The 65,149-nt window shown below is 48.8% G+C and overlaps 1 protein-coding gene across 1 annotated transcript; it reads left to right on the forward strand.

Moving 5' to 3' along the window:
- Positions 1 to 26,443: 26,443 nt before the first annotated feature.
- On the forward strand, positions 26,444 to 58,881 carry LOC147710023 (uncharacterized). The gene is made up of 7 exons (XM_086920695.1): positions 26,444 to 26,619; positions 34,012 to 34,080; positions 34,204 to 34,284; positions 38,802 to 39,095; positions 42,557 to 42,859; positions 57,147 to 57,236; positions 58,547 to 58,881. The coding sequence occupies exons 1-6, from the start codon at positions 26,544 to 26,546 to the stop codon at positions 57,191 to 57,193; spliced, it is 870 nt and encodes a 289-aa protein (XP_086776821.1). The 5' UTR covers positions 26,444 to 26,543; the 3' UTR covers positions 57,194 to 57,236; positions 58,547 to 58,881.
- Positions 58,882 to 65,149: the final 6,268 nt, after the last annotated feature.

Raw genomic sequence — 65,149 nt, forward strand, 5'->3', positions numbered from 1 at the left:
TACAAGTCACTTCTCCTGCCCCATCACCACTCCTTCCCTGTCATTTACGCTGCCCCGAGACCTCTCCTGCCCCATTCACTGCCCCTGCCCTGTTCACTGCTCCTGCACGGTCTGCACTCTTGCTCATGCCCGATACATTCTCCTGCCAGATCACTTCTCCTGCCCCGTCACCGCTCCTGCCAGTTCACTGCTCCTGCCCCGTCACTTCTCCATCCCAGTAACTGCTCCTGCCCGTTTACTGCTCCTGTCCCATCACCGCTCCTGCCTGGTCACCGCTCCTGCCCAGTCACCGCTCCTGCCCGGTCACCGCTCCTGCCTGGTCACCGCTCCTGCCTGGTCACTGCTCCTGCCCAGTCACCGCTCCTTCTCATGCCTAATCACAGCACCTGCCACATCACTTCTCCTGCCCTGTCACCTCTCCTGCCCTGTCACCTCTCCTGCCCCGTCACTCCTCCTGCCCATCACTGCTCCTATCCGTTCACTTCTCCTGCCCCGTCACTTCTCCTACCCCGTCACTTCCCCTGCCCCGCCACTCCTCTTGTCCTATCACTGCTCCCATCCGTTCACTTCTCCTGCCCCGTCACTTCCTCTGCCCCGTCACTTCTCCTGTCCCGTCACTTCTCCTGCCCCATTCACTGCTCCTGCCCCATTCACTGCCGTTTGGGGAAAGCTCCTCTATAATGTAAATTGTAATGTAAATTGATACTTGTATATGTTATGTTATGTTAAGGGGGTGCTTGTAAAGCGCACTATCACCATGGGTTTCCTGACGCTGATTGAATGCAAGAGGGGACAGAGGGATTTTAGCTAGATTGAGGGAAAAGCCAGGTTTTTAATGATTTACGGAATTGGATGAGAGTATTGGAAGTCTTGACTGGGGAAGGAAGGGAGTTCCAGAATTTAGGGCCAAGGTATGCAAATCTCCGACCACCAGATCTACAGAGTTTGATGGGGGGGACAGTCAGGAGATGAAGGTGTGATGATCTGAGATTGCGAGGGGGACAGTAGGGCCGGATGAGAGATTTCAAGAAAGCGGGACAAGAACCGGAAAGAGATTTGAAAATGAGACAGCCAAGCTTAAAGGCTGCCCTCAGCGTGACAGGGAGCCAGTGTAATTTGATAAGGAGGGGTTTGGCAGACTGCCATTTCGGTATCCCGAGGGCCAGTCTCGCCGCCTGGTTTTGAATGATTTGCAGCCTATGGGTGGAAGATTTGGGCAAACCCTAGTAGATGGAATTTGAGAATCCAGGCGGGAGAGGACGAGGGCCATGATGACTTGCAGCAGGGCATCGGGGGTGAGAAGGTAAGCCACCTTCCTGATCCTGCGCAGCTGGAACATACAGGAGGAGACCACCGTTCCCACCTGAGGCCCAAGAGATAGTCCGGCGTCAATGGTGACCCCAAGACTTTTCACCGCGGCCACCGGGATGGGGGGGGGACCAAGTTCTGCCGGCCAGAAATGCGAACCCCAGTGGGCAGAGCTCTTACCAGGGAGGAGGAGCTCCGTCTTTCCTGGGTTCAGTTTTAGTTGGTTCTGACACATCCACTGAAGGATATGGGACATAGCTGCCTGGAAATTAGAAATAGCGGAGGGGGAGTTTAAAGGAAAGATGAGTTGCAGGTCGTCCGCGTAATTAAACACGGTAACGTCCCACAGCCTCAGAGAAAGAAGAAGGGGGCGAAGATAGAGATTGAAAAGAAGAGGGGTTAGAGAAGAGCCCTGGGGGACCCCACAAGGCAAGTGCTCCCTAGGAGCCCTGAAAGTGCGTAGGCTGAGGGTCTGGGATCTCCCAGTAAGAAAGGATTTGACCCATGCCAGTGCCAGGCCCTGGATGCCGGCCTGCTCGACACGGCAGAGAAGGAGGTTGTGATCCACCGTGTCGGAGGCGGCCGACAGATCTAATAAAACCAAGGCCTGGGAGGTGCCCTTGTCAGCTCCGTCTCTCAAGGCATCCAGGACGGCCAGGATCACAGTCTCCGTAGAGTGGCCGGGACGGAAGCCGGCCTGGTTAGCCTCGAGGTAGTTGGAGCTCTCGATGAACCCTGAGAGACAGGCTGTGACATGGGCTTCCAAAATTTTAGAGAAGAAAGGCAAGAGAGAGATAGGACGATAGTTCGCCGGGACGGCAGGATCTGCTCCCGGTTTCTTCAACAGAGGTACCAAGACGGCCTCCTTGAAGGAACTGGGTACCGTCCCGGAAGAGAGAGAGGAGTTCAGCAGAGGAAGGATGCAGTCAGGTAAAGAATGGCAGATGTCCTGGAGTATGGAAGGCGGACAGCGATCGTCAGGAGAACCAGATTTGATGCGGACGGCCAGAGTGCTTAGGGATGTGGGGTCTAAGATAGGAAAATGAGTGAAGGAAAGAGCATTGTGAGGGGGGATAACGGAATCAGCGCCAGGAAGGGTGACCGGAATGGTATCCTTAATCATAACAATTTTTTGAATAAAGAAGGTGCTAAGTGCATTACAGGATTCCTGTGTGGGGGCCTGGGTGGGAAGTGTCCTGGGGTCAGAGGTGAATTCGTCGAGGACTTTAAAGATTTCCCTCGACTTACAGGGGGCTAAAAGAATTTTCTCTGACACATAGGCTTTTTTGGCTGCAGAGATGGCTGATTTATACTTGTTGCGGACTACTACATAAGTATCTCTGCTTGACGAGCAGTAGTCTCTTCTCCACTTGCGTTCTGATTGGCGGAGTTCCAGCTGTAAAGCTTTGAGTTGGGGGGTGAACCATTTGTGAGAGTTACTGTGCCGGGACCGGGGGAATTTAATTAGGGGGGCAAAGATGTCGCTGGCTGACATGAGCCAGTCAGAGATGTGGCCGTCTAGCTCGTTAATGCCCGTGTTGTTATGGGTAAGGGGGCATGTGTGAGACAGATGGGATATTAATTCAGAGGAGTCAACAGCCTTCCACTTGCGAGCGGTGCCCCCCTCCCGCCGGGGGATCCTGATCTGACCGGCCACCGAGATGGTAGTGTCAATTAAAAAATGATCGGACCAGACACAAGGTGTGGTAAGTGGGCAGGAGGACTTGACCCCATGGACCCAAATGTGGTCGAGAATGTGACCGCCACTGTGGGTGGGAGACTTAACTAATTGAGTAAAGTTAAGGCTCGACAGAGCTTCAAACAATTCGGTGGCGTGAGGACCAGCGTCCTTATGCTGGAACCAGTAATTAAAGTCCCCAACAATGGCTATGCGGGGGGAGGAAATGGCGAGATTAGCGAGCTGTTCAGTGAAGGAGGCGGGAAAAGAAGGCATGGGCTGAGGAGGGCGATAGAGTACCATAAGGGTAACTGCGCCTGCCTCAGTCCCAAGGCTGAGAACAAGATTATCCACTTCAGGGAGGATCATAGAAGTGGAAGCAATGATGTTGAAGTTCTTTCGGATTACCGCCGCGACCCCCCCCCCGGAGCGACCCCCTGGGCGGTTGGTATTTAGCAGATAATAATCTGGGGGTAACGCTGCCAGGATGTCCGGGAGGGAGTCGTCGGTAAGCCATGTCTCAGAGAGTAAGAGGACGTCTGGCCTCTCAGTCATAAGCAGAAGGAAGATGTCAGTTTGATGCCTGACTAATGAGCGAGTGTTTAGATAGAGTAAGCGGATCTGTGACTCAGGAGTTGTAGGTGAATTGAGAGGCATATCCGGGGCCAAGTGGGGAGGGAGATTGCCAGCGATTTCGAGTGAGGTGATACGCGTCCAGGTGTCCAGCGGTAGGGGGCTAGTGGCGGATTGTAGGAGCATGAGGGCAGAGGAGGTGTAAGAAATGATAGTAGCAGCGTCCCTAGCCCCTAGGCCCGTCCGGCCGCGGACGGGCGCAGACGGGCTGGACTTAGGCGCGACTTCGGCGCGCTGCCGTCGTGCCGGCTGCGCCCGTCCGCTGCGCTCCCTGTAAGGGGGCGCCATTTTATAGGGCTGGGGCGGTGCTGGTCCGAGCGCTGCACCGCTCACCCACTCACCCTCCTCACCCAAGATGGCGGCCACCAGCGCGTCCCGGCAGGAATTGATCTCCTGCGTGGGCGCCCGTGGTCATAAGGCGGCGAACAACAAGAGCGCGAAAGCGCACTACTCACCCGCAAGGGTCTCAAGGCGCTTGTACGAATACCACTGTGGAACCCATCCTGGCTTTCCCTGTGAGGCGTCCACTCCTGGGCACCCCCAAGGTGGAGGCCAGGCATCCTTAGCGTTGTGGGGGCCGTTGTGGAGATTAAGCAAGCTATTGCCCAGAGTTGCAGAGTGGGACTCCATGATTGGAATAGGCACCGAGGCGAGAATGATCAGGTCCGTGAAATTTTGAGCCCAAGACCCGCCGAGGCGGGGAATTGAACCCTGGTCCCGGTCTAGACCTCTGCATCAGGGTCTGCCGCTCTAATCATTGAGCCACACTTCTCCATATTCACTAACTAAGATCTCACGGCGCATTGTCATTCGAAAGAGGATAATAGGCATCAGTCGGAATGACAATGGGTCTGCCCACAGTCAGTGAGAGCACAGGGAGGGGCTGCTGCAGGGCCCGCCCACAGTCTGTGAGAGCTCTGGGAGGGGCTGATGCAGGCCCTGCCCACAGTCTGTGAGAGCTCAGGGAGGGGCTGCTGCAGGGTCTGCCCTCAGTCTGTGAGACCTCAGGGAGGGGCTGCTGCAGGGCCCACCCACCGCCCGTGAGAGCTCAGGGAGGGGCTGCTGCAGGGCCCACCCACCGGATGTAAGAGCTTAGGAAGGGGCTGCTGCATGCCTGCCCACAGTCTGTGAGAGCTCAGAGAGGGGCTGCTGCAGGGCCTGCCCACAGTCTGTGAGAGCTCAGGGATGGGCTGCTGCAGGGCCTGCCCACAGTCTGTGAGAGCTCAGAGAGTGGCTGCTGCAGGGCCTGCCCACAGTCTGTGAGAGCTCAGGGAGGGGCTGCTGCAGGGTCCACAGTCTGTGAGAGCTCAGGGATGGGCTGCTGCAGGGCCTGCCCACAGTCTGTGAGAGCTCAGGGAGGAGCTGCTGCAGGGCCCACAGTCTGTGAGAGCTCGGGGAGGGGCTGCTGCAGGGCTTCCCCACAGCCTGTGAGCGTTCAGAGAGGGGCTGCTGCAGTGCCTGCCCACAGTCTGTGAGAGCTCAGGGAGGGGCTGCTGCAGGGCCCGCCCACAGTCTGTGAGAGCTCAGGGAGGGGCTGCTGCAGGGCCTGCCCACAGTCAGTGAGAGCTCAGGGAGGGGCGGCTGCAGGCCCTGCCCACAATCTGGAGAACTCAGGGAAGGGCTGCTGCAGGGTCTGCCCACAGTCTGTGAGAGCTCAGGGAGGGGCTGCTGCAGGGCCCACCCACCGCCCGTGAGAGCTCAGGGAGGGGCTGCTGCAGGGCCCACCCACCGGATGTAAGAGCTTAGGAAGGGGCTGCTGCATGCCTGCCCACAGTCTGTGAGAGCTCAGAGAGGGGCTGCTGCAGGGCCTGCCCACAGTCTGTGAGAGCTCAGGGATGGGCTGCTGCAGGGCCTGCCCACAGTCTGTGAGAGCTCAGAGAGTGGCTGCTGCAGGGCCTGCCCACAGTCTGTGAGAGCTCAGGGAGGGGCTGCTGCAGGGTCCACAGTCTGTGAGAGCTCAGGGATGGGCTGCTGCAGGGCCTGCCCACAGTCTGTGAGAGCTCAGGGAGGAGCTGCTGCAGGGCCCACAGTCTGTGAGAGCTCGGGGAGGGGCTGCTGCAGGGCTTCCCCACAGCCTGTGAGCGTTCAGAGAGGGGCTGCTGCAGTGCCTGCCCACAGTCTGTGAGAGCTCAGGGAAGGGCTGCTGCAGGGTCTGCCCACAGTCTGTGAGAGCTCAGGGAGGGGCTGCTGCAGGGCCCACCCACCGCCCGTGAGAGCTCAGGGAGGGGCTGCTGCAGGGCCCACCCACCGGATGTAAGAGCTTAGGAAGGGGCTGCTGCATGCCTGCCCACAGTCTGTGAGAGCTCAGAGAGGGGCTGCTGCAGGGCCTGCCCACAGTCTGTGAGAGCTCAGGGAGGGGCTGCTGCAGGGCCTGCCCACAGTCAGTGAGAGCTCAGGGAGGGGCGGCTGCAGGCCCTGCCCACAATCTGGAGAACTCAGGAAGGGGCTGCTGCAGCCTCTGGAGTTCAACAGAGAAGTAGGATCTGGCCCCTGAGAACTTTTAACCTCTTAGGGCTTCTCGCAGGGAAACAGCACAGCTCGCTGTAATTAATCTCCAAAATTATGAACAAAAGGCTTCCGTAAAAGGAATGATTATGGACAACAGACATGGAACTAAAATGACGGACGGTCCGTGAAATTTACGGACGGTTGGTCACCATACAGCTGCTGAGGATGTGTTCTGTGGTGCGGTGGCACACCAGCTCTCCCCGTGTTGCTGCATCACTCCTGCTCCTGTCTTCTCCTCCCTTTTCCCTCATTTTTCACTGCTTTCTCCTTGGTTTTTCCTGTTTTTTGGAGTATCATCTCCTCGTACTTGCTCTGTCTTCACTTCTTCCACTTTGCTTTTTTCCTCAAGTTTTCAGATTCTTCTTATTGCCTTTCCCTTATTTTCTCTGCTTTCACCATGCCTTTCCCTCGTTTACACTGCTTTGTCTTGTTTGTCCCCCTTTTTTTGTCTTTCCTTTGCTTTTCCCTCATTTTTTTACTTTCTCCTTGCTTCTTCCCTTGTTTTTTGTGTCTTCTTGCTTTTCCTTCATTTTCACTGCTTTCTCCTTGGGTGAACAACCTTTACAACGAAACTTTTACAACGCACTACCATTACAACTCGGTCATTACAACGCAAACCATTACAACGCATTGCGCTGGAGGGCGCTCTAGGATAGGGAATAAGTTTAATTTTCTATCCAACACCTTCCCTAGTGTCCACGGGGACTGGAGTTGGAATAGAAAATTAAACTTTTCACTTTCCAGCACCTCTAAGCGCTATGCGTTGTGAAGGTATGCGATGTTAAAACCACGTTGTAAAGGCAGGCGTTGTAATAGCCTGCGTTGTAACGTCATACATCCTTCTCCTTGATTTTACACTCATTTTTGGGTGCCTTCTCCTTGCTTTTCCCTCTTTTTTCACTGCTTGGCCTTATTATCCTCCTTTTTGTGAGTATTCTCTTTGCTTTTCCCTCATTTTCACTGCTTTCTCCTTGCTTATTCCCTTGTTTTTTGAGTGTATTCTTGTTTTTTCCCTTGTTTTCACAACTCTCTCCCCGCTTTCTCCCCCAATTTTTGTGTCTTCTTCTTGTTTTTCCCTCGTGTTTTACTGTTTCTCCTTGTTTTTCCTCGTTGTGACTTAATCAACAGATCACCACAAAGCATTTAGCAACTCTAGCTCCTTGAGGCCCTCACAAGTGATTTGCTGCGCTTTATGAATCCTGATTGATTGACCAGTTCTCGAGGGAGAGGCAGAGAGGCTTCCCTTGAGTAATGCCGCTACTCAAGGAGACGCCGAAGGCGGATGATACTGCGAGCTCTCTGAATGGCCAAGGAGCTTCTCATTACGAGTCGCTGATAAGATAAACCAGGCGCCAGAGTATATCAGGAAACCTTTCCAATATCTCTTCCAAGCCCTCGGGAGCCATGCGCTCTACAAATCCATAAACATAAACATAGTGGTGGGCGCTGCTGAATGTTGGCACTGGAAACAGCGCCAGAGTGATGTCACTGGATCCATAAAGTGCTTACCCAAGCTCCTTGAAGTCAACATTTCTGCACCTTAGACGCAGATCTGAGGCTCCCCTCTCTGAGATTATCCCATATAACAAATTTAGTAATTTGGTGTAGGGTAAGGATGTCGTCCCACAAGCGTTCAGGATTCAGACCCTGTAGAGACTGTAAGGGTCCCACAATATACGTGTGTGGGGTCTGACCACAATACAACGTTGTACCAATCACACTGCACAGCATGACCCCCAAGGCCATCAAGGAGAGAGAAGCAAAGTTATTCATGACAAACCCTGTGATGACCACCGAGGCCGCTGCAGTTCTTTTCCTTTTACAAGTTCACCAGAGTCCTCTTCAACATCCCACGCGGTGTCTTCTCCAAAGATCTCTCACCAAAAGGTAAGTCACTGAAACACTCTGAAGGGCTATGTTCTGAGCTTGACATCAATTGAGATACCGGTCTCTGAAGAAGTGTTGCTAGCAGCACCACCGGCAGTGTCTTTGAATCCATCTCACGAGTGCTGGAGGATGAACATTGCAGCCAGGCAGCTGAGTCCAGGTGATACACAGAGACAATCCTTAAAGGTCCCGCTTATCCAGAAAGGGCACAGCACAGCTGGTCAATGCATTTAATCCCAAAAAGGGAGGAGGTGAAAACTAGTGCTAACGCGTTTCGGCTTTATGTTTATGTTTATGGATTTATAAAGCGCATAGCTGCCCTTAGGCTTCCCAGCGCTAGGAGAAACATATCAGCGATGGTATCAGTCAGAATGTCTGAAATCGAGAGTTTAAGGAAATAACAGTGTTTTGAGGTTTTTTCTGCCTGCTAGTTCGTTAGTTATCATGCGCATGTCCCTGGGTAGTGTGTTCCACATTTTTGGTACCAGGTGCTTAAAGGACCTTCCTCCGCATCTCACTATTTTTATTCTGCCCTGTTGCATGAGGAGGTCATGTGAGGACCTTAGGGTCCTGCTTGGTGTGTAGTGTTTGACCAATTTTTTGATTAGTGCGGGGCCTCTGTTTTTCATGGCTCTGTGGGCGATACACGGGGCTTTGAACTTAATCCTCGACTGGACTGAAAGCCAGTGAAGTTGACGCAGGGCTGCTCTGGCTGACTGCTGTTTTGGGATTTGTGTAAACAGAAGAAGTGCAAATACTGTGACTGATTTTTCAGACCACAACCAACTGAATTGAAACCCAAACTAACAATGACTCAATTGCTAGTCGGTTTTAGAAATGAATCAATAGTATTTATTTTTCAATTTAAATAAACCTTATTTTTTGTATAGACAAACAAACATTACCAAAATACTTTTTGTATTTATATATATGTAAAAGGACAAACAAAAGATGAGCGAAATAAATTGCAATGTAGGACAGGCAATCCGTGCTGTGGACATAAACTTTCACGCATCAGTCATTCCACATTCATACTCACATTCTTTCCATAACAAACATTGTGCATGTGAAATAAGACAAAGAAGGTCAAGCAAGCAGAGTCAAGAGCAAATCAGAAGTAACAGTAAAAGTACTGAAAAAATACTTAATATCACAACAATTGTAAGTCAGACATCATATGTACAATTCCTTTTTGACCGAAAACCCTAACAACAAAAGGTACACAAGGTCGACGCGTTTCGAATCGGACCCTTTGTCCGATTCTCATCAGGACCAGAGAATCTGTGTGTATTCAGTGTTAAGTCACGGAGGTTGCTGTATCAAGTGTTTTTGAACCTCGGATGTTTAATCCAAAGAAAGGGGGGGCTGCTGCGTGGGGTAGGAGTCGTCAGGGAGCCATCATGGAAGGGCGCTTTTAAAATGAGGCTCTTCCAGGAAGACCGGCGTTCATGAACACTAAGAGACGCCCCGGTATACTCTGCGAGAGGAGCTTTCTCAAGCCAGCGGCTGTGAATTACTGATCGCCCACCCCGTGCCAACGATCTGAACGGGAATTCGAGCAATTCTCTACGCTCTAGAGCCTCATTTTAAAAGCGCCCTTCCATGATGGCTCCCTGACGACTCCTACCCCACGCAGCAGCCCCCCCTTTCTTTGGATTAAACATCCGAGGTTCAAAAACACTTGATACAGCAACCTCCGTGACTTAACACTGAATACACACAGATTCTCTGGTCCTGATGAGAATCGGACAAAGGGTCCGATTCGAAACGCGTCGACCTTGTGTACCTTTTGTTGTTAGGGTTTTCGGTCAAAAAGGAATTGTACATATGATGTCTGACTTACAATTGTTGTGATATTAAGTATTTTTTCAGTACTTTTACTGTTACTTCTGATTTGCTCTTGACTCTGCTTGCTTGACCTTCTTTGTCTTATTTCACATGCACAATGTTTGTTATGGAAAGAATGTGAGTATGAATGTGGAATGACTGATGCGTGAAAGTTTATGTCCACAGCACGGATTGCCTGTCCTACTTTGCAATTTATTTCGCTCATCTTTTGTTTGTCCTTTTACATATATATAAATACAAAAAGTATTTTGGTAATGTTTGTTTGTCTATACAAAAAATAAGGTTTATTTAAATTGAAAAATAAATACTATTGATTCATTTCTAAAACCGACTAGCAATTGAGTCATTGTTAGTTTGGGTTTCAATTCAGTTGGTTGTGGTCTGAAAAATCAGTCACAGTATTTGCACTTCTTCTGTTTACTCTAGTATTGACTCTGCTTTACTGTGGATGAGTCAAAGCCCTTGTTTGTTGTTAACTACGTTTTGGGATTTGTAGCAGGGTCCTTGCTGCGGCGTTCTGCACTATCTGCAGCCGGTTGATGACGTATTTTGGGGCGCCCAGGTACAGAGAGTTCCCGTAGTCCAGCTGTGACAAGACTAATGCCTGGGCCACAATTCTACGGTATTTTTCAGGTAAAATAGGGAGGATTTTTCTAAGCATATGGAGTACGCCAAAGCATTTGCCGAAGAGTTTCTTTGCTTGGATCTCCATGTTAAGATTTTCGTCTAGCCAGATACCTAGGTTTTTGATGGCAGTCTTGGAGGTTGGTGGTTCTCCCAGCTGAGTGGGCCAGCTTCTAAGATTCCTGGGGACAGTTTTGTTTCCCAGGAACATGAGTTCTGTTTTGTCCCCATTCAGTTTGAGGGAATATTTACACATCCATTCAGCTATTCGAGTCATGCAAGGTCCTAGGTTGTTGTGTAGTGACTGGGGGTCGTTCAGCACTATTTTGAATAGTTCTTTTGAACAGTGATGAGTTAATTTTTTCTTCATAGAATTTGTTCTGGGCTTGGATCATCTCCCTATGATATTGCCTAATGGCTGGTTTATATTGACTTTTGATGGCGGGATCATAGCTTTTTCTCCACAACCTTTCTAATCTTTTACATGACTTTTTTGTAAGCATTAGTTACTTATTGGGCCATGGGGCTTTAATTCTAACCTCCAGTTTACTTTGTTTGTTTTTTTGCGGGTGTTGGCCTGCAACTTTGTTGAGCCAGTCATACCAATTGTTGTTGGCCTCTTCTATGTCCTCTGTCCAGCTTGGTACTTGGTCCTCTAGTTCAAGCCTTATATTTTCAGGTAGTGATTTTGGCCATTTATTCTTGATCCTAGTTACTTTGTGACCAGTGTGTCAGGCCTGTGGGTTTTCAAGTGTAAATGGGATAAAATAGTGATCAGACCACGCCATTGGTATTGGGATCCCCACTTTTAGCTTGAATGAATACGCATTTCTATAGCGCATGGCTACCCTAGGGCATCCCAGCGCATTTAGGACAGCTAGAACATTTCCACTACTCAAGGAAAGAGAAAGGTCTTCAGCAGTTTCCTGAAGAGGAGATAGTTCGGTTCAAGGCGAACAGGACCGGGAAGCCGATTGCATAATTTTGCAGCATGGAGGGGAAAACGTCGGCCACCCATACGTGCCCGACGAATCCTAGGGACCGTCAGAAGTTTTTTGTTGTTGGATCTAAGTGTCCTAGGAGTCTGATAAGGTTGCAGCATAGGCAAGATCACTGAGGGTCCATTGCCGGTGATGGACTTATGCATGGTACACATAGCCTTAAACCAAATTCTTTGTTGCACTGGAAGCCAGTGCAACTGACAGAGTGCAGACCTAGCTGAAGCGCGCCTCTGGACATTCATAAGAAGTCGGCAGCACAATTCTGGACCACTTGTAAGACATTGATAGTCCCCTGTGGAGATCCCATGTAGACCGCATTGGCATAGTCAAGCCGTGCCAGAATAAGGGCCTGCACCAGCAGCCGTCTAGCGTCAAAGGGAAGGAGTGGCAGCATCTTCCTCATCAGCCTGATCAGGCCGTAGCAGGTAGCGGCCACTTTGCGTGATTGTACAGAGAGACTCAGATTGGAGTCCAACCTACACCCAAACTCTTAATTTGTTTCTTTGGCACAGGGGGTGGGCGGAGACAACTAGGCCACCAAGGGTCTAAGTTAGGGGGAGCTGCATGTCCAAGTATCATAGCTTCAGTCTTGGATCCAGTCAATTTCAGGAAGGACAGATCCATCCACTCAGCTACTTTGGTCAGACATAGGTCAGATTCTTATCACTCGTGTCACCTTGCCTGAGCGACACCACCAACTGGGTATCGTCAGCATACGTGACCAACTGGACCAGCTTGGGGTCATTTGAAAAGATGGCATCCAGTGTGTGTCCTATTACATGTTTTGCTTGTGTTTATCCGTTGTTTCAATTGCATGGCCTCCATGTCATGAAGAAGTCTAATCGCTGTGGTATCATCTGGTTCATCCAGATGGAAGTTAAAGTCCCCCAATAGTGTAGTGGAGCTCTTACTGGCCACCATAGCTGCTGTTAGGCCGGGAAATTCCTCTAGGAATGGTGTGGGAGGTCCTGGGGATCGATAGAGCAGTGTGCCTGAAAATTTGTTATTGGCCGACAGTTTGAGGATGAATTGTATGATTTCGCTGTTAGTGGTAGTGACCGGCAATTTCATGCAATCATATGTATTTCTGAAAATGATTGCTACCCCACCTCCTATCTTTTCCTTCCTGTCTTGTCTTTGGATAAGGAAATCTGGGGGTAGTACTTGGATTACATCCGGAGAGGACCAGTCTTTCAGCCACGTTTCAGTAATGAAGAGAAGGTCGAGTTCTTCATTCTCTAATAACATTCTGATTTCTGTGATGGGTGCAGGCAGTGACCTGCTATTAATAAGTCCCATTTTCCATTGCTCAATTTTTGTTGGCCTGTCTGGTTGTGCTGTTCCTTCATTCGTAACTGAATAGAGCTTAGTCCGGCAGTGCCCGCAAGACATCTCCTTCCCTATCAAGCTTGTAGGCGCTATAGTTATTTCACAATGGGTATTACCAGAGAATCTCAATGAGAGTAACGTGTCTGTCATATGTGATGAGATTACCGGTTTCTCGGACAGGTCCGGCATGGTTCCTGGACCTTGGCCGTGTCCGGACGCAGACAGGTTTGCCTTAGGTGCGTCTTCGACGCACCAGCGGCGCGCCCGCTGCACGCGTCCTCTGCGTGTTCGCACTTTCCAGCACTGATCATGACACTGACCATCATATTCTCACACATTCAATACAAATGAGATGCCCTGCTGAACACAATGGTTACCATCTTGTAATCACTTTACGCCGTAAATGAACATAACATTCATTCATTTGTACAATAATTTACCATGGCCCCAATAGGAGTTTTCATATTTCATAAATACTTCAATTTATAAAGAAATCTTCAACATTCATCAATATTGAAACAATATGAGTGCAGCAGCATACAAGAACTCCTTAAAATTACAAGCAGTACCCAACCGTGAACACAAACGAAATACTATCTTATTATCCCAAAATAGGCGCCATCTTTAATATCTTTCAACTCAAATAAACAGTACTAAACATTATTAAACATGACATTATTCATTCATACGTGAATCTTGTTTGGCCACAATGAGCAATTCATAATTTTCACGTCGATTAAAGCAATCTTCAGCTCAAATATTGAGACAGTATAAGTGCTATATACTATGGCTAATATAGCTCGCTAGGTACACAACTTGTTTGGAAGAGACCCCGATCCTCTAGAAGACATGACATTGGTGATAGCAGCCAGGCTGCGCCTGCAGATTTCATGGCACTCAGGGACGCTAGTGGGTTAGAACCATCTCTAGATTTGAAAGGGAGGCCCTTCAGAGCTCCCGCCACCTGAGGTAGGGCTGTACCATGCCGTGTACGAAAGGCTGTGGAGGATAAGTCCCACTTCTTGCCATGGAAACCAGGTAAAATCTCTTGACAGACGTCCTTCCACCCAATCTTCGGCATCTGTTCTTCCATTTAATGAAGGCGTCTTGGGTCCTGTTCTCGCCATTTGACTGGGACAAAGCAGACTTTTCCCTGGAAAGATTTGAGGAAGGAAGGGCTACACCTAGGTCTCTGGGTCACCAGCCTCCTCAGAGGAACTACAAATAGTTTTGGGGCTTTGCACAAGGATTTAATTTTCACCAAAGACAATTTAAAAAGCATGCGACAACAGTTTCAAAAACAACTGCTCCAGCAGTTCGGGCCCAATGTAAGGGTCGATCCAGCACACCAAACAAACAGCCTCCTCTTCTTTCTCCTCTCTGTTCTCCTCCTCTGCCTCCTCCTTCTCCTCTTCCTCCTCTCCTACACCACATGGGAAGCAGCACTAGTTCACCCTTGTAAGAACATTTGAGGCCAATGTAAAGGTGGGTGTCTTCCTTTCTACAGACCGGGAAGGCCAAAACTTCAGACCAGCAGATCCTACAAATTGTAGAATGTCGGTTGCCCACCCTTCCAACAGGCCCTTTCCTGCATCCCCCCCGAAGGTCCTTTCCGCCAGAAGACCACCTCTGCTGTCTGCAGCAGGAGTTGGTAGGCCTGCTGCAGAAAGGAGTACTAGAGTTGTTGCCAGAGCAGGAATTTTGCGAGGAAAGGTTCAAGATGTTGTCCTTGGAACAGTTCAAGAGGCTGTCCATGGCTCAGGTTATTCTGGCACTGGAAGTGGGAGACTGGAGAATGTCCTTCTGTGGAAATGAGCCTTTTTAGGGACCCACCGGTGCAGGGGCTCACCAGTCTCTGTCCACGGGTCCTTCGACTTGGCACTGAAGCTGGAATTCAAAATAACAAGTTTATTCACTCATGAGTAAGTCCACGTCCATACAACACCCTCGGTTGTTCCAGGAGGTAGTGGCTTGAATAGATAGACCATGGGTCTTTTATACACAGTTTGTTGCAGAGTAAGCATGTAGTTACAAATAGAAGGTACAGGCCTACACAGGAATAGATACTGACACACATGGGTAGATGAATATCACTTAGTCATCAAAGTCGGAGGGGAAACAGAACTGCTTACATTAGTAAGACATGATGGACAGTTACATTCTCAAACAAGTGCATTCTAGCCGATACAGGCCTTTCTGAGCTCATATATTGCTTGAGCTTAGAATAGAAGGAGTTACCTAAAGCTGATGACTCAAGCAGAAACGAAAGGCAGGCAACAGGGAAGACGGCAGAATCACAAGGCTAACAAAAATGGATCCTGCAAAACAAGATTTCTTCAGCTCATACTAACAGCAATTATTTTCGATTTCCACACCTCAACTTGCAGGATGCATATCTACACATACCGATCCTGCAGTCTCATAAGAGGCACCTGCGATACGTGATAGGGTGCACTCTTCCTCTATTTTTGGATTGAAACCGATGCCATGAGTCTTCACAAAGTAGGCGGCGGCGGTGATGGCTCATCTCAGGAGGTCAGGAATCCTGGTATTCTCTATCTGGACGACTGACTGCAAAAAGCCGGGTCGCCACAGATTGTGTTGCATCCTTTGCAGTCAGCTGCATCCCTGTTGTTCAATCTGCGCTTTTCTATCAACATGCTGAAGCCTCAACTACAGCCCTCCCAGCACCTGTTTATTGGGGCAGTACTGGATACATCCAACACTGGCCCAAGCCTTCCATTCTCAGAGGATCCGGAACATTCAGGCTATGATTCCAACATTGTGGCCTAACGGCTAGAGCGGTCGACCTGGGAGCTGAGGAACCAGGTTTGAGTCTCTGCATTCTGTGATTCTGGGCAAATCACTTAATCTCCCCGTGCCTAACAAAAATTAATGTGTCCGTCTGTAACGCAACTGGTGCTATGTAAAGCGCTCTGATACCTCCGGATCGAGTTCTCACTATAAAAAACAAACAAAAATAAAAGTTTCTCGAGAGGGCTTGGATCCCTGTCCTGACGGTCCGATGCTGCTAGGTCTGTGAACTTCCTGCAAAACTCCTGTCAAGACTGACATCCAAAGTTGATAAAACATCATGACAACTACACTCAGAAGTGGCACAAAACATGTGTACCCTATGTGGTGCACCTCAGGTGGTTCTCTTTGCAACTCTTGTCAATGTCCATTACCCAACAATCTGCTCTTTCTAGTATGAATAGGAATTTTTATTGTTCAGTTAATAAAAACTTACATTGTGGCAAATCTATCTCATAACGTAAATAAACTCACAAAATAACCACTTTTTAACAGCCAAATGTAAAACAATTTCAAATTAATCCCACATTTAAAACAATAGATTTGTTCTTTAAAAGCACCTAAGCATGTACCAACTCAATGCAATTATGGGAGGATTAATCCCCCACATGCATCAATGTAGGATTTTGCATTTCTGAAATAGCGAAAATTAAGGAATCGCTATTTAGGAAATGCAAAATGCTATGCATCATTTTTTTCGGTATTTCTTTGTGATTCGGTAAAAATCGCATTTTTTACCGAATCCCAAAGAAATACCGAATTCTTAAGTTAATTTTCGCAATTTCCATTGATTCCTATGGGCCAAAAGGCCCATAGGAGTCAATGCAAATTGCGAGTGGCACTTAGAAAATTTCATGGGTGCAGGGGGGGGTCCAAAGGACCCGCCCCTGCACCCCTGAAATGTATTTTTCGCATCATGTTGCACACACACATGTCCTAAGGACATGTGTGTCCGTAACATGAATGTTGAAAAAAAAACATTTAAAGCATTTTAAACACTTTTTCCAAATTTACCGAGTGGTTCAACCACTCGGTAAATTTGGAACCCTAAGTGCGAATTTTCACTTGTCAAAGTGATGATGCATTGCTTTTAAGAAGTCGCACATCTGCGACTTCTTAAAAGCACCCGCAATTTTAGAACTCGCAACAATGTTGCGAATTCTAAAATTGCTTCATGCATCCCAAAAAGCACTTTTGCATTCGCAAACGGCCGATTTTAAGGAATCGCACCGTTTGCGAATGAAAAAGTGCTTGATGCATGTGGGGGAATCTGCCTACTGTTTCCGGTGTATTCCTTGATGTGTCTGATTACATCTATTATTATTAATCCAGTTGCTCTATAAATTATCTCTTGTAAAATGGGAATAAGGTCTGTTATAACAGAATAGCCTTTTGGAAATCTTGTAGTCCTCTCTCCCTTTTTTTATTTATTAAACTGTTTTCATCTTATTTGCTCGCATTAGAGAAAGGAAAATTACATCTATTAGAGATCTAAAGTCCAATGTGCTATTTACAGTAACTATACTGTTACTGCGCCCTTATTTTTCACTTTGTACTAGATAACATAACAGGTGTATTTTGTAAAGGGCACGATTACCCGTAGGTGTCTTGGCACTGAATAACAGATGTTTATTGTTACCCAACTCAATGGTACTCATTTTATCGACCTCAGATGGATGAATAGTTGAGCGGACCCGCCAGGTTTTGAACCTGTGACCATGAGGTCGAGCACATGACCCTGCAATGGACACATCAGTCCACTGAACCACCAGACCCGGATACTCCTGTACAAATTAGCCACCCCAACTTTTAGTTTGATCGGCTCTCCTTCTGGAGCAAGAGACTCTTACTGTGCACTTTTAGTTAAGGTACGCTCTGCAATATCTACAAACTTACATTTTTTACCTGTAAAACGTAAATCTTCTCCCAGCAAGCATGCTATTACGGCCTGACGGCGTTTGCGAACAGCATGTTTCTTAGGGCCTCATATAGGTAAATGGTATTTACCGATTCGTAAATACCGAATTTTACCGATTCGGTATTTACAAATCGGTAAATGCTATGTAGGTAAATATATATATATCCAAGGGACTCGAGAAGGCCATGAACATCCAGTTGGCGGACTATCTTGAGCAAAACAAATTGCTGGATGATACGCAGTTTGGCTTTCGATAGCTCCATGGTACAGAGACGGCCCTTATTAAAGCTGCAGATGATATCAGAACCATCAGGGATCAAGGTGGTGCAGCTATTCTCATAATGCTGGATCTCTCGGCGGCTTTCGACACGGTCGATCATTCCATCTTGATTGACCGTGTCGGAAGTCTGGGCATTCAATCCAGCACGAGAGAGCTGCTCACCTCTTTTCTCTCTAGTAGATCACAGGCAGTTACATTGGGTCCTTTTAAATCGCCAGAGCTTGCCTTGCCTTGTGGAGTTCCCCAGGGCTCATCGCTAAGTCCAACACTGTTTAATATCTATGTATTGGACTTGGCGAGAGTTATTAAATCCTACCAGATGAGCCTAACCTCCTATGCTGACGACACCCAGCTGGTGCTTGCTATTAATAATGACGGGGAACATGTAGCGGCACGGTTTCAAGAGGGCATGCTGGCTATTAGAGATTGGATGCTGGCCAACTGCTTGAGGTTGAACTCCGAGAAAACTGAGGTGGTCATTTTTGGAAACATCACCCCACAGTGGTCACCGGTGTGGTGGCCTCCTTCGTTAGGAGCTTTACCAACCCCCTCTGCTAGGGTCAGAAATCTGGGCATAGTTTTTGATGATAAGCTAAACTTTGTAGCTCATGCTAACCAAACGGTGGCAAATGCTTATCACAAACTCAGACTAATTAGGAAAATCATTCCCTTTCTGTCGGATAGTGCGGGAAAAACAGTAGTGAGTACATTGGTGCTCTCCTCGCTTGATTACTGTAATGGTTTGTTTGTCAACGCACAAGCCCGGGTTATCTCTAAGTTACAGATGATCCAAAATGCAGCAGCAAGACTACTTTCTAAAACTCAAAAATGTAACTCAGTCAGTCATATAATAAAAAACTATCATTGGCTATCAATTAAAAATCGAATCAAATTTAAGTCACTTTGCTTAGCATTTAAAGCCATTCATAACCAGGGTCCTAGGTTTCTGCAAACTCAGCTCTCCACCTACCGCCCTTTAAGACCACTGAGATCGATGTCGTTGCATCAATTAGCGGTACCACGCACAAGGACAGTCACTTGGGGAGACAGGCGTTTTACGGTATCTGCAGCTAGACTCTGGAACTCGCTCCCATTGACAATTCGAACAGCACAATCGCTCCCCCAATTCCGGAAACTGGTGAAGACCTGGTTGTTTAACCAGTAATGGGTTCCTCTTTCAGACTCTGCCACCCTCAGAAAAAACCTATCTGGTATTCATAGCGACAAGACGCCCGCGGGCATATGTATGCGCTCTATAAATTGTATTAATAAATAAATAAATAAATAAATCTCACAGTGTGTGTAGTGTGAGAATGGGGCGGGGCCTCGGGAGGCACTTTTAAACCCCAACCCGCCCCCAAACCCTCTCCTCCCCCCCCAAAAAAAGCTTAGGCAGGCTGATGTCAATGTCCTGGGGTGTTTTCACACCACCCCTTAATGGAGGTCCCCAGTTCTAAGCCTCTGTAAAAATAGTTGGTAAACCACTATTTACAGCGTACAATTCTACGGTAGACCGCACACGCCGTCTGAACAATGCTGTGGGTGGCGTCACTGGCGGGTACCACAAGGCGACATTGCTAGAGCACCCGCACAGGGTATGACGCGCTGGTAGCCCAGTCCTAGGCGCTGCCTACACCCCTCCCCCACTTGTGTAATGCACTGTACAGACCCTCCAGGATTTAAGGATGAAAATGAAAGATAATGAGTAAAATAAAGTGCCGCAAAAATGCCGCTAAATTGCCATATGTGTGCCGCTAAATTTCCATATATGTGCCGCTAAATTTGCTAATCCATGCCGCTATATCCTGGGGGGTCTGATAACATTGAGCGCCAAACGGCTCAAAAGCACCCTGCACCCAGCCGCCCGAGTGCCCCTGGCAGTGCAACCGGTATCCTATTATACTTCCCCATTTGCCCTGAGCAAGGGACCAGGAGCCCAGCTCCCACAGCCGCGTGGCCTGCTAGCCAGCAGCCACCAACCGAAGGCCCCCTGCCTCTCATTGGATAACATTGGGCCTAACTACCTCTGCACCCGGCCGCCCCTGTGCTGCTGAGGGTGTACTAACTGTACCTACCTGACCCTGGGGGATCCCTGAGTCTATGCCCAGAACCTTAACTTCACCAGTCGAGTACTCACCTGAAAACCGATGACTCACCTTCCTGCCATAGGATAACATTGACTGGTTTTACTCGAAAAATCTCCCAAGTGTGAAGTTTTGAAACTTTAAAATATTCATCTAAAATCAGCTGAATAACGAATTTCGAATTACTCACCTGTGATCAGGAGAGAAGCCAGTACTGTACCTTGTAGCCCAGTACTGAACCACAAAAGTAATCACAACCATGGTTACTAGAAATCTAAATTTTTGCCAGAGGAAACCATTGACTGTTTTTCTGTGAAATTTCTTCTGTCTACTTTTGAAAATTACAAATATTCCTTAAAAATCGTACCTACTACTTAAACGTAGTTGCTTACCTGTTTTAATTAGAGACCCCAGGGCTGGCCCTAGGAGCCCAGTCCTGGATTACAAAAGTAACGAGAACGTACTTTAACTGCATCTTGATTTTCCTCCCATTGAATAACATTGCCAGATTTTCATAGAAAAGTTTCTAAGTGTGAACTTATGAAATAGCTTTATAATTCTTAAAAATCATAGCAATAGCTAAATCGTTTTTGCTAAACTGTTTCCAGCTTAGACCCCAAGACTGAAACTAGGATCCAGTCCTGGGACTACAAAAGTAATCGATAAAGTAACTAGCTGCATTTATGTAGGAAATCCATTGAGCTCAATGTTAAATTGTGTTTAGAATTGTGTTGCCTACTGCAACCATTGTACCTATTGTGTTTACAAAGTTTATTGCCTCTTTGCAAAGTAATTACATGAGAGTACTCATCTCGAGAAAAGTAAATGTTTATACCTGTTGGTTCTAAAAATAAAACAACTATATCTTTTGATATAAAAACAATTGGCCTGGAGTTCAGTCCTTGAGTGCGTGAAACCTTTTACTGACTGAGTTTGTACAACAAATGCTTTACACTGCCCTCTGGTACTGCCTTACTGCTCGACCAAGCTACCACTTTGGAGAGTAAGGTCAGTCCTGACTTTATCCTCTGTTATACCTCTGGGGTTTGTGGACTCTATACACACTGTACCTTATTCTGGTCCAGTATATATAGAGCCACTTTCTCACACTCACTTCAATTAACCCGCCAAGGTTATGCCAAGTGTATGCTATAGGGCCCTTTAAAAGACATTTGACAGCCTCGTCAGGTTTTCTTTGCCTTCCAGATCAGCCGTTCCTTCTGTGAGTTCCTTATTGTCGTCAGCTTGCTGAAGGGACAGACTAGCCTCTTTCCACTCCTCCTATTTGCTATGCCACCACGGCCTTGACATTTATGATGGGGGTCTCCATTCGAACCACTTCATAGTCGCCATTTGAAGCTATTGATGTTGGAAACTGTTTTTCTGGTTGGGATCCCCATGCCAGTGAGCCGCAATCAATGGGAGTCCGCTGCTCCCAAACCCCTCCAGTTCCATGATTTTTTCCCAGAGTTGGCTTCCGGCCCAAGGTGTGACCCGGTTGGAACTGGATCAATCAATTACCTTCCCTCTTTTTACCCCATGCCACACCCAGATGAGGTGCAGGAGGAGAAGTTTCACCGTCTGTATCTAAGGAGGGTGCTCAAGTATTACCGTACCAAGGACATTAGGACATGAGACCAGGTCTTTGTAGGATACGCATGCAGCCAAACCGCAAAGCAGTACAGATAAGAAAGAACCCCGTCTACTTGGATCATCTTATGTATCAAATTTGCTATGCCCTTTGTAGGAAATCTGCCTTTTCTGTGTGGTCGCCCCGATTTTTACCTTTAGCTGAACTCTTGATATTTGTCCTGTTAAATCTCTTCACCAGTAGTAAACCGCCTGAGCTCCACCTTTAAACATGGCTGAACTGCCTTATTCCAAATTGGCAAGTTTGACTTGCCCATATGTTCCTAGAATATAGTATAAAAAGTGCACGTAGGGCCTGGAAGTTAAATGCCACTTGTTGACTGTAGCAGCCATTGAGCCGGCCACTGCAGCAGCAGAGTAAACATGACATCAGGCCTACCCGGTGCAGCTTAACTACTGCAGTGTAACCTTACAGTACAACCTGTCAAAGAAACCCTTTTTGACAAGAGAAAACCTTTCTTTAAAATAATAATATCAACTCTATGTAGGCCTTGAAGCCCGCAAAGTAGGAATGCTTGATATTTTTAAGTTAGGAACGTAGAAAATGAATGCTACCATGCCCCTTCAGTATCAAGGCCCAAAGTCAATTTTGGGCCACAGATTGAATCCAAGCATTTATTTATTATTTATTTATTTTTGATATTTAATAAAGCGCGAACAAATGCCCGCAGGCGTCTCGGCGCTGTTACTATTGCAGACTTCTCCTATGCTGAGCTTCATACTTTTTAGAGGTTAAACAACCAGGTTTTCAATTGCTTTCTGAATGACAAGAGGTTTGGCCTGGATCTGATGGATTGGGGGAGTGTGTTCCATAATTTCGGGGCAGCAACCAGAAAAAGTCGATCTCCCCAAGTGACGAATTTCGTTCGATTTAGATGAACGGAGAGGTCGAGCAGGATTGTATGGAGTGAGGTGGTCTCTCAGGAATTGAGGTGCTTGTTGGTGCAGTGATTTATAAACTATGCACAAGGTCTTAAATTTGACTCTGTTCCTGATGGGGAGCCAGTGATAGCTTCTTATGGTGTTAGCTATGGGTTTGAATCTGGGAATTCCCGAGAGAAGTCTGGCAGCTGCGTTCTGCACTGTCTGCATTTTCTTAATGACCCTGATTTGGGCATTGGCTAACAAGCCATTGCAGTAATCTAACGCAGACAGGACTAGCGCGCTTACCAGTGTCTTGCCTACATTCTTTGGGAGAAAAGGAAGGATCTTTTTTACCAGACGTAGTTTATAAAAAGCCGTAGCGGCTGTCTGATTAGCGTGCGCCATGAAGTCCAGGTTGTTATCAAAGATAACACCTAAGTTCCTCACCTTAGGGGTTGGTTTAGGCAGAGCTCCAAAGGATGGTGGCCACCAATCTGGAGACCAGTTGGGACAGAGATGTCCAAAGGTTACCACCTCGGTTTTTTCGGAGTTCAATTTTAAACAGTTTGCCAACATCCATTGTCCGATGGCCAGCATACCTGTTTTAAAACTCTCCGCTACTGTTTCTCCATCATTTTTGATGGTTAGAATCAGCTGAGTGTCATCCGCATATGAGGTAAGGGTCATCTCATGAGCTTTGATGGTTTTAGCTAGGTCCGACACATAGATGTTAAATAGTGTCGGACTTAGGGATGAACCTTGAGGTACCCCACATGGCAAGGACAACTCTGCTGATTCGAACGGTCCTAGCGTCACTGCTTGTGATCTATCCGTCAGGAATGATGCCAATAGGTCCTTGGCTAGGCCCTGCACGCCCATCTTTTCAACACGGTCGACCAAAATCTGATGGTCGACCGTGTCGAAAGCTGCCGATAGGTCTAAAAGCACCAACAGTGCTGAGCCTCCTTGGTCTCGGATGACTCTAATGTCATCCGCAGCCTTAATTAGGGCCGTTTCTGTTCCATGAAACTTGCGAAACCCAAATTGGGTTTCATCGAGAAGATGGTATTGCTCGATAAAAGCTGCAAGTTGGCTGTTCATGGCCTTTTCTGCCACTTTGGCCAGAAAAGGAAGGTTGGCAATAGGTCTATAATTTTTTAGCTCTGTTTTATCTAGACCAGATTTTTTCAGAAGGGGCTTCAGTAGGGTTTTTTTTAACGGGCTCGGTAGGTTCCTGTACTGAACATCAGGTTACAAATTTGAGTTATAACTGGAATCAAAATATTCATTAATGGGCGTAGGGTTTTCAAGGGACATGGATCCAATGCTGAACCCGATTTAATTGAGTTGATAATGTCTTTAACTTGGTTCTCTGAGATTTCCACAAACCGTGGGAGTGTGTTACTAGTAGGTGGTATATTTATTTCGTTAGTGCTATAAGTAGCAGAAGAGGTGAATGCAGAATAGATATCATTCACGTTTGTAAAAAAGAAAGAAGCTAAAGAATCACAGAAGATTTGTGAGGTTGGGGGATTAAGGTCAGGGGCATTTCCTGCCAACTGCCTGGTTATCTCATAAAGCCTTTTGTTGGAGTTTTTTGTGCTCTCAATTTGCTCACTAAAATACTTTTTTTTGGCCTCCATGATCAAAGATTTGTACTGGGTTAAGAGTTCCTTATAGTTGTTTTTGCTTTCATCATCATAGTTTTTCCTCCAGTGCCTTTCTCTGTTTCTACAGAGCTGTTTATGTTTTTGTAGTTCCTCAGAATACCAAGGCGCTGAAGGGGAGTTCCTGTTTCTAGATATGAGTTTAATCGGTACTAATTTACTAGTGGCGTGATCCAGCCAATCTTGATATTGCTTTGTTGCCATTTCTGGGTCGTTGGACAATATTGGTTTGGAATTGCCCAGTGACACCTTAAGGTTCGGAATGTTAAGGCCCTTCCAGACTTTGAAAGGTTCACGTCTAAGGGAGGATGCTCTTGAAATGGGTGCCTCATAAATCATTATTGTACCTAAGACCAAATGATGGTCAGTCCAGGTCATAGGGAGGACATCGGTAATTTGCAGATCTTCCAAACTAGTTAAGATGCCATCCAGAGTATGTCCTGCAACATGGGAGGGTCCATTCACCAGTTGTGAGAGCCCGAAAACCTCCATCTCTGACAGGAGGGTCAAGGTGTCTTTATCCCCATTATTGTCTAGATGGAAGTTAAAGTCTCCCAACACTGTTATAGACTTCTCGGTTGCTAGGGATTCCAAGATGGTGACAACCTCTGTAAGGTCTTTGCAAAGTCAACAGGCTGTGCCTTTAAAAGGCGAGTGCTGCTGACCTATTGGATTTGCCAGTGCTTGTTTATTTTTACTTTACCCTTGCGGTGAACGTTTCTGGAGGGTTACACCTGGCACAGCCCTCTGCGAGTGCATGTGTCAGATACAGAAACAAAACATGAGAATGTGAGGTGCTGAGACCCTTTACTATAGCGCCTACTGAGGATGGGGAGGAGGGTGAAACGATGAGCCGGGGGCGCTCTTCTCTGCTATCACCTCTAAGATGACCGACAGCCACTGGCTGAGGAGGAGAGGAAGCTCACATCAACCTCATGCTTCTTTGCTGGGCATCACTGTGACTTCCCTGACCCACCAGCCATGGGTGCAAAGCCGTTTATAACACCTCCCGGGCGTGTTTCCCACAGCCAGCGGAAGGAAACATGTGTCACACTGTGTTACATAGTGTGAATAAGAAAGAACTGCCATGCGATGACCAGGACATGCATATGGGGTGGAACATAGGACAAGGTCTGCTTTAGAAGCAGGAAACCCAAACATTTTCAAACAATGAGAGCTCCCTTTCAAATTCTCCTTCTACATCCTCGACCGTCAGCCAACGTCACCCAGTACAAGCAGTCCTTGTCTAGGACCAGGACCTCAGTCTGGTGCCCACTCCTCATGAGGAAATCTACCAACGTCCTTCAGTAAATGGCGCAAAAAGCACCGAGCTGACCCTTCGAGCTGGAAGTAGAGCGGCCAAGTTAAGGTGGGGGATCCTAAGCATGTTCACTGTGGGGGGGCACTTTGGAGAAGCTGGTCCAGGAGGTACCTTTGTCCATCCTGGAGCCAAGAGAACATCAAAGTCCCACCAGCTGGCAGTGTGGGGGGGCTATGACTCCTTGCTGATGTAACTGGACCAGGGCCCAAAGGCTTCCCACCTGTGACCTCGCAGCCTTTCCATGTGGATGTGAATCTTTGGGCCTCTCCCTGGGAACAGCCGACATAAGCCAACCCTTCTACCCTGCCCATCTGACCAGGGTGGAGGAGTGGATAACACGTGACAAGTACATGACCCTACCTTCAATACCCCAAGCTGACCGTCCTACTGGAGCAATCCATGTCTGGCTACCTCTCACGTATACGGCTCGAGTTGGCCATCCAGCCTAGCTTAGTGGCCAATTATGGAAACAGGAGGTGCCAACGAACAAATGAGAGGGCCAAGGAGACCGGCTGCTGCACGTGGCAGTCTCCTCAGTAGCAGTAAGAGAAGAACTTGGCCTAATACCAGGACGCTCCGCACTGGGCTCCCTGTCAACCCTGGAGGGAGAGGTGGGGACCAGGCAGAGCATGTGATGCAAAGCACTCTGCCAGCGACTATATGTGGCAACATTTCGATGCATAATTTGCCATATGCCCTCACCTCTATGTGTATAAATAGCTCACCTGATACCCACCTAACTCTTGGACACAAGCCAGCCCTCATGCCACCTTGATGAACTCAATGGTGCCCACCCAGCCCTGAAGACGCCCTGCTGCTCAACAATGCCCTACCATTTAAATGACAAATTTATTGGCATAAAAAGTAATGAGATGTTTCTAGTCTATAATTTCCATGGCTGGATCTTGTCTTGGACCTTTCTCAGGGTGCTGCAATCTAAGGCGGACCAGCTGTCTCAGCTCCGCCTCCTATCTCTCCACGATGGGTCGCCGCCCGTCTCGTACTCTCTATAAATGTTTGATTTGGAGCTGTGTCAGGAAGGCCGAGGCTTGAGCTGAAGGTGGAGGATCCGCTCACTCTCCAGATACCGTCCTGGTGACCAGACTCAGTGCCCACTCCAGCATCCACCATGTGGTGCCTTCACGGTCTCCTCGCACCCCAGGCTTTGGGCCTTCTCGTCTTCATCTCCTGCAGTCATGTGACCTGTGAGTATCGTACGCCGTTGGCTCTTGGTCCAGAGAGGACAGAAGGAACCTGTGCCCTCAGATGAGTAGACAGATCCTCTGAGTTGATCTTAGCGGGGGTCCGTGCTGATCCCACTAATAATCCCTGGGGACATGAAAGGCATCATCATGTGGTGTCTCCTTTGAGATTTATGTTTTTGGAGCCAGATGTACACAGTGCCGGCATGACTTGCGGGTGGCTGGGCGGGCACGGGGGGCCACAGATTGGGCAAAGACAAAAAAAACCACACAAAAAGTATATACTTTTACTTTGCCGCCAGGTCCGGGACTGCTCCTTGCTCCTGCTCTCCTCATGGGTCTTGAGGAACAGGAAGCCAGGAAGAACAGCCAGGTTCCCCTGACCAATCACAAGTCTGCAATGCAGTGTTGTGATTGGTAAGCACCCGTACTACCCTGACCAATCTCAACGCTGAAATGCAGTGTTGTGATTAGTTTTGAGCATCCTAGTTGGACGCTCAACCAGGGAATGGGGGCCCGGTATGTTCTCCACGCAGCCTGCAATGCAGCCTGCATGCAGAACGGGAAAGTGCGCATGACTGGTTTGAGCAGCCCGAGAGGGCCGACCACACAGCCATTGCACACTTAGGAGTGGGGAGACCCCTCCTCCCCTGCCCTGCTCTGAAAGCAGAGCGCCCCGCATGCAAAGGAAACATAAAATGAGAATAACTCAAACTTGTATTTTTTTCTTTACTTTACACTGCTCAAAAGCAGTGGGCGATGCTCCTCCGCCATAGCGGAGGAGCCGCCACTGGATGTAGAAAACCTTTGAGCAGGCCCACAAACCTTGATTCTCTAAATTTGTGATCACTAAAAAGTTTCCCCTGAGTCCTAATCCCAGTTCTGGAGTCTGTAACTTTTAGTGATGACTAAAATAGGTTTAAACATGGTTTGTGAATTACTCCTCAAGGAGCACATTGTGGCCGTCTCTTTAAAATACCCAATCGTGACAGGATTTCCACCTGCAAACCATTGATAAGTGGCCGACTCTCAAGTTGGGGTGGTAACTTATTCGCACAAAGTCAGAGCTCTCTTCTGGACCCTTCTTTGTAATTGCAGTCAAAGTTTCAGGGGGGTAGGCGGTGGTCCAGTGGCCCATTGCCGAATGGTACTGACATTTTCCAAAAAGAATAGAATTTGATGAAGGTTTCCTTCAAAGACATCTGGCTGCTTTAAAAAAACTTTTTTGAAAAGCAATCAATGAGACCCTTGCAGGCCACCGTCCCTGTGACTGAGATCAACTGTAGCGGGTTGTAAATTGAGACCTGCCCAATAAATAATTCGGCAGCGTGGGCTGTGACTCACTACGATCCCTTATTTTCACCAACCAACCTGTAAGTAAATTGTTAGGTTCACGAAATAAACGGCTGGTTGCGAAAAGTAGAGTTTCTCACCTGTGGCTTTTTGCAATCTCAGGGTTGGTACAGCTGGCATTTGCATCTCTAATTACACGGTTGGCAGAACATTGTGAACAGAAAGTCTGAACATAAGGGCAGCTTGGATGCAGAAAGTCTGATTGCCCTAAAGAGCCTGGGGGACAAGGCTTGTGCAAGGTCAGTGAGGGATGAGCAACACAACCAGAAATGTAGAGATATTCCATAATGAAGTTACACAAAATACCAGGTTTACAGATGTGATGTAATATGCCTCCTTCTTTGCTCAGATCACCTTAAGATAGATTTGAATTCACTGAGTGAGGAGGAAGCTGGGATCTCAAGAGGCAGTGAGGTCCAGAGAAGGAACTATGAGGTCCAGTGAAGGAACTATGAGGTCCAGGGATGGAACTGTGAGGTCCAGGGATGGGACTGTGAGGTCCAGGGATGGGACCTGTGAGGTCCAGGGATGCGACCTGTGAGGTCCAGGGATGGGACCTGTGAGGTCCAGGGATGCGACCTGTGAGGTCCAGGGATGGGACCTGTGAGGTCCAGGGATGGGACCTGTAAGGTCCAGAGATGGGACCTGTGAGGTCCAGAGATGGACCTGTGAGGTCCAGGGATGGGACCTGTGAGGTTCAGGGATGGGACCTGTGAGGTCCAGGGATGGAACTGTGAGGTCCAGTGAAGGAACAGTGAGATCCAGTATTGGGTCTGTGAGGTCCAGGGATGGAACTGTGAGGTCCAGGGATGGGCGCTGTGGGTTCCAGTGATGGGACATATGAGGTACAAGGGATAAACGCAGATTCTACATGTGGGGCTTTGGGCTCAGCTGGAGGACCGGAAGTTCCTGATGGGGGTATAACAGGACAGTGTGTTCGCAAAGGTAGTACGCAACATACCGTACACCACAGTAAAAACAATTGTCAACAATTCGTAGAGCTCCCTGTCTTTATCTGAGAGCCCAGCTTCGAGGTGAAAGGAGGGTAAAACTGTGCTTGAAGGGCTGCACACGGTTGAATGACAAAACCATGCATGCGGTTATATCACATGCCTTCACAACGCGGTCTTTAATACAACTGCTTATTTTCCACGTGTGCCTTTACCATGCGTGCCTTTACCATGCATATCTTTACAGCAAATTTCTTTGTAAATGCATAATCGGTAAAGGCATATACGTGGTAAAGATGACACTATGACCTCCCGGCCCTGAGTCCTAAAACATGGCCCCAGCCCTGCAAACGACTCCACACCAGCCCTAAAAACTACCCTGACCCCCCGCCCTGACCCTTAAAACACAGCCCCCAGCCCTAAAATCCACCCTGACCCCAGCGCCCTGCCCTGAACCCTTTAAACCTGGCCCCAGCCAAAAAAACGACCCGGGCCCCAGTCCTTGAAACATCTTATCTCCCTGCCCGGAGCCCTGAGCCCTAAAACCGACCCCCGCCCTTCTTACCAAGCCGCGTCCCGGCCCTTCCTGTTCCTTCCATTCTCCCCACCTCTCCACTCTGTATCTAGAGCATCGACTACCTTTACTACACATCTGCGTGGTAAAGGCAAGGGTAGTAACGCTTGTGCGGTAAAGGCACGCGTGGTTCCGTCTGCGTTGTAAATGCTGTTTCCCGCTGCACACAAGTGATTGGCCTCGTTTCTTTGCCAATAGAAATGAGAAGATATTAGCAACAGTGCCCTGAAGGAATCATTCATGGCCAACATATCATTGTTCACTCAATACTAAGAAATGTATTGTAAAATGCCAAGAGTCAAGAAGGAAAGAAAGATATGGTTAAAAAATGTCTGAAATGAATCTGTATACATTTGATTTGCTATAACAACTGATATTAAGCAGCTTTAAAGTAATTAGAGAGTGAGAGGTGTTCAAAGTGTGAGGTAGACGTAGAGAGCCCAGGACTGTGCAGATGACACAAAATATTGAACTACAAAGGACAAAAGCAGTAAAAAGAGGTGACAATTCAGTAATGTGTGTGGAAAGGTTATAGATAACAGTTCATAGTAATTTCATTGCACATATGTGTGTTCAGTAATGCACATCTTTTTCCGCTGGTATAATGTTGACAACGTTTCGGCCTTTCATAATTCACCTGATCATCATCAGGACAAAGCATTAAAGCAGCACCAAAAATATATATTGCTGCGTGAAAGTAAAAGCGGAAAATGAATCCAGTATCCCTCATAAACCAAACAATTATTAACATTAAAAGAGTAATTGGAGACTATATAATGGGTATCTGCAAATTCAGCACTGGGGTAATCTGAAAAAAGAAACAAACAGTCCTGTACTATGCATGTAGTTGAAAGATAACTGAAGGTGTCAAGGTGTGCAAGCAGTGACACATCGAAGTGGGGAGTTAGTAAAATAATTTATGGATTTACCTTACATATATAATGCTCCTGAAAAATGAAATAAAAAAAGGAGCTGATAAAGTAAGAAAACTGCATGTGAAGAAAGTAAGTATGAAATTAAATAGACTACTCAGAAGGAGTTGTAATAAGTCATACTGCTAAAACAAGGGAAATTGGAACCAGTGCTAACCAGCCACTGATAAGTAAGCCTAAATTCAAAAGCAAAAAGACCAGATTCAACCCTTGATAATCCTTACTAGATTGTTATAAGGAAAACAGAAGTATCAGTATCTGTCAGGGAATTAGTCCTCCATCCAACCATCTTTCAGCCCCTACCACTGCACTAGAAGGCTGTGATCATTTATCTGATACTTTTGTCATGGTCGTCTTTGTAATTTTGGAAACCATATCTTCTATGTCGCAAAATGTCACAAACTGATATGTAGGTTCTATGTTCACTTGGGACACTATGCACTTGATTTTTGAACAATGTGAATACTCATTTATAAAAATATTTGGATTACCAACATGTGTCCTGCAGGGTGCAGTACCATATGTGACCAAAATAGGTCCCCTTTTGGCCACATATGGTACTGAACCCTGCAACATGGCTAGGTAAAAAACATTGCCATTTATAATGCCAATAACTCCAACTTTGTTGACATGCAGTGCTGTTGCTTTGCTCTCTAGAGACTTCTAGGTGAAATTTGTGGTACTGCACATAGGCATGCAGTGCTGGTGCCTTTCTCACTAGGGACCTCTATGAGCAGCTTGTGGTACTGCACCGAGACATGCAGTGCTGGTGCCTTGCTCACTATAGACCTCTAGGAGCAGCTTGCGGTACTGCACCTAGACATGCAGTGCTGGTGCCTTGCTCACTAGGAACCTCTGGAGCAGCTTGCGGTACTCCTGGCTGACTACGCAAGCATTTGCAATGCACTAGGTCTGGCATTACTGAAATGCGAAAGTATGAGCTATCGGCACTGCATTATTATTTGAAACAACAATACCTCAAACTATCAGTAATGTGAGACCTTTTGCAATGCAAATGATTGTTTGAGAAAAGAGAGGGGGGGCGAGAAAACAGATGATGGAGTCTTCGGATAGTCCAGTTTTTATAGATTATTTTGGGGATTTTATTACTGGATGGACACAAAGTATTCACAAACGGGATACGGATATTGTCCTGCCTCTGCTTGCGAGGTAGTAGTGACTTCATAGGGCAATATCAAGCCCATTTAATAATCGAAATATCAACTGTTTTGGGTAGCTCCTGTCAAGTCATTTATTTGCAAGGGCTGCCGACTCGTGGAAATAGTCACTGTGCCATTTGCAATTTCTACATATCTGTAGCGATTGTCCAAGTAGTAAACCATCACACAATCCCCTAGGATGGTTAATTGGATATTGAAGGAGCGTGTTTCTCTCAGTTGGTTGCCGATACAGTAACGTGCCAAGTTTGCCATCACAGATCGAAATCGTGAAGTCAAGAAATTGTAGCTTATTGTTTTTTCCATCAAAATTGAATGTGAGACGAAAATTTATTGTTCAGCTATATAATTAAACTTGAGAGTGGTTCACTGTTGCCATTCAAAATAATACAACATTGTAGGTGTACTCTTTCAGCTGGCGGATGTTGTCAATAAAAGGATTATTGTGTGTAAACACTCTAAGTCATCTACGTAAAGAACTGCAAAATTTGGAGCAAACCAACCCTGATCAATGACCCTTTCTTTTGAAGGTAGAAAGTGTCTTTGTACAGAGAGGGGCATATTTACAATAAAAGTGACTCAGGGTCCATTAGGATGGCGGGCGGATCACCCCCGACAGGGCGGCGGTAGCCAATGCCGGCCTGGCGGGGGCGATCCGCCAGCCATCCTTGCAGAAATGACCCCCCGCCATATTATTATGGTTGGGGGGTCTGCAGCAGACGGAAAGACTGTCCGACGCATTTCCGCCCCGGTCGCCTTGCGACTGTGGCGGGAAAGGCTGCAATATGGTGGCGGTGACTGTTTGACACCGCCAGCCATATTACAATGTGTGCTGGTGAATGCCTTTCTGTGGTGGTGTTGCGGGCCCCCAGGGACTCCAGGGGTGTGGGGGGTGCACATGGGGGTACTTATTGTACCCTTGTGCATTTCAAAGAACAACGTGGCAGGCACCGTGCAGTGCCTGTCACGTTGTGCTTCGAAATGCACAACATGTATTTTTAGAATTGCAGTGGGCGGTGCAGATGTTAAAAATACAGGATGCGCTCACCACTGTGGCGGGCGTATCCTAATTTCCCCCATGGGACCCCCGCCCTTTATGGCAGGCGGTCCCTTTCTAAGATGGGATGCCCGCCCGTCATCCTAATGGCCCCCTCAGTACGTGCTGCAAGCCATTTGGCTGCGCCGAACTGCATCACTTTCAAAGCACAGGGATGCGACATATTTACAAAAATATGTGGCATCCCTAAGCTTTCCCCTGCACTGACACACAATTAGCTGTCATGCGCTGAGGCAGGCACGCTTGCACCATAGCGCAAAGATGCCTGAGTCACAGGGATGATTGTTTATGTACAGGAAGGTGTCCTTTCCTGCACATAAACAATCTAAAATGGCGTTTTTCAACTTCTATGTGTGCTGATTAACCCCTTAAGCGCTGCCGTCGGCCAACGGTCGTCGCGAGCACTACCTTGCCAGTGCTGCGCACGACCGTTGGCCGACGGGCCAGCGCTCGTTATTCGAACGTTCAGCACTGGGTGCCGAACGTTCGACGCAGCAAAGGGGTTAATGCAGCACACACAGAACTTGTAAAACGTAATTTATTTAAAGGATTGTTTATGTGCAGGAAGGGACACCTTCCTGCACTTAAACAATCATTAGAGGTTATTTCCTCGTTATATGTGTGCTGCAGAATGAAGCATGCATGGAAAGAGGAGAAAAATGAGGAGAAATGAATACCTTGCACCTTCCAGTGTCTCTTGCAACCTGTTGACTTTACCAATTTGTGGGGCGCAGGATTCCAGATTTACTTGATTTAAGCCACACCCTTATTTACACAGGCCGCAGCCCTTTAAAGGACGCCTGTTTGCACCTCTTTGGCTTCAACTCTTTCAGAGATCCGTTTTTTGTAATCCCATTTAACGCCATTTGCTTAGGCATGCAATAATGTGCGTATGTTAGGCATGCAATAATGTGTGTGTTAGGGATGTAATGATGTGTGTGTTAGGCATGCAATAATGTGCGTGTGTTAGGCTTGTAATCATGTGCGTATGTTAGGCATGTAATGATGTGTGTGTTAGGGATGTAATGATGTGTGTGTTAGGGATGTAATGATGTGCGTGTGTTAGGCATGCAATAATGTGCGTGTGTTAGGCATGCAATAATGTGCGTGTGTTAGGCATGTAATGATGTGTGTGTTAGGCTTGCAATAATGTGCGTGTGTTAGGCATGTAATGATGTGTGTGTGTTAGGGATGTAATGTGCGTGTGCGCATGCCTGGGACGTGATGTCCTTCGTGTGTGAGCGTATATTATGGGGATGTGAATGTGAGATGGTATGTGTTAGTGTGTCGTTCTATTGAAAACATATGTTCCCAGCTTCATGAATGGCTCCCTTGTCTCTTGTCCTTACAGATTCCTTTCCACTCGATGGGGTCAAAGGGCAGAGCTCCCAGGAAGTGCCTTACTCTTCCAGTAATTCAGGTACATTTCTGTCAAATACAAGGGACCTTCAGCACAAAGCCTATAAACTCCTTTGAAATACAAAATTTGTAGCCAATAGGCTCAAGTCCCTGCAGTTTTTATAGCGCTTGTTTTTTTCTACAGGCTCCAGAGGGGAAACAAGCGCGCCCTTCAACAACGATCCTGGGGCGACAGGTGGAGCGGCGGGAGTGGGCGGAATTCAAGGTAAAATGCGCCCTCGCAGGCCACCACAAAGAAGTGTAAAAAGTGAATTTATAACCCTTTGTGTTTGGCATTCCTTGTGCACTTCTCCTGCCCCCCTCTGTGTCCCTCCCTCCAGTGGGCTGCTTGTTCCCACCAGTCCCCCCCACTTCTGTGTTTGTCCTTGCTGTTGCTTGCTCTGCCTTCTCCCTCCCTCCCACCCACCCTTGTTTGTCCAGTCCCCGACTCACCCTCCCTAGTCGTTGCCCTCCACCGCCATGACTAAAAACAAGCATTGGCATAGCCAATAGGTCTCGCCTTTGGCTAAACACTTATAAGGTCCCAAAGGTGAGACCTATTGGCTATGCAAACACTTGTTGTTTTGAGAATCTTCTCACCCTAGCACATAGCAATCAGAAATTTTGGCAGTTATGATGGGCAGAAAAGTGGGGGGTGGAGAGGGGGCTGCAAAGACATGCTCTCAATGACGTGCTGCAACTAAAAGAAGAAAAAAAACTTCTCAAGTGCCAGAAGTCTATGGACACTGTTTACGAACTGTCTCACGGTGACGCAGAGCTGCTGACACTGCTGGTTGCTAAGGTGATGCCGGGAACGAGGCTACAGTTGTGCTAGCGCAAATGGCGGCTTCCGATCCTGCGCTCTCCTCCCTCCCCCCCACCCCCCGGGGCTGGCAGTCACAGTGAGCGGCACTGGACAGTGTCACATGCAGAAGTACTGTCTAACGGTGGGCGGCCAGCTACGCTCCGTCTGCGGAGTGTGCGTAGTGCCGCCTACTCCGCATTTTGCGGAGCTGGCGGAGCCAGGCGGCACTACGCACGCTCCGCAGACGGAGCGTAGCTGGCCGCCACCCGCCTCCCTCCCGCCCTCCCTAAATACTTTGAAATAAAGGAATGAAATAATTTAAAAAGCACTTACCTTGCCGCCGCTGCCCGCCGCGTCCCCGGGGCTCACTATCTTCCGTCTTCCGTCCGCTTTACTAATGCGCATGCGCGGGCGGCCGCGCATGCGCATTTTCACGAGAAAATGCGCATGCGCGGCCGCCCGCGCATGCGCATTAGTATAGAAGACGGAAGACGGAAGATAGCGAGCCCCGGGGACGCGGCGTGCAGCGGCGGCAAGGTAAGTGCTTTTTAAATTATTTCATTCCTTTATTTCAAAGTATTTAGGGAGGGCGGGAGGGAGGCGGGTGGCGGGGCTGGCGGCCAGTGGTGTTTGCGGAGTGGGGCTACGCGGAGTGCGGAGGTGGGCGTAGTTTCTCGCCCACTTCGCGTAGCTCCGCGAAGCCCCACTCCGCGAACTCCGCCCAGGGTTAGTACTGTCCCTTCGAATGATAACAGGCTTGCTGAAAAGATCAGTACGGGTGCACATTAAAGGTATAGCAGCACAATTGAGAAGTCATGTTACTGCCCAATGAAAAGATTTCAAGCCCTGCAGAGGGGTGCCTGTAACGTCATTTGCTGTGCCTCTGCCCTGACCCCACAGCCTGCTGTCTATTAAAGCGACGGTGTTTCAAAGGCAAATACGCCTTTGGCTTCAAAGAACAGAAAGTGAAACGTGCAGAAGAAGAAAGAAGCGCAGTCGAGAATGCAGACTGCAACTGCAGTGTCCCGCGAGTGGTGCGCGTGCACACACACTTAGCGTTTCCCTTGCGGGAGCGAGCAGGGGCACCATCTGTTTGCAAGATAATTACAAACAGATGTTGCCAAAGCTCGCTCCCGCACGGGAATCGACAAACGTGCACGCGTTGCCATTGAATGCAATGCAAAGTGTGCACATTTTTGGGCAAAAAAGCAAATGGATTCCTAAAGGTCTCCTCCTATGCAGCGCATGCGCGTTGAGTAGGCGAAACCTAAAAAAGTGCTCAGTTGCAGGCTGCAGCGCTTGTTTTTTATACTTTCAATTCTGCTGCACAGCAACCACGATAAAACTTTGACAAAGCCAGCAGATTTCACATAAGCGAAACCTAGGAGCTTTGCCAAAGCCTGTTTACAGAGGTGGAAAGTAGGGGATTGTGCAGGATTGGATTTCTGTTTCTAGGCCGGATCCGGGATTCGGCAGACCCAGGGAACATGGTGAATTTGGCCTGGTGTCATGGGGAATAATTCAGCAGCGCCCGCACTGTGTCTGCTGGGAGCAGGAAGGTTGAGGCAGAGAGGAGGCATTCTGGTTTGAGATTGCTGCTGGGCTCAAAACAAAGGCCTGATTTAAAGGTCCATCAGCCCCCCTTTTGTTCATGTATCAGTCTTGCTGGGAGCCATCAGGAGCCTAAAACCTAGACAACAATGCAATAGAAGGAAACAAAGGTGCAAAGCTTGTTATCCCTTCACAAGTATTTAAGAGAAACTATTGGAGGCAAGCTTTTAACTTTTGTCACCTCCCTATGTAAGAAATGTGCTCGCTCTGTAAGAATGCAGGCCTTATCTGTCTGTATGAGTAATTACACAAATCTTGTTTTAAATGGCAGCTACTCATTAGGTTGAGCCTGTGCAGCGCATACACTGCTCTGCGAGCCATGCTGCATTGGAGTATGTACTTCAGGCCCGCCTACTCTCCTCCCATATTTGTCATTGGCTTGTGCCATTGTCCTTCGTAAATGCTGGCTTCTGATTCGTTATTAGGCTTGTTAGTCCCTCCTTAGTACAGCCTTGTCTTCATTTCAACCTCCCAAGAGGACTGGCAGTTTTACTTCGGTTGTTACACAGTACGTATTCTTTACTCTGTAATCACTATTTTCTTTAATGAGTTTCTCTTTCTGCAGGACGGTCAAGCATTTGGAATGCGAGAGTTTAAGCTATTGGTATTGTAAATAACAATGCCTTTTATTTATGTTTTAAAAACCAAAGCATAAATAAAAGCCATTGTCATTTACATTGCCAATAGCTTGAACTCATGTAACTGCGAGACCTGTTGCATTGCAGATGCTTGTTGTTTTATTACATCAATGCACAGGAACTGTAACGTGAGACAAAAGGGTTATAAGGCTTGGCAGTCACACATCATCCGTACCTGTAGACACTACCTGCTAAGAGTGAATGGGGGGAGAAACACAAAGTCAGGATGTAAAATGTAACGCAGTGATTGTGCTTCTCTGTGGTAGCACGACTTTGTACCTCTCAAAAGAAGCCCCTGTTGTTAATCTGACAATAACAACAGATTGAGGAAAAACCAAGAATCTAAACCCATGACTTGCAGTTTGCGTGCAGTTCCTTGATGCCGGTAAATAGATCACTGCGCTATATTAGAAGGATTGCAGCTTATGAACCAGCCGTAACATAATTATCTCGGTGTCTAAAGCAGTTGCCCACTTTCCAACCTACATGAAATACGAATCTGTGCTCTGCATGTTACATAATATGCTTTGCAGCAGGCGCACTAACCCTCGGTGCTATTTTATGAGTCAAAAGTGTGACTGGACCAAAGACAGAGCTCTCCCAGGGCTGTGTTAACCACCAGAGTGATTGTAACACTATCAGAATCCCTTCAAAATCACTGGGCACAAAGATCTCTGCAGCAGGTGTCTTAACCTTCTAAGGTATGTTAAATGCAGCCTTTTTGTGACCAATTAAGTATTCTAGATTTACTGTCACATATGTCCTTGCCCTCGATTTCTTAGCAAACGTTTTTTGTTTATAAATGTATAAGTTAACTGTCATTTTCAAGCTCCCCCCTTGTGACTCTACTCTCTTTCCTCTGCCACATCACAAACTCCAGTTTTTGGCTTACCAGGGTAATTCCTTCCCAATTCCAGCTCTGCTTATTTAAAATTGCTTTTCTTGGGGTTGCCTGCCGGATCCCCTCTTCCATCTGCTTTGTAATCCTTCTGACTTTACTTCTCTTTCTCCTCCTCTCCCCTCCCTGCCTCAATCCCCGCAAACTGTTTTGTTTGGGGTGTAGGGGGGTGTCAGGGGTGGGGAAGATGGCTTTCTTACCCCCTTCCCACGCTCTTCCGTTTGCCCACTTTATTTGTGAGGGGTCCCTTCCACACCCTCATCTCTCCTCCTAACCCTTTCCGTACTCTGCCCCCCTCTACCTTTCTCTCCTTCTCATTTTAGCTTTATTATTGAAACTATATTTCCACCCAATGGGACAATATGTAACGGTAAATCTAGGGGTTGGAACTACCGGTCCGATTACCAGGATCCCTCCTTGATTTCCTGTGTGTTCCTGTCCATGCTCCGGTGTTACCGTACTGGTCGGTACTGGTACAGTGGCGTAACGAACCTTGAGGGGGCCCCCATGCAGGGTACGTGAAGGGGCCCACTCCGGACTCAATCTAGAGCTCCCCAGCAGAAGTGCGGTGCTGACGGGGCCCCCTGGAGGGTGAGGCCCCCCGCACCGCGGGGGCTGCAGGGGCCTGTGTTACGCCCCTGTACTGGTACCTCCAGCGACTGGAATTACCGGTCCGATTACCAGGAGCCTTTGTGTTATTTGCCACTCTCCGGAGTGGGAGAGTGGAAAAGGCGACAGCGGATGCTTTCAATGAACTCACCTTTTCCTGCTTTTCCCGTGTTCTGTCGCAGGTATGGGGGTCTACGGGCAGCCGCTTGGCTCAGTCATAAACTCTACTACAGGAAGCACTTCGGAAGCCCCCACCTCACTGGCACTCACCTCAGCCTCGCCCAGTCTTCAAGAGAACGCAACTCTCTCCAATGACTCCGCCGTCTATGCCGTCAATGAGGTCCCCCCACTGGCTGCTGGAGGGTCGGAAGACACCGTGACTTCCTATGGGAACAGTGGCCAGGCAAGCGCTGCCCCCCCTATGGCGGAGAGTGCCCCCCCTCCGCTGGACACGGCTGCCAACGGTGGAAACCCTGGTGAGTATGGTGAACATGGCATCACAAGAGTGAAGAGGTCACTGAGGTCATGTGTGGGCCCTCTTCCTATCAAGGGGGCTCACTGCACGCATGGGCTGACTGCACAATGGGAACAGCGACACCAGGGGTCTCGCTCGTGGCACCGGGGTCTCACTGTAGCAGGGGTCTCGCTCGCTGCACCGGGGTCTGTACCAGGGTGTCTCGCAGCACCAAGGGTCTTTCTATCACAGAGGCTCACTGCTCTGGGGGTCTTGCAGTACCTGGGTTCTTCCTATTACACAGGCTTACTGCATTCAGGGTCTGACTGGACCATGGGTCTGACTGGACCAGGGGTCTGACTGCAGGGGTCTCGCTCCACCAAGGGTCTTCCTATCACAGAGGCTTGCTGCTCTGGAGGTCTTGCAGCACCTGTGTTCTTCCTATTATGTGGGCTCATTGTTCGCAAGGACTCTCTGCACCAGGTGTGTCACTGCACCAAGGATCTCACTGTACCAAGGGTCTCAGTGTACCAGGGGTCTCACTGTACCAGGGGTAGCACAGCTCCAGGGGTCTCATTGTACCAGGGGTCTCACTGCACCAGGGGTATCACTGCCTCAGGGGTATCGATGCACCAGGGGTCTCACTTCACCATGGGTCTCACTGCAACAGGGGGTCTCGCTGCACCAAGGGTGTTCCCATCAAAGAGGGTCTCTGCTCCCGGGGTCTTGCATCATATGGGTTCTTCTTATTACATGGGTTCACTGCACCCAGGGGCTCTCTGCACCAGGGGTTTCAATGCTCAAGGGGTCTCACTGTACCAGGGGATCTCACTGCACCAGGGGGTCTCACTGCACCAGCAGGTCTCTGCACCAGGTGTATCAATACACCAGGGTCTCACTGGACCACGGGTCTCCCTGCACCTGGAGGCCTCTCTGCACCAAGGAGCTCCCCATCGCAGAGGCTGGCTGCTCTAGGGGTCTCACTGTATCAGCGGCCTCAATGCACCAGTGGTCTCACTGTACCAGGAGTCTCACTGTACACATGGGTCTCACTGCAACAGGGGGGTCTCGCTGCACCAGGGGTCTCACTGTACATGGGGTTCTCGCTGCACCAAGGCTGTTCCCATCACAGAGGGTTACTGCTCCTGGGGTCTTGCACCACCTAGGTTCTTCCTGTTACATGGGCTCACTGCACCCATGGGCTCTCTGTACCAGGGGTATCAATGCACCAGCGGTCTCACTGGACCAGAGGTCTTGCTGCACCAGGAGGTCTCGCTGCACCAAGGATCTTCCCATCCCAGACGCTGGCTGCTACTGTGGTCTTGCAGCACCTGGGGTCTCCCTATTACATAAGCTCAGGGTCTCACTGCACCAGGGGTCTCACTGCATCAGGAGGCATTGCTGCACCAAAGGTCTTCCTATCACAGGCTTGCTGCTCCGGGGGTCTTGCAGTACCTGGGTTCTTCCTATTATGCAGGCCTACTGCATCCAGGGGCTCACTGCCCTAGGGGTACGATGCAGCAGAGGTCTCACTGCACCAGGGGTCTCACTTCCCTGGGGTATCGATGCACCAGGGGTCTCACTGCGCCAGGAGTCTCAATGCCTCAGGGGTATCGATGCACCAGGGGTCGCACTGCACCAGGGGTTTTACTGCACCTGGGGGTCTCGCTGCACCAAGGGTGTTCCCATCACAGAGGGTCGCTGCTCCCAGGGTCTTGCACCATGCGGATTCTTCCTATTACATGGGTTCACTGCACCCAGGGGCTCTCTGCACCAGGGGTATCAATGCACAAGGGTCTCACTGGATCAGGGGTCTCACTGCACCAGGAGGTCTCTCTGCACCAAGGAACTTTCCATCACAGAGGCTGGATGCTCCAGGGGTCTCACTGTACCAGGGGACTCAATGCACCAGGGGTCTCACTATACCAGGGGTCCCACCGTACACTTGGGTCTCACTGCACCAGGGGTCTCACTGCCCCAGGGGGTCTTGCTGCACCAAGGGTATTTCCATCACAGAGGGTCGCTGCTCCCGGGGTGTTGCACCGTATTGATTGTTCCTATTATAAGGTTTCACTGCACCCAGGGGCTCTCTGCACCAGGGGTATCAATGCACAAGGGTCTCACTGCACCAGGGGTCTCACTGCACCAGGAGGACTCTCTGCACCAAGGGTGTTCCCATCACAGAGGATGGCTGCTCCAGGGGTATCACTGTACCAGGGGACTCAATGCACCTGGGTCTCACTGTACCGGGGGTATAAATGCACCAGGGTCTCACTAGACCAGGGGTTTCACTGCACCAGGAGGTCTCTCTGCACCAAGGAGCTCCCCATCACAGAGGCTGGCTTCTTCAGGGGTCTCACTGTACCAGGGGACTCAATGCACCAGGGGACTCAATGCACCAGGGGTCTCACTGTACCTAGGGTCTCACTGTACACATGGGTCTCACTGCACCAGGGGTCTCACTGCACCAGGGGTTCTCGCTACACCAAGGGTATTCCCATCACAGAGGGTGGCTGCTCCAGGGTTCTCACTGTACCAGTGGACTCAATGCACCAGGGGTCTCACTTTACCAGGGGACTCAATGCACCAGAGGTCTCACTGTACCTGGGGACTCAATGCACCAGGGGTCTCACTATACCAGGGGACTCAATGCACCAGGGGGATCCTCTGGGTTCTCCTGAAGAGGAAGGATTGAATCCAGTCCAGGGCGACTTCTTGTATCCCTGCGTTGCACAGTCTAGGTGCGAAAGGTCTAGAAGGATAAGGGCCATGGTGTATCCCTGGTTGAATAGCGTGCAGATATTGTCAGTGGCGGCAAGGAGGGCGGTCTCGGTGCAGTGATTGCTGTTGAATCCAGACTGGGAGGCGTCTAGGATGGAGTTCTCTTCTATGAAGGCGGTCAGCTAGGCGTTTACAAGTCTCTCTGTGACTTTGGCCGCAAAGGGGAGGAGAGAGATGGGCCGGTAGTTTTTCAGATCCGTTGGGTCGGCTGATGGTTTCTTGAGGAGGGGTTTTACCTCCACCCGTTTCCAGTCGTCTGGGCAGGACGGGCCCGATTCACAGAACTAACTTAAGAAAAAATCCTAAACTTACTACTTTTGGTATTCACAGAAGTTAGGATTTTGTCTTAAGTTAGTTCTGTGAATCGGGCCGACGTTTGGAAAGGGGTTTTTGAACTGTGCCGAATGTGGTGGATAAGCCAGTTGCTGAAATGAGAAAAGGCCTGGGTAAGGATGTCTATTTTCTTCTTGAGATAAAATATATATAAGTCCGGAGTATATAGAAAGGGGGCCTGTGGTGTACAGGGGAGGGCGGAGGCTTATGTTGTTCTTTCATGGCAGTCGTTGGGATGGGCTTGTGGTTCCTGTAGTCGGATGCAGGTGGAGTAGAGTGGGAAAAAGTAGAGGGTTAAGGTGACAAGGTTTCATGAACAGTAGAGAATCAACCTGTGTGTGAAGCCACAACTCCCTCCTCTCTCCCCAGGCCCAGATGCCTCAGACGCCGGGGCAGACACGAAGGGGCCATCGGACGGCGCCGCCAACAAAGGCTCAGACGATAACGGCGAGGAGGACGTGGTTGTCGTCATCGTGTCAAATGATGACGGAGATGGTAATAACGACGGAAATGACGTCAATGGCTCAGATGGTAATAACGACGGAAATGACGTGAATGGCTCAGATGGTAATAACGACAAAAATTACGTCAATGGCTCAGATGGTGATAATGATGACGACGTCAATGGCTCAGATGGTGATCATGATGACGACAGTGGGACTTTCATGAAAGGTGAGCTGGTGATGTCATCAACGACCAGAGAAACCCATGCGAGCATAGAAAGGGCACCTTGTGGGGGGATAAGAACAGCCAGGTTTGATGGCTCAGAGCCATGGCCTCTGACCTGTGCCAGCTTCCAGGGTTACACAGCAGCAGTGCTAGTTAGACACTCCTGCTCGGGACCCCCTGCTGGCTGCTGATGTGCGCTGTGAAGCTACTCTCAGGGTGATCCAGCCGCATATCAAAAGGAGGGCTGCTCAGCATCTGTGGAGTGCAAGGACTCCCAGCCCGCGACGTGTGTGGAGTTGAGTTGTGATAACTTACGCCGAAGCAATGTGACTTTGAGTTACATTTACTCCTGAGATTAACCTGGCACCAGGCTGTGGACCTCTGAAGTAGTCCCTGAGTAAATGAATCAGGGGGGGTAACAGTAATTACATTTACTGATGTATTCAGAGCGGGTTTGGGTGGTGTTGATTCCTGGAGAGGACGCTTTCCTTCAGACTCACTTGAGGGGTGATCCTTGTTGAGGGGTTGTATGGCATTACAACACAGGCTTTTACCACGCGTGCCAGTACAATGCTGTTTTTACAACGCAAGTCGTTACAACGACTTGCGCTGTAAGCGCTGGATAGTGGAATAGTTTAATTTCCGATTCCAACTCCAGCCCACGTTACAGTAGGGAAGATGTTGGAATAGAAAATTAAACTATTCCCTATCCAACAGCGCCCTCCAGCGCAAGTCGTTGTAACGACTTGCATTGTAATAGCAGCTTTGTAATGGTAGCGCCTGGTAATACCCGGGTTGTAAAGTCTGTTCCCCTTGTTGAGGTACACACGCCTATGACGACCGGGAAGTGTTATTTGTATTGTGTTAACCCATGGTGTAGACCTGAGTGCTGCATTCTACATTCACCTGAACTCTTGGTTCGGGTGCATACTGACTGCTGTCCGTGAGCATAGGATGGATGCGACACTGAGAAGATTGAAGCCTTGCATGCTTTGCGGAAACATTGAGGAGCCTTGAGTTCTGTTAACTCCAGTCTTAAAGCGCCTGATGTTGGAGAGTCAGTGTGAGGCGCTCGAGCCGTGGAACACCTGTACCTAGAGGGTGCCATGGAGAGGATCCCTCACCGGTGTGAATCCTGGAGGCAGGGGCTCAGGGAGTGGCCTTGGGTTGGTGCTCAGTCGGGCACTAGAGGTACTTGTGCTGCATCTCAGAGAGACATCCTTTACTGATTGGTGGAGTGGGGCTTGAGGAGTGTAAGATCATGTGCACTGTGGGATACACACACCAGCCCCTCTTGGCTGAGGAGTAGCGAGCTGCGTGCACCTCTGCAAGATGCCTCGCTGTGTGCTCACTGAACAGACCGCAGAGTCGTATCACAGAGCCTTGAAACTGAACCTCTGTGTGGGTAACCCCATCAAAAGAGTGGGGAGGATCTATGTGTACCAGGCACTTGTGGGTTATACTAGCTGGTGCTGTTGCATTATGCCGGGCTCACTGTGCCACTGAAGTCAAGCTATCCTGGCTGAAGAGGGGTGAAACCCCAAAACCGGTCCTAGGATGCTTGTTTCCGGTCCAGGGAGGACCTGGCTTGGCAGTTCAGGCTGGACTTTTCCCATGAGGCACAGGGTCAGACTGAATAGCCAATGGCCTGGTCTAAGCTGGGGTGGCATGGTGACCAAAAGAATGATGGATTTAACCCAGATCTCTTTACTGGGGATGAATGTTTTGATTTGTTCTGCATTCCGTCCATCAGTTGTGTGTCTTTTGCTTGCATTATCCATGGCATGCAGTAATGCCACTGCACAGCATGTGTCGTGGGGAACGTGAGGGTAAATGCGGACATGTAGTAGTGCCATTGAAGAGCGCTGGTCATGTGGGAGATCTGTTGATATGTAGTAGTGTCACTGGAGAGCACTGGCTGCATTGTGTGTGGGAGTACCATAAAGACATGTAGTAGTGCCACTGGTCACGTGTGTGGGAGTACATGTTGACATGTAGTAGTGCCACTGGAGAGCACTGGTTGTTTGGTGCGTGGGATTACCTGTTGTCATGTAGCAGTGCCAAGGGATAGCACTGGTCACCTGGTGTGTAGGAGTACCTGTTGGCATGTAGTTTATCCACTGAAGAGCACTGGTTGCGTGGTGTGTGTGAGTACCTTTGGATATGGAGTTTACACGCTGGAGCGCACTGGTTGTTTTGTGTGTGTGAGTACCTGTGGATATGTAGTTTACACGCTGGAGCGCACTGGTTGTGTGGTGTCTGCGAGTACCTGTTGACGTAGTTTATCAACTGGAGAGCAGTGGGTGCATGGTGTGTGGGAGTACCTATAGACATGTATCAGTGCCACTGGAGAGCACTGGTCGTGTGGTGTGTGGGAGTTCTTGTTGATATGTAGCAGTGCCTCTGAACCGGAGTTGTTGCAAATTGTGTGGGAGTACAGTTGATATGTAGTAGTGTGTGAATACTTGTTGACATGTAGTATATCCACTTGAGAGCACTGGTTGTGTGGTGTGTGTGAGTACCTTTGGATATGGAGTTTTTCCACTGGAGAGCAATAGTTGCATTGTGTGTGTGAGTACCTCTGGATATGTAGTTTATCCACTGGAGCGCAGTGGTTGTGTGGTGTATGGGAGTACCTATGGACATGTTGTTTATCCACTGGAGAGCACTGGTTGCGTGGTGCATGGGAGTATCTATAGACACGTAGTTTATCCACTGGAGAGCACTGGTTGCGTGGTGCATGGGAGTATCTATAGACACGTAGTTTATCCACTGGAGAGCACTGGTTGCGTGGTGCATGGGAGTATCTATAGACACGTAGTTTATCCACTGGAGAGCACTGGTTGCATGGTGTGTGGGATTACCTATAGACATGTTGTTTATCCACTGGAGAGCACTAGTTGCGTGGTCCATGGGAGTACTTATAGACATGTTGTTTATCCACTGGAGAGCACTAGTTGCGTGGTGCGTGGGAGTACTTATAGACATGTTGTTTATCCACCGGAGAGCACTGGTTGCGTGGTGTATGGGAGTTACTGTAAACATATAGTTGTGCCACTGGAAAGCACTGGTAGCGTAGTGTGTGGAAGTACCTATAGGCATGTAGTAGTGCTACTGGAGAGCAGTGGATGCGTGGTGTATGGGAGTACCTATAGACGTGTAGTGCTACTGGAGAGCACTGGTTGCGTGGTGTGTGGGAGTATCTATAGACCTGTAGTGCTACTGGAGAGCACTGGTTGCGTGGTGTGTGGGAGTACCTATAGACGTGTAGTGCTACTGGAGAGTAGTGGTTGCTGGTGTATGGGAGTATCTATAGACGTGTAATAGTTCCACTGGAGAGCGGTGGTTGCGTGGTGTATGGAAGTACCTATAGACATGTCTTTTATCCACTGGAGAGCACTAGTTGCGTGGTGCGTGGGAGTACTTATAAACATCTTGTTTATCCACTGGAGAGCACTAGTTGCGCGCTGCGTGGGAGTACTTATAGGCATGTTGTTTATCCACTTGAGAGCACTGGTTGCATGGTGTATGGAAGTATCTATAGACGTGCAGTGCTACAGGAGAGCACTGGTTGCGTGGTGTGTGGGAGTACCTATAGACGTGTAGTGTTACTGGAGAGCAGGGGTTGCGTGGTGTATGGGAGTATCTATAGACGTATAGTGCTACTGGAGAGCAGTGATTGCGTGGTGTACGGGAGTACCTATAGACATGTAGTGCTACTGGAGAGCACTGGTTGCGTGGTGTGTGGGAGTACCTATAGACGTGTAGTGCTACTGGAGAGCACTGGTTGTGTAGTGTGTGGGAGTACCTATAGACGTGTAGTGCTACTGGAGAGCAGTGGTTGCGTGGTGTATGGGAGTACCTATAGACGTGTAGTGCTACTGGCGAGCACGGATTGCGTGGTGTGTGGGAGTATCTATAGACGTGTAGTGCTACTGGAGAGCACTGGTTGCGTGGTGTGTTGGAGTACCTATAGACGTGCAGTGCTACTGGAGAGCACTGGTTGCGTGGTGTGTGGGAATACCTACAGACGTGTAGTGCTACTGGAGAGCAGTGGTTGTGTGGTGTATGGGAGTATCTATAGACGTGTAGTGCTACTGGAGAGCCCTGGTTGCGTGGTGTGTGGGAGCTCCTGTTGATATATAGTAGTGTCACTGGAAAGCACAGTCTAGTGGTGTTTGGGAGTACATATAGACATTTAGTAGTGCCACTGGAGAGCAGTGGTTGCGTAGTGTATGGGAGTACCTATAGACATCTTTTTTATCCACTGGAGAGCACTGGTTGCATGGTGTGTGGGAGTATCTAAAGACATGTAGTGCTACTGGAGAGCACTAGTTGCATGGTGTGTGGGAGTACCTATAGATGTTTAGCGCTACTGGAGAGCACTGGTTGCGTGGTGTGTGGGAGTACCTATAGACGTGTAGTGCTACTGGAGAGCACTGGTTGCGTGGTGTGTGGGAGTACCTACGGACGTGTAGTGCTACTGGAGAGCAGTGGTTGTGTGGTGTATGGGAGTATCTATAGACGTGTAGTGCTACTGGTGAGCCCTGGTTGCGTGGTGTGTGGGAGTTCCTGTTGATATATAGTAGTGTCACTGGAAAGCACAGTCTAGTGGTGTTTGGGAGTACATATAGACATTTAGTAGTGCCACTGGAGAGCGGTGGTTGCATGGTGTATGGGAGTACCTATAGACATGTCTTTTATCCACTGGAGAGCACTGGTTGCATGGTGTGTGGGAGTATCTATAGACGTGTGGTGCTACTGGAGAGCACTGATTGTGTGGTTTGTGGGAGTATCTATAGACGTGTAGTGCAACTGGAGAGCACTGGTTGCGTGGTGTGTGGGAGTACCTATAGACGTGTAGTGCTACTGGAGAGCACTGGTTGCGTGGTGTGTGGGAGTACCTATAGACGTGTAGTGCTACTGGAGAGCACTGGTTGCGTGGTGTGTGGGAGTACCTATAGACGTGTAGTGCTACTGGAGAGCACTGGTTGCATGGTGTGTGGGAGTACCTACAGACGTGTAGTGCTACTGGAGAGCAGTGGTTGAGTGGTGTATGGGAGTATCTATAGACGTGTAGTGCTACTGGAGAGCCCTGGTTGCGTGGTGTGTGGGAGTTCCTGTTGATATGTAGTAGTGTCACTGGAAAGTACAGTCTAGTGGTGTGTGGGAGTACATATAGACATGTAGTAGTGCCACTGGAGAGTGGTGGTTGCGTAGTGTGTGGGAGTATCTATAGACGTGTACTGCTACTGGAGAGCACTGGTTGCGTGGTGTGTGGGAGTATCTATAGACGTGTAGTGCTACTGGAGAGCACTGGTTGCGCTGGTTGCGTGGTGTGTGGGAGTATCTATAGATGTGTAGTGCTACTGGAGAGCACTGGTTGCGTGGTGTGTGGGAGTTCCTGTTGATATGTAGTAGTGTCACTGGAAAGTGCATTCTAGTGATGTGTGCGAGTACATATAGACATGTAGTAGTGCCACTGGAGAGCACTGGTTGCCTGGTGCATGGGAGTACCTATAGACACATAGTTTATCCACTAGAGAGCACTGGTTGCATGGTGTGTGGGAGTATCTATAGACGTGTAGTGCCACTGGAGAGCGGTGATTGCGTGGTGTATGGGAGTACCTATAGACGTGTAGTGCCACTGGAGAGCGGTGATTGCGTGGTGTGTGGGAGTATCTATAGACGTGTAGTGCTACTGAAGAGCACTGGTTGCATGGTGTGTGGGAGTACCTATAGACGTGTAGTGCCACTGGAGAGCGGTGGTTGCGTGGTGTGTGGGAGTGCCTATTGACATGTCGTTTATCCACTTGAGAGCACTAGTTGCGTGGTGTGTGGGAGTACCTATAGACGTGTAGTGCTACTGGAGAGCACTGGTTGCGTGGTGTGTGAGAGTACCTATAGATGTTTAGTGCTACTGGAGAGCACTGGTTGCGTGGTGTATGGGAGTATCTATAGACGTGTAGTGCTACTGGAGAGCACTGGTTGCGTGGTGTGGGAGAGTTCCTGTTGATATGTAGTAGTGTCACTGGAAAGTACAGTCTAGTGGTGTGTGGGAGTACAAATAGACATGTAGTAGTGCCACTGAGAGCGGTGGTTGCGTAGTGTGTGGGAGTATCTATAGACGTGTAGTGCTACTGGAGAGCACTGGTTGCGTGGTGTATGGGAGTATCTATAGACGTGTAGTGCTACTGGAGAGCACTGGTTGCGTGGTGTGGGAGAGTTCCTGTTGATATGTAGTAGTGTCACTGGAAAGTACAGTCTAGTGGTGTGTGGGAGTACAAATAGACATGTAGTAGTGCCACTGGAGAGCGGTGGTTGCGTAGTGTGTGGGAGTATCTATAGACGTGTAGTGCTACTGGAGAGCACTGGTTGCGTGGTGTGTGGGAGTATCTATAGACGTGTAGTGCTACTGGAGAGCACTGGTTGCGTGGTGCGTGGGAGTTCCTGTTGATATGTAGTAGTGTCACTGGAAAGTACATTCTAGTGGTGTGTCCGAGTACATATAGACATGTAGTAGTGCCACTGGAGAGCACTGGTTGCCTGGTGCATGGGAGTACCTATAGACACGTAGTTTATCCACTAGAGAGCACTGGTTGCATGGTGTGTGGCAGTATCTATAGACGTGTAGTGCCACTGGAGAGCGGTGATTGCGTGGTGTATGGGAGTACCTATAGACGTGTTATGCCACTGGAGAGCGGTGATTGCGTGGTGTGTGGGAGTATCTATAGACGTGTAGTGCTACTGGAGAGCACTGGTTGCATGGTGTGTGGGAGTACCTATAGACGTGTAGTGCCACTGGAGAGCGGTGGTTGCGTGGTGTGTGGGAGTGCCTATTGACATGTCGTTTATCCACTTGAGAGCACTGGTTGCATGGTGTGTGGGAGTACCTATAGACGTGTAGTGCTACTGGAGAGCACTAGTTGCGTGGTGTGTGGGAGTACCTATAGATGTTTAGTGCTACTGAAGAGCACTGGTTGCGTGGTGTATGGGAGTATCTATAGACGTGTAGTGCCACTGGAGAGCGGTGGTTGCGAATTGTATGGGAGTGCCTATAGACATTTCGTTTATCCACTTGAGAGCACTGGTTTTGTGGTGTGTGGGAGTTCTTGTGGCAGAAACGGATAGACAAGCTGAGCTAACTGTTCACTACACATGCACATGAGCTGCACGCTGCTCCTCTCGGGGGGAGAGGGGGTCCTCATACCTGTCCACGTCCAGACCTTCTCCACAGACCGGTAATACATTCGCTAGTCACGTGTCGGTGCCACGTTCGAGCCTCCCACACTATGCGTGCTAGCTGAAGCTCCCCCCCCCCCCAACAGATGTGTGTTTCTCACTGCTAAGGAGTAGCGCTAGGCAATATATTCTGGCAAAAAAAGAGGCAGGTGTGCCCCTCACTAGCTCCCTTTCCGATTTAAGACCCCTGCCTTTCCTGCAGCATCATTTAGAAAATCCTGTCTCATAATGTGGTCCTCTATTGCTGCATAATTTCCGCGGTCATGAATTTAAGTGCCGCTTTACTATAAACCCCATACCTGACTGCGAAAGTATTTCTTTCACAATCGAGGTATCACATGTTTGCACCTTTTCTGGTATTTTAGTACATCGCCCCCCAGGCCCGCTCGGGCAATTTTGTAAGGATCTGCTCGATATTGTAGCCAACTTTGCCAGTCCCCAACCAACTTCACACTATTGGGAGATTTTAATATGCATTTTGACGACACTCAACTTACTACCACGTTAGAACTGGTTGATGGGTTGGCGGCCTTTCAGCTTAATCAAAAAGTGGTTGGCCCAACACATTCTGAAACCATCTGCTGGACCCCATATTTTCTAACATCCAGAATCTTCTGGTTGCTAAGCCTATTCCACTGCCCTGGTAGGACCATTTTTTCACTCCCATTTACCTGGGCTTCGCAGAACACTATTACACCTGCGCCGAGGGCCAAAGAGCTGACCCGCACATGGTCTAAACTCCCGTTGGAATCATGGGTGACCACACCAATATGTCACCCAAATCCTATTATTGCAAATGACAATCTCAATAAATGGCTCGAGTCCTCACTTAACACTGTTTTCCACCAAAAGTGACGTATATAAAAATAGGAGCCAATAAAAACCCCTGGTATTCCCCTAAACTGCGGGAGCTCAAACCAATCAATCAATCAGTGACACTTATAAAGCGCGCTACATACCCGTAGGGTCTCAAGGCGCTGGGGGGGGGGGGGGGGGTGCCGCTACTGCTCGAACAGCCAGGTCTTCAGCTTCTTCCTGAAGGAGAGGTGGTCTTGGGTCAGGCGCAGGTCGGTCGGGAGGGAGTTCCAGGTCTTGGCGGCCAGGTAGGAGAAGGACCTTCCTCCTGTCGTCGCTCTTCGGATGCGGGGGACGGCGGCGAGGGCGTGGTTGGCTGATCGGAGGTGGCGTTTGGGAGCGTAGAAGTTGACTCAGCTGTTGAGGTAGCTCGGGCCTTGGTCGTGTAGGGCTTTGTGTGCGTGGGTGAGGAGGCGGAAGGTGATTCTTTTGTTGACGGGGAGCCAGTGAAGGTCTCTCAGATGTCCGGAGATGTGGCTGGTTCGTGGGATGTCGAGGATGAGTCTGGCTGAGGCGTTCTGGATCCGCTGGAGTCTCTTCTGGAGCTTGGCGGTGGTGCCGGCGTAGAGGGCGTTGCCGTAGTCCAGCCGGCTGGTGACGAGGGCCTGGGTGACGGTCTTTCTGGTCTCGGTGGGGATCCACCAGAAGATCTTCCGTAGCATGCGTAGGATGTTGAAGCACGCCGAGGAGACGTTGTTGACTTGCCTGGTCATGGAGAGGGAGGAGTCCAGGATGACGCCCAGGTTTCGTGCATGGTCTGTCGGTTTGGGTGCGGTGCCCAGGGCGGGAGGCCACCAGGAGTCGTCCCAGGTGGAGGGTGAGGAGCCCAGGATGAGGACCTCCGTCTTGTCCGAGTTCAGTTTCAGGCGGCTGGTCGTCATCCACTCGGCTACCTCTTTCATCCCTTCGTGCAGGTTGGCTCTGGCGGCGGCGGGGTCGTTGGTCAGGGAGAGGATCAGCTGGGTGTCGTCGGCGTAGGAGATTATGCTGAGGTTGTGTTTGCGTACGATGGCCGCGAGGGGGCTCATGTAGACGTTGAAGAGGGTGGGGCTCAGAGATGATCCTTGGGGGACGCCGCAGATGACTTCGGAGGCCTCTGACTTGTAAGGTGGTAGGCGGACTCTCTGTGTTCTTCCGTCGAGGAAGGAGGTGATCCATTCCAGCGCCTTGTCCTGGATGCCGATGTTGCTGAGGCGCCGTACTAGGGTGCGGTGGCAGACCGTGTCGAATGCCGCGGAGAGGTCTAGGAGGATGAGGGCCGCTGTTTCTCCATTGTCCATCAGGGCTCGGATGTCATCGGTGGCGGCGATGAGGGCGGTCTCGGTGCTGTGGTTGGCTCGGAAGCCGGACTGTGAGGGGTCGAGGGATCCGTTCGTCTCGAGGAAGGCGGCCATCTGCTTGTTGACGGTCTTCTCGATGACTTTGGCTGGAAACGGGAGGAGCGAGATGGGGCGGTAATTCTTGAGTTCGGTGGGGTCCGCTGTGGGTTTCTTGAGTAGAGCGCTGAGTTCGGCGTGCTTCCAGCTCTCGGGGAAGGTGGCGGTGTCGAAGGATGTGTTGATGATGTCTCGCAGGTGGGGTGCGATGACAGCGTCGGCCTTGTTGAAGACGTGGTGAGGGCAGGGGTCGGTCGGTGATCCGGAGTGGATGGAGTTCATCGTGCGGATGGTGTCTTCGGTGCTGATCGGGGTCCAGGCGTGGAGGGTGGTGGTGGGGGGGGGGTGGTTGTTCGGTCATGGTGTGCGTTGGTTGGTTGTTGAAGCTGTTGTGTATGTCCGCGATCTTGTTGTGGAAGTATGAAGCGAGGGAGTTGCAGAGGTCTTGCGATGGGATGATGTCGTTGTTTCCTGCGCTGGGGTTGGAAAGCTCTTTCACGATGTTGAAGAGTTCCTTGCAGTTGTGTGCGTTGTTGTCCAACCGGTCCTTGAAAGCTGTTTTCTTGGCGGCGCGGATCAGCTGGTGGTGTTTCCGGGTGGCAAGTTTGAAGGAGGTCCTGTTGTCCGGTGTCGGTTCCCTTCTCCAGACTTTCTCGAGGGCTCGGCAGTTCTTCTTGGAGCTCTTGAGTTCGTCGGTGAACCATGGGGCCTTCTTGCTGCCGGGTCTGCTAGGCCGGGTCCTCAGTGGGGCGAGTTCGTCCGCGCAGTTGCTGATCCACTTCGTGAGGTTGTCGGCGGCCTGGCTGGGGTTCGCTGAGCTGGCAGGAGGGTGCTGGCTCAGGGAGGTGGCGAGCTGGTCTGCTGTGATCTTGTTCCAGCTTCTGCGGGCGGTCTGTTTCTGGTGGTGGTGGGTCGTCGTTCTCTTGAAGGTGAAGTGGACGCCTGTAAAACATTTGAAAGAAGAGGGAGAAAGGACTTTTTACCAATCAACAAAGCTAAATATAGGGAAGCCATAAAACTTTATAAAACAGAGCTAAAATCTGCCCAAGCTTGCTATTACCAAGATAAAATTACATCCGCTGCAAATTCTCCTCGTGAAATTTTTCACATTGCAAAATCGCTCCTGACTCCCCCCGCTCACCTCCCTATCTCTGATAATGCCCAACTTCGGTGTAACCAAATTGCAGAGTTCTTTTCTGCTAAAATACAAAACATGTTGTATATCCTTTCCTCAGACAATAGCCCAACAAATGGAATTACCAACAGACACAATAAATGAACAGGATCTCTTGGAGGTATTCCCCCTGGACCTAACCTCTTTTCAAAGGATTCTGAGACATTTAAAATCTGGTACCCCCACAGATCCCGTCTCCCCATTATCCTAAATAAGATCGCTGAGACGGTATCTCCAGTTATACTGGATTTGATCAATACCTCCCTCCTGCGGGAATTGTGCCCCCGCTATGAAAACAGGCCATGGTCAAAGCACTACGAACAAAAACAACTTGGACCCAGAGGAGTGGGCGAATTATTGACCCATATCTCTGCTGCCGGGAATAAGTAAAATAGCTGAGAAGAACATGAATTCCGCTGTCTCTGCATTCCTGGAAAATGACAACTGTCTCCATCCCACACAGACAGGATTTAGATCACAGCAGGGTCAGGAGACTGCACTCCTGCCTGTAGTAGAGGCATCTAGAAAAATCCTGGATGGCGGAGGCTGCGCTGCACTTATTCCGTTAGACCTCAGCGCAGCCTTCGACACAGTGAATCATTCACTGATGATTCAAAGACTCAGGGATTTGGGAGTGACTGGAATAATGCTGAAATGGCTGCAGTCCTTCCTGGTAAATAGATTTTTTTTACAGTCTTTGAAGATGAAATAGTTTTAAAGCAATTGCCCCTTACATGTGTGGTCCCCCAGGGATCTGCCCTGAGCCCCACTCTATTTAATATTTACATGAGCTCTCTGGCAGAAATAGTAACTCCGTTTGGGATTGAAATTGTTACCTATGCCGACGACACCCAGTTGATCGTCTCCATCAATAAACAGGATAACTCTGGACCTGGGATAGTGTCTTGCCTCCAGAAGGTTTCTAGATGGACTCTGTATTGCCCAACTGCCATCTTGCCAATATTGTTAGAATTGGGGGTCTCTGATTGGCACAGGTAGGTACTTGTAACAAGCAGGGACCCTCTCCTCCAGTCAGGGCAAGAGAATTATTCTCTAAAAATAACCCCTGCTCACCCTCTAGGAGGCGTGGCGTGAGCAGTCAATGATTATTTCAGAGGCGATATAAGTTAAGCAGTTGTAATCACACACAGTAATCAAGGGACAACACCAAAAATGTACACCACACTAGTATTATATCAAAAATAGTTAATCTTTATATAGAGACTTAGCGCAAGACCCAATAACGACAAAAATGCCCACAATACTGTTTAGCAATCAAGAGTTCTTTAGAAATGCGTAATTTCTAGTTCTGTACACTTCACACCCTCTGTCTAACTCTCACGGAGCTGGAAAGAATGTCTAACAGAGTCAAACGGGCGCAGCAGACGCTCTGGTCCGACGCGTACAACAATGTGGTGCGAGTCGTTCACAGTACCTTAATTGTTGTGTCCGGCACGGACGATGCGCTGTAAAACAGAAGGTTATCCAGAAGCGTTGTCGGCCCTTTTATCGTGCGAGCCCCGGCTCGTGCAGTCGTCGGTGCGAGGCGTAGAGCGGGGGGGGCGCGTGGAGCAAGGCAGATGGTCCTGGATACGAGACATTCACTTTACGAAGCGAGGACGAGCCGTACTGCGGGAGCCGCAGCTTCAGTCTTGGCTGCGGTGCGAGGCGGACGTAGCATATTCCCTTTTCCGATGCGATCGGCAGCTTCGAACTTCGGCAGCAGGGTGCGATTCGTACCAACCAGGATGACTCGATGCGGCAAAGCGTTAGTACCCGGCCGGGTCGGTCAGTCACGGTGCGATCTACAGATCGTAGGATGCGTTGATTGAGGCGGACAGTCGGGGTACGATGCGTTGCTGGACACAATTTGGTGGTATGAGGCGTCCGCAGCTCCCGGCCTTGGAAAATGCTAAAAACAGCGTTTCTAGCGGCGGATTACGAGGCGGATGAAGTCCACTGGTCCTGGGACTTCGTTCAGGGGACAAGCTCACTCACAAGCACTTGGAGATCTTTATGCACAAGTTGAAGCAACGTCTTTGTAGTATTTTTCTCCTCTCCTTCAGCAGCAAGGCAACCACTGCAGGCCAATCCCCCAGGTCAGGGACAGTACTCCTCCTTACAGCTTTCCCAGTTCCTTCTCCTCAGGCAGAGGTTTCTTGTCAAGCAGGATCTAATTTCTTGGGAGCAGGGTCCCAATACTAATACCCCTAATCTTTTGTTCTCTGAGGCCAGGAGGCCTTTGCCTAGTCCAGTCCAGTTCTTGAGCACTTTGTTGACATGACTCTGACTTTCCTTTCAATGTGCAGAGCAGAGACATCAGACGCTCCACAGGAGGTGGAGCCAGCATTGCGGTGGAAAGGCACAGTCCTATTTAGAACCCAGGTGTACTCCTGCCACCCATCTGGATGTAAATCTCTCTATTCACCACCGGGCTGCCCCAATCTGTCTCCTGGAATTCCCCAGCCCTGTCACTCACAGAAACCAGACAGCAGATACACATCCTAGTAGAGGTGGGCTTAAATGGTTAGGCAAGCAAATACCTACTTTCTAAAAGTGATATTTGCAAACACAGAATATTAAAATAAACTTTACTAAAAGATGTATTTTAGTATTCTGAGTTCAGGCATACTAAACTCGAATTTCTACCATTTTCTCTGAGTCTGTTAGGATCATAGAATGTAACAATTCTAACAGCCCAGTCTGGCCTATGAGAACAGGTAGCCTTGCAATAGTGAAAAACGAAAATGGCTGTAATTCACTATTAGGACATGCCCCACACATCAGGGCTTGTCCTACCTTATACTTATAATCCACCCTGCCCTTGGGCCTACCATAGTAGTAACTGATATGACATTAAGGGAAGGTTTAGGGACTGGCAAGTGGGTGCACTTGCCCAGTCAGCATGACAGTACCAGACTGCACGCAGGCTCTGCAATGGCAGACCTTCGACACATTTTACAAGGCTGCTTCTGTGGGTGGCACAACCAGTGCTGCAAGCCCACAAGCAGCATTTGGATTTACAAGCACTGGGCATGCCTGGTGCACTGTACTGGGGTCTGACAGCAAACCAAATAAGCCAATCATGGAATCCAATCAACATATACTTTTTATACAGGGAGCACTGGCACTGTGGCACTGATTGGCAGTGGCACAGCGCTCTGAGCAGCTAACACCAGCAAAACACATGAGGCACAGTAACAAAAAGTGGAAGGGAGACCCACGCCAAGGTGCCAGGTCTAACAAATATGTATTGCTATATGGCTCGATTCTAGATGACCAGGTTGAACAATCGCTGGACTCTGCACAATCGCATCACGGCTCCACCGGCCGTTTGTCTCTGTCCTCAAATCCCAGACACTCTGCACAGAGGCATCCACCGGAGAGATCACCCCTCGGGCAGGGAGAGATGTGGGGGGAAGCATCAGGATGGGGAATACCTTCTGCATAGGAAGATTGACCCCAGCCACTAAGCTAGTCTGTCGCCATAAAGTTGAGGCGACCTTGAAGACATAGGGTGGTGATTACTTATTTGTTTATGGTCCCAGAGGCTTCTCTGCAAAGGGGTTGATTGTCGCCATCTTGGGTCTGGCTGTGGCTTCTAAATGTTCATAGTGTAACACGTACTTTGTGTTTATTTCAGGTCCTGGCGGCTCATCAGGAGTAAAAGGCCACCAAAGTGCACAGTGAAAGCATGAGCTTGGAATTCCAGCATCCGAGGCACGACATACAGGTACAGCGCATCACCTGGGATACAGGGACAGGTACAGCGCATCACCTGGGTTACAGGGACAAGTACAGCGCATCACATGGGTTACAGGGACAAGTACAGCGAATCACATGGGTTACAAGAACTGGTGCAGTGCATCATCTGGGTGACAGAAACAGGTACAGCACATCACCTGAGTTTCAGGGACAATCACCAGGGTTACAGGGACAGGTACAGCGCATCACCTGGGTTACAGTGACAGGTACAGCACATCACCTGGGTTACAAGGACGGGTACAGCACATCACCTGGGTTACAGGGACAGGTACAGCACATCACCTGGGTTACAGGGACAGGTACAGCACATCACATGGGTTACAGTGACAGGTACAGCTCATCACCGGGGTTACAGGGACAGGTACAGCACATCACATGGGTTACAGTGACAGGTACAGCTCCTCACCTGGGTTACAGGGACAGGTACAGCGCATCACCTTGGCTACATAGACAGGTACAGTGCATCACCTGGGTGACTGGAACAGGTACAGCACATCCCCTGAGTTTCAGGGACAGGTACAGCGCATCACATGGGGGACAGGCACAGCGCATGACACGGGTTCATGGACAGATACAGTGCATCACCTGGGTTAAAGGGACGAGTACAATGTACCACTTGGGTTGAAGGGACATATACAGAACATCACCTGGATTAAAGGGACAGGTACAGCACATCACCTGGATTAAAGGGACAGGTACATTCCATCACCTGGGTTACAGGTTATAGAAGTCTGCAGCATGAAGTGATGTTAGAAAGGGAGACAGAAGAATACCAAGTCCCTCGTTCACTAGAATTGCCTACTGTTGCACTGGCCCTGCATAATGATGCACTGGGTACTCATTGGCTGCCTGCTGTTGCACTGGGTGATCATTTGGATGCCTGCTGTTGCACTGGGCACTCATTGGCTGCCTGCTGTTGCAATGGCTGTTCATTGGCTGCCTTCTCTTGTGCTGATTTCCCATTGACTGCATGCTGTCGCACTGACTATTCCTCAGGAGTTGTAAGGATTTGATGCTTTCCCAGGTTCACATGTTTTTGTACATCTGGGGCAGCATCAAAATCCATGAGGTTGCGTGGGAAAAACCACCACAACGCCCATGAAACGCCTCCCGAGCGCAGAGTAAGGCGACGCAGCGATACGCCCCCATGAGTAAAAACGTAGGAACACTTGAAGCCTAGTGCACACTGCTTGTGGGCTGTGAGGGTGTTGGGAGTCTGTCCTATTGGTGGGGTGGGATTGCACCACTCCAATGTAACAACATGCCTCCCCCCTGCAGGAGCCCGCGACTGACCCTCATGCTGCGGTGACCAGCAACAGACCTACAGATGAGGCGGAAGTGCAGCCTACAGCCTTATCCCACCAACTGAACACAGCCACGGTACTCTGCTGGGCGAGTCCAGCGATGGCCCTGCACGGGATCACACCTCAGACTGCGCATTGCGGAGGCCAACCCTTCGACGTGTGGTGGTGACGCGCTCCCGCAAACATGGCCCCACCTCATTACCAGGGACCCATACTACGGGCTGCTTCCTTCTCCCTACCAATCAACAAACTGCTTGTGTGTTACGCATGTGTGTAAGCAATGAGAAATAAACTATTTAAAACTAAACCAAGAATTAATCGACTCTTAATGGAAGTGCGAGCAATATTGATCGCCGTACACAGCACTTACAGTGAGGCACACAAACACACACGCTCTCTGCTTCTCACTCTCTGCTTTCAGGGGTGGCATCTCCATTGGAGCGGAGGAACGTCGTCCACTTCCGTACCCCCCAAAGCCGCAGAGATGAAAAAGAAAATGATAATTGATTACCATTTTATTTTGTCGCCTTGTCCTGAACCGAGTCTCAGGGTGGAGCGAGGCCTGCTGGGTGAGGAGAGAGGAGTAGTGGGCCGAGGGCTGTCTTTGCGGTTGTTCAAAGTGCACACGTCTCTTTGGCCGGCCGTCTTGCGATGGCGAGCCAGACATGCACACTTTAAAGTGTTTTAAGACAGCTAGGTTGAGAGCTAGTGCAGGCCTCCAGTGTAGTCGGGCGCGCCGGCAGAGGCTGTTCCCACCAATCAGCGCACTGCTCACATGCTAGTTAACAGCAAGTGAGCAGGGCTGGATTGGTCGAAGGAGTTTGCTGGGGCCTGCATTGCAGTCTCAGCAGAAGTTATCGGAGTGAGGAGAACGTTGTCTTTCAAGATCCTTAACTGTTTTTCTGTTTTTTAATTTTGTTTGCCCACCCTCTCCACCCTCAGTAGATACCAGCTACCAGTGTCTGCTTTTCTCGCTTTCTCTCACGCTCTCTCTGTTTCCCCCTTCCTCTCGCTCTCTCTACCTCTCTTTCTCTCCCTCTTCAGTCACTAGTTCCCCAAGTAAACTTCTTGCCCGATGCTACAGTGCTCCTCTTCCAATCCAATCCAATCTCGATTTATAAAGCGCTGCTAATCACCCACGAGAGTATCCAGGCACCGTGAGCACACTGCGATCAGGGCTCATTCGAATAACAGGTCTTGAGTCCTTTCTTTTTAAAATTCCAGCAGTGAGGTGAGGTCCGTAGGTGAAGACAGTCATAGGTGAAGTGGGAGGTCATGCCAAGGCTTTACAGGTGCGTGAAAGAGCGCCCTCCACCGTTGCTGTGGTGGATGCGTGGTGTGGGCGAAGCCGAGAGGCAGAGCGCAGGTGTCTGGAGAGAAGGTGGAAATTCAGTCGGTGGTGGATGTACTCTGGTCCTTGATTGTGGAGGGATCTTCACATCAGTCCCCACGCACAATCCACTGCCATGTAGAACTACATACTACATACTAGTATTCTGATGGCTTGATTACACTAATGCCTTTCACACAGGCCAACTCTCTTGCCAATTTAAGATTATTAGCAATACTCAAACTTAACCAATCACCTCACTTACCTTCAAAATCGCCCGGCAATCACCGCACAAGAGGCTGCACGAGTTCCCTCTAAGAACCAGAATGCTGCATCAAACTCCCTAAGGCCCAAAAAGCCCAGCCTCTAGGTATCTGCTGAGTAAGATGACCAAGCAGACCTGGCATGTACCGCCTCGCACTGCCACCCTTCATGTCCCAGGAACAGATGTAAGAGCACAGGAGGCGGAGGCTACTCGCTGGCCGGTCATAGACTCCAGAAAAACCTTCTCCATCTCACCACACATCCCTAATGCTACTGCCCGCATGGCCTTCAGGACTTGTTGTGACCGATGCCATCGGGTAGAAGGAATAATAAACACAAGACAACACGGTAACCACCTACCGATGCACACCCTTCCTTCAGTACAACTTCCTACAGGATTGATGTCCCCGGCAGAAGCTTCGAAGACCGGAAAAGGTTGCAGTGAGCATTATGGATCTCAAATAAACATGAATCAATCCTAGAATCAGCAGTCCTTCCTCAACACCAAAGAGGGTTAGAAAGATGATTGGAAATCCCAGATCAGTAAAGAGGTCTCAAAACCATGACAATGGTGAATCGTCTCTGTCCGATGGCCTCGCAGCAGTCTCTTAAAAGAATAGACATCTACTCTCACAACTTTTGACCAAACATTTGAGCTTTTTCTGTATTGTTTGGAGCTAAATTTGTCATATTTCAACAACTGTTTTTCCAGTCCCAATGCAGGCAAGACCTCAAGATCTACGAATCCTGGAGATAGATCTCTATATTGTTGCCCAGTCTGAAGGGTGAATATGGCGGAGGATTAAGAAACTCTCTCTCTACAACTCCACAGGCGCTTGATGCTGCTCCAGTTTTCAAAATGCATGGAACAATGGTGATAAATGTGTCTTTGCAGGTGTTTGTAGATTGTTTGTTATCAAAAACAGTGGTCCTTGACCAAAATCAATTCAGAGATTTAATCACACTTATAATCATTAATTACTTAGTTTGAGCCTTCATTCAATTGCTCCTAGTATATAATCCAAAATTATTTATAAAATTGCAAGACCCAACACAATCACTTGGAGAATTAGTTCATTTTAATTCTACCAAACATGTATGTTCCTTTTATAATTCAAAGGTTCAAATACAGTTTTTTATTTTCAATATTTAAGTACGAAATTGAGGGTGCTCATAAGACCGTGCATAAGAGTAGTGCTCAAGAATTGACGCGTGTGATTGAAAGGAAGAAAAGGAAAAAGAATTGGTGACAATGTTTAAAAACACAATACTGGTACAATAATTTCAAACAGTATCAACTTGTCCACATTCAAAATTCAAAACCATAGTGTTTGAGAATTTGATTCAATTTATTTTACATGTTAGTGCACTAGGGTTTTGGTAGTCCAAGGGGGTTCAAATTAAGGTGTTGACTTTTCGACCCGACTTAATGCTTGTGGGTAATTGATAGCCTCTGCTTGCGGGTCTTCTTCAGGACAGGGGAGCACCCTCCGTACCAGAAGAGTATGGTTCCTAGGTTTAAGAATAAATAGTATAAGGGTCCTGCGTATGGGATATTTGCTCATGATTAACAATTAAAAATGGACTCACCCTGATGAGGATTAAGGTGGTCAAGGTACTCAATATCCGACCAGAGGTATCTGGGTCCGTGTCCCAGAGATTTTCTGCACCATGAAAGTGAATCTGTGTGCAATGGTTACAATTAGAACCTATGCTTACGAATTACATGCACATCATAGTGGGTCAATTAGTTAGGTTAATTACCACTTACCCAACTTATTGGTTTAGTTGTGATATTCGTCTATCAATCACTTCGTTTTAAAGAATTTCCTTTTTAGAGTTGGGGTCAGATGACTCATCTGAAATAATAGGATTACTAAGTCACCCCGAAATTGCCATCACCATAGTACATAAATACATATATTGTGTACCGAGTACACTTACCCTGATTTGTGAGATCTACACGAAGTGTGCCGGTGAGGTCACTGAAATTAAAATGAAAGATAGGCCCAACAATTATTAGTCTCCCCTTATTCAAAGCAGCAGTGTCTTTTAAATAGCAGTATCTTAGAGTAAGCCTTTCAGGTGTTTGTAGATTGCTCACCTAGCTCGAGAGCAGCACGGGGCATGGCCGGTAGGAAGATGCCACCATTGAGGTCAGATGAAGGGTAGACCTTCGGGTTGGGGCGCTGCTCCTTGAAGAGGTGTCTTGAGCTCTTTCCTGGATTGTAGGAGAGGTGGTTCAGATCTGATGCTGTTCCAGATCCTGGGAACAAAATCATGAACCAGATCTTCGTGTTAGCGGAGCGTCCTCCAATTATGAAGCAGACCCAACTAAGAACTTTATTTGAAGAAGCGCTCTAGGTGGAGGGCTCTGCCAGCTGTTGGCCAGTTTCAAACTTACCGTTCATCAGCAAGTGTTTGGAGGGTGTTATTATGACAGAAGGATTATTAAAGATTGTATAATTAATTGTATTATTTATTGGTAATGTTTTGTTCCATCACAAATGGAATACATATATGTGATTTTATTTATGTTTAAAAATGTGTCTCTAGTGTGATAAATTTTAACAAAAAACTGTTTTTTATAAACATACAGTAGAATATTTCATTAATACATGAATTGTGGGCTGAGAAATATTGTTATTGGTTCAAAACAAAATTGATAGATGTTTTCTTGCGAGAACACTTAGAAGCAGAACACCCAGAAAGGAACCCCCCCTTTTTTTGAGTATTGCTATATTTCCCGGTCCTTTCTGGGTTGATTAGGGAAAACTCTCTTTTTTAGAGTGTTATTAAGATGCAACTTCAGGAACTTTTGGAGCCCCCCATATCTTGAGCAGTGTCTGGACACGCTGCCATCTGGGGTTCAGAGAAGAATCGGTGTGCTGGACACCGAGGATGCACAGCTGGCTGCCTGTTTGGTTGGATTGGGCTCATCGGCTGCTGCTGGAAGACTGAAGAGGTGAGTAGGGCTGGTAGCGCCAGCGAAGGTTGGGTCTGCTCATTTTTGGTGTCTCCTAAAGAGGTTACTTCTCAGTTTCAAAACATGTGAAATGCAGGGTTCTACCAGGCTCTCATGTCTTCCCAAACCCAGCAGAGCTCTTGAAGAGCCATCAAGTATTGTCTCAGATGTGTGAGGAAGATGCCGTGCTTGAGGTCCAAGAAGGTGGCGGAACAAGAGCCTGGTAATAATCCACTGTCTCAAAGTTAAAACGGGCTCTGCTTGAACCAAGCAAAACTTTAGATGTTCCTAGTAGGGCCCATCAGGCTCGCTTCTCTTCCATTGGACAGTGCTTTGGGAATATTCTCCTCCCTGGCTCAGCAGTAAAATATCTCAGACTCTTGCTGGACCAGGCTCTATCTAAGAAAGAGATTGATAAAGTTGTTAAAACATGAAATTTACCATTCTTCTGGAAAAATAACCACCCATTTCTAATATTTCAAGCACAGTCTGTGCTGACTTGAGCTCAGGTCCTCACACTGTCGGTGGCTGTCCAGCATCTGTCGTTGTCCATCGGCGGAGGGCCCAGAACCGTGCACTAAGGGCAATTTGCATATCAATGGCAAATGACTGGTCACTGAGAATACGGCACAAGTGGATTGGCTACCAGTATTGGCAAGAGTATACATGTTAATCCTCACGCTGACCTCCACATTTATCAATATGTTATGAGGTCTACCTGCCGATTCAATTGCCAGCCCAAGCCTTAGATCCAATCTGCTTGAGCCGTGGGCTCACTACTGGAGTGCTCTGTTGGCATTTCATCAGGCATTCGAGATGCACCTGATGATGCAGGTGGCTTCGGACTCTTAGCCCGAGATGCTACTAACTGCCCATCCTGCCTCCTAGATTGAGATTCATGCCGTAGTGCCCTGGGGCGGCCGTGGCGAAACATGGCTGTTTGTGCGCAAGAAATGATTTAGATCACAGTGTAATTCTCAGAGGCGGGATTTCCACTAAGACAGTAGCTTGTAGAAGAGCTCCCTAACGCCATCAGTCATATCCCTGGAATTAACTTTATTGCAGACAAACCACAAACAAAACCCATTCAATGTTAGACGATAATGGCTTTGAATATTTAGCGATGCCTGTGTCACCTACCCCAAAAAGGCCTTGGACAGGGTGGCCAGGGCATTTCTCACAAAAATCCCAAGCATGTTGGACTCTTACCAAACTGCACATTAGCATGAGTAGGATCTAGGTGGACAGGCTACTCTGCCACAAACATGGCGGGGAGCCCTCTCTGACAAACTGACGGTCCACCGCTCTGTCTAGAATCTGGCGGGCCGTCAGGGTTCTGCAGGAGAGGCGTTCACTGGCTCCATCCACCAACATCTGAATGAGGGTTTGAGTCATTTTTGTTCTAAAAATACAAGCTCCAGAGAATAATGCAGACCTCCCTGCTTTTATTCAATCTGATTTACAACTTATTCAATGCAAAGCAAAAAATGATGGACGGAATGTTGAACATTGTCAAACATTCACCTCCAGGTACAGATCTGGGTTTAATCCAAAGTTATTTTGCTTGCCACGCCATCCCAGTTTCAGCCCAGCCATATGCAAATCAGCCATAAGAAACATGGTCAAGACTGATTTGCATATGGCTGGGTCTGAACTGAGGTGGCGAAGTGAGCCAAAGAACGATGATGGATTCACCCCAGATCTCTGTGTGTGGGTGCGTGCCTGAAAAGTTCCAGCGCTCCGTCCATGGTCGCCTTGTGTTTGATTCATAAGCTATTCACCCAGGGCCCGATTCAGAAAGGTAAACTTAGACTTAACACCAAGTTAGGTTACTACTAATAACTTTGCTACTGGTAAGTAGGTAGTTACTAGTAGAAAAGTTACTGCTAGTAAATGTAGTAGTAGTAAAGTCACTTATAGAAACTTCATTTGTGAATATAAAAAGTAGTAAACTTACACACAAGTTTACCTTTATGAATCGGGCCCCATTGTAAACAAGATGACCCCCCACAGTCAAA

Source organism: Lissotriton vulgaris, chromosome 5 (genome assembly GCF_964263255.1).
Source record: "Lissotriton vulgaris chromosome 5, aLisVul1.2, whole genome shotgun sequence".
NCBI classification, from domain to species: domain Eukaryota; kingdom Metazoa; phylum Chordata; class Amphibia; order Caudata; family Salamandridae; genus Lissotriton; species Lissotriton vulgaris.

What these genes read in the sequence shown, in the direction of transcription:
- LOC147710023 (XM_086920695.1), top strand. Translation starts at nt 26,544, where the DNA reads ATGTGGTGCCTTCACGGTCTCCTCGCACCCCAGGCTTTGGGCCTTCTC. An exon ending in TGCCAACGGTGGAAACCCTG is followed by an intron (nt 39,096 to 42,556) that starts GTGAGTATGGTG and finishes CTCTCTCCCCAG; the next exon opens with GCCCAGATGCCTCAGACGCC. An exon ending in CAGTGGGACTTTCATGAAAG is followed by an intron (nt 42,860 to 57,146) that starts GTGAGCTGGTGA and finishes TGTTTATTTCAG; the next exon opens with GTCCTGGCGGCTCATCAGGA.